General features: G+C 38.3%; 2 protein-coding genes across 2 annotated transcripts; both read left to right on the plus strand.

The window, feature by feature from the left end:
• Positions 1-34,411: 34,411 nt before the first annotated feature.
• LOC127112337 (uncharacterized mitochondrial protein AtMg00810-like) lies at positions 34,412-35,272 on the plus strand. Its single transcript, XM_051046315.1, has 2 exons — positions 34,412-34,583; positions 34,830-35,272. Exons 1-2 carry the CDS (start codon positions 34,412-34,414, stop codon positions 35,270-35,272), a joined length of 615 nt encoding a protein of 204 aa, XP_050902272.1.
• Positions 35,273-63,246: 27,974 nt separating this feature from the next.
• On the plus strand, positions 63,247-66,030 carry LOC127076611 (zinc transporter ZTP29). The gene is made up of 9 exons (XM_051018318.1): positions 63,247-63,306; positions 63,459-63,551; positions 63,663-63,752; positions 63,899-63,980; positions 64,240-64,341; positions 64,496-64,538; positions 65,267-65,334; positions 65,566-65,622; positions 65,708-66,030. Exons 1-9 carry the CDS (start codon positions 63,289-63,291, stop codon positions 65,827-65,829), a joined length of 675 nt encoding a protein of 224 aa, XP_050874275.1. The 5' UTR covers positions 63,247-63,288; the 3' UTR covers positions 65,830-66,030.
• The last annotated feature ends 6,059 nt before the right edge of the window (positions 66,031-72,089 follow it).

The raw sequence follows: 72,089 nt of genomic DNA on the forward strand, positions 1-72,089 counted from the left end.
TTTCCTCTACCACACATTGACATGTTGGTAGACAATACAGCTAAATTCAAAGTCTTTTCCTTTATGGACGGATTTTCCGGATATAATCAAATCAAGATGGCACCAGAGGATATGGAGAAGACAACATTCATCACACCTTGGGGAACATTCTGTTATCGAGTGATGCCCTTCGGTTTGAAGAACGCCGGAGCCACGTATCAACGAGCTATGACTACCTTGTTTCATGATATGATGCACAAGGAGATAGAAGTCTATGTTGATGATATGATTGCTAAGTCCCGAACGGAAGTTAAGCATATTGAGCATTTGTTGAAGCTTTTTCAGCGTTTGAGGAAGTTCAAACTTCGCCTGAATCCGAACAAATGTACTTTTGGAGTCCGTTCCGGCAAGTTGTTGGGTTTTGTGGTAAGTGAAAGAGGTATTGAGGTTGATCCTGCAAAGGTCAAAGCAATACAAGAGATGCCCGCACCCAAAACTGAGAAGCAAGTTCGAGGTTTTCTTGGCCGTTTGAACTACATTTCCAGATTTATATCCCACATGACTGCCACATGTGCGCCGATATTCAAGCTCCTCCGGAAAGATCAGTCTCATGATTGGACCGAAGATTGCCAGAAAGCTTTCGACAGTATCAAAGATTATCTGTCTGAACCTCCAATTTTGTCTCCGCCTGTAGAAGGAAGACCTCTGATTATGTACTTGACAGTTCTTGAAGACTCGATGGGTTGTGTACTCGGTCAACAAGATGAATCAGGGAAGAAGGAGTTTGCTATATACTACCTCAGTAAGAAGTTTACTGATTGTGAATCTCGATACTCTATGCTTGAGAAGACGTGCTGTGCTTTAGCTTGGGCAGCTAAGCGTTTACGCCAGTACATGATAAATCATACAACTTGGTTGATATCCAGAATGGATCCAATTAAGTATATCTTCGAGAAGCCTGCTTTAACTGGGAGGATTGCCCGTTGGCAGATGCTGTTGTCTGAGTATGATATCGAGTATCGAGCTCAGAAGGCTATTAAAGGTAGTATCTTGGCTGACCATCTAGCGCACCAGCCGATTGAAGATCATCAGTCTGTTCAGTATGACTTCCCTGACGAGGAAATTCTGTATTTGAAGATGAAAGATTGCGATGAGCCTACACTTGATGAAGGTCCAGAACCTGGTTCCAGATGGACGATGGTGTTTGATGGCGCTGTTAATCAATATGGAAATGGAATTGGGGCAGTAATTGTTAATCCCCAGGGATCGCACATTCCATTTACAGCAAGGCTAACTTTCAAATGCACGAATAATATGGCGGAGTACGAAGCCTGTATTATGGGACTTGAAGAATGCATTGACTTAAGAATCAAGTATCTTGATGTCTATGGTGATTCAGCCTTGGTTGTCAATCAGATCAAAGGTGAATGGGAGACGAATCAACCAAGTCTCATCCCGTACAGAGATTATGCAAGGAGAATTTCAACTTTCTTTACAGAAGTTGAATTTTATCATATTCCTCGAGAAGATAATCGGATGGCAGATGCCCTTGCTACGCTTGCTTCCATGATTGTTGTCAGATGGTGGAATGATGTCCCCAACATTACTGTGATGCGCTTGGATAGACCCGCTCACATATTTGCAATTGAAGAAGTGAAAGATGACAAGCCTTGGTATTTTGACATCAAGAATTTCCTCCAGAACCAGGTCTACCCGCCTGGGGCATCAAACAAAGATAGGAAAACTTTGAGAAGGTTGTCAGGCAGTTTCTACCTCAGTGGTGAAGTGCTGTACAAGAGAAATTTTGATATGGTTTTGCTCAGATGCGTGGATAGACACGAAGCAAACCTGTTGATGACTGAGGTCCATGAGGGTTCATTTGGTACTCATTCCAATGGACATGCCATGGCTAAGAAGATGTTGAGAGCAGGCTACTATTGGCTGACAATGGAGTCTGACTGTTGCAAGTATGTGAAGAAATGTCACAAGTGTCAAATTTATGCGGATAAGATTCATATTCCTCCGACACTTCTGAATGTGATTTCGTCACCATGGCCTTTCTCTATGTGGGGAATCGACATGATCGGCATGATTGAGCCGAAAGCGTCCAATGGACATCGATTTATTCTCGTAGCAATTGATTACTTCACCAAATGGGTTGAAGCCGCGTCGTACGCGAATGTAACCAGACAGGTGGTTGTGAAGTTTATCAAGAACCAGCTGATTTGCCGTTATGGTGTGCCAGAGAGGATCATTACTGATAATGGATCCAATCTGAATAACAAGATGATGGATGAGTTGTGCGCTGAATTCAAGATTGCACACCATAATTCCTCTCCTTACAGACCTAAGATGAATGGGGCTGTTGAAGCTGCTAACAAGAATATCAAGAGAATTATCCAGAAGATGACTGTCACCTACAAAGATTGGCATGAGATGCTGCCATTTGCTTTGCATGGATATCGTACGTCTGTACGCACTTCAACAGGGGCAACCCCTTTCTCTCTTGTTTATGGCATGGAAGCCGTTCTCCCAGTAGAGGTGGAGATCCCATCAATGCGAGTCTTGATGGAAGCCAAGTTGACTGATGCTGAATGGATTCAGAGTCGTTACGACCAATTGAATTTGATTGAAGAGAAGAGATTAACTGCCATGTGCCATGGTCAGTTGTATCAGCAGAGAATGAAGAAAGCATTCGACAAGAAGGTCAAACCTCGTGTGTTCCGAGAAGGTGACCTTGTGCTCAAGAAAGTTTTGTCTTTCGCGCCCGATTCCAGGGGCAAGTGGACTCCAAACTACGAGGGTCCATATGTTGTTAAGAGAGCCTTTTCAGGCGGAGCTTTGATGCTTACAACAATGGATGGGGAGGATTTCACTCGTCCTGTGAATTCAGATGCAGTTAAGAGATACTTTGCCTAAAAAGAAAAAAGTATATGCAAATGAAAAAAAAAAAAAAAAAAAAAAAAGAATGAAAAAACAGAATAGCTCGCTAAGTTGAAAACCCGAAAGGGCGGCTTAGGCAAAAATGAGCGTCTCGGTGGAGAACCTTCAAGGGTAATCCAGGCAAAAATTAGAGACTTGAAAAAAGAAATATATTTGCATCCCGCTAGATTGAGTACCTCACTCTGGGGCAATCTAGGCAAAAATTAGGGATTTGGCAAGTAACTGCATCCTGACAAGACTTTCTGGTTCATCAGTCGTCATTTCGTCAGAAGATTCTCGACTCGTCGTCAACTGAAGCTTCAGATACATCGAGATTCAAATTGGTAGAGAAAGGATCATTATGTTCAATGTAGCCCTCTTCCAATATATATCACTGATTTCAAATTTGTACAGATCTATGGAGTCTTGCCATTTGCAGACTACCATTCTATCAAATCAATTTGAGCTTTTTATCCAATTATTTGCACTCTTATTTGTTTCAATTCAAACAAATGTTTTGCATGTTTTAAATTGATAAAATGTCATTGTTTTAAACAAATCAAATTTTTCAAAATTTTTGTTTTAAACAAAATGAACATTCACAAGATTGAAAGGATACTCAAGAATATCTCAGTGCTCTCCCGAAGGTGGCATGATTCCCAACAGGTAAGACATTTGTTCATATTCCTGGTTTGGTGGTATCTTCTTTCTTCAGACCTTTGTTGGGGTTGTTCCTCAGACAGAGTTGTTGTTGGGGTTGTTCCACAGTACAGTCGCAAGTGGTTTGTTGTTGAAGACTCCGTTTCTCCAGCAGCAGTTCCCCTAGCATGGGTATTTTCTTGTGAAGTTTCGGCGGTTGATGGTTTATCACCTTGGTGCCCCGTCACTTTCTCCAGTGGGTCAGATCCCCAGACTTTATTTGTCTCCTCAGCACAGTCATGAGTATAACTGATTGATTGATACTCCCCTCGGAGTCGCGAGTAAAGCTGTTATTAATATCCCCACCAGGGTTGCAAGTGGAGTTGTTACCGCTTTTCCCCATGCAGTGGTGCCAGCAGGATTTGTCTGTTTCCTCAGCATGATCGCTTTCTTTTTGAAGACTCGGTAAGTCAGTGGTTTGATACCCGGTACTTTACCTTCTCCCCGGCGAAGTCGTCTGTGGAATTGTTGTTATCTCTCCATCAGAGTTATTCTCTCCAGCAGAGCAGGATTTATTTTCCTGAGCAGTTTTGGTTTGGGTTGACATCCCAGTATTGCAACCATCTTTCCCTCAGCTTAGTCTGCAGAATGTTTGCTGTGGCAGTTTCGCCCGTTGAATACTCTTTCAATCCCAGTATGGTCGGATGATGGCTCTAGCCTCCAGTGAACGGATTTGATTTCCTGACTGTTTGTGATCCCCAGTAGAGTGGCTTATATTGCAGAATCTACTTGTTGTGATCAATTTGCTGTATATTCTCCCCAAGTGGAGTGGCTTGTTGCAGAATCTACTCGTTGATCTGTCCTCCCTCAGTGGTTTGTTCCCAAGAGAATAGCTGACAGTTTTCCCCAGTAGAGTTGCTTATGCAGTCAGATTCTATTTGGGTGATATCATTCTCCCCCAGTGGGTTGTTCCCCAGCGGAGTTGTGTGGAGTTGCTTCTACAGCAGTTCGTGCTGGTGCTTATGCACCTTTTGTTTCTCAGTCGACACTGGGATCCCCTGCAGATATCTTGGGTTTTCTCTTGTTCCCCTACAGATTTGTCTTGGTGGCTGTTATGCCCGTTGTGACTTTCTGTACCCTGATTGGGTCGTTTCCTGATATCTAGGATTCTCTGTTTCTTCAGCAGTACCTGCAGATCTTTGCTTTACAGCATGTAGATCTCCGCAGATTGGCTCTCCAGTTGGTTTATTTCCCTGGAAGTATAATACCGGATGTTTTTGTTCCTGAACCTGTTTGTGTTAGAATTGTCTGTTTTGTCAGCATTCATCAAACATAAATCACGCATATTCATGCATATTCATAAAACATTCAGATATTCATGTTGCATTTTTTGCCATGTATCTTTTGTTTGTCGTGTCTCCTGCTATGGTAATATAGATCTCTTTACAGATCTCCCCAAGCAGATGTCGGGTGTTTAAAATCTCTCCATATAGAGTCAACCCCATAAGTAGAAAATGTTTGTCTTTCCTTCTGCAGTTCCCCACTGAGATATATCCTCGTGGATGACGGTTTCTTCCGTTTCCTCCCAACACATATATTGGGATGGATTTTCCTGTTTGAGTTATATCCTCATTAGGACGTGTCTTGATTCAGTCTGTCTTTTCGGATCGTTCCCGAATCGGCTATTTGTCAGATATCTTGTACTTCCCAGTGGGTTGTTCCCCAGTGGAATGTGTTGGGCCTCTACCCTCATACCGGTAGTTATAAGTCCTATTTGTCCTGGCTTTCTTGACAGAATTTGTGGTTATACACCTTTTATTCTCCAGCCAGAGTTTTGGTTTTCTACCCGTATACTCGGTAGTTGTAAATCCTATTTTCCTGCTCTTCAGCAGTTTGTGGTTTGTTATAACCCTATTTTGGTTTCCCGTGCGGATTTGTGATTTGTTCTATCCCCACGCGGAGTTTTGGTCTTCTACCCCGTATTCGGTAGATGTAAACCCTAATTTTTGTGGTTATCTTCATTCGATACTTGATGATGATTTTCCTTTGCTTGTATAAGTTGCTCAGATCAGCACTTATATACTCAGCAAGTCTTTTGTGGATAATTGCCGTATGCTAGCAATTTTATCCCCAGTGGGTCTTTTCACCGTATGCTAGTGATTTGTTCCCCGGATCATTGATTCTTTATCAATGCATCCCCAGCTAGTCTTCTGTCGATAATTGCCGGATGCTTGCAATTTATCCTCAGCAGTTCGCCTTTCATTTACCCTTTTGTTGGTAATGTCTGTTGCTTCTTTGATTGGTTATCATTATATACCTAATTTGGTATCCCGATGCCTTTCTGTTCGGTTGATTTATCCTTTGTTAACCCAGTAACCGGTTGTGGATAATCTTCCTTTGCGAGTATATTATTCACGGTCTGCCGGTAATGAATAGTATATCTCATGCACTCTTCAGTCGAAACCTTTTGTGTTTCCCCAGTCGAGTAAGATTCGTTATTTTCCCTTTGTGGAGCCGAATATTTCTTGTTGTTGGATAATTGCCGGATGCTTGCAATTTATCCCTTTGAGTTGTCTCTCGTTTACCCGTATGCTTGGTATCGATTGTCTCTCTTTTTGGTTAGTCACCTATTATATACCCAGTAACCGGTATCTCTGGTGTCTTTTCCTTTCGAGTATATTATTCACGGTCTGCCGGTAATGAATAATATATCTCATGCGCTCTGTAGTTGGAATCCTTTGTTGATTTTTTCCCCAACTGAGCAAGATTCGTATTCTTTGTAGAATCGAATAGCCATCCTTTAACCAGTTTGTGTTTTGGATGATGAGTGTCTTGGAAGTGAAATCCAATTCACGTCTTCGGTAGATCACCTATTATATGCCCAGTAACCGGTATCTCTGGTGTTTCTTACCATGCGAGTTTATTATCTACGTTCTGACGGTAATAGATAATATATCTCATGCGAGTATCTTATCCACGGTCTGCCGGTAATAGATATCATATCTCATGCGCTCTTTGGGTTTGTGTCCCCAGTTGAGTAAGATTCGTTTTCCCGTTGTGGATTCGAATATCCATCCTGTAAGTCGATTCGCTTTTTCAAGCCCTCCTTTCGGATGATGAGTGTTTTGGAAGTGAAAACCAATTCACGTCTTCGGATTTTTATCCTTTAAACAACCCAGTAACCGGTTCAGGATAATTTTCCTTTCGAGCATATTATTCACGGTCTGCCGGTAATGAATAATATGTCTCATCTGAGTATTCTATCCACGTTCTGACGGTAATGGATATTATATCTCGTTCACTCTTGAGTCAATCTTTTGATTGTTTTCCCCTCAGAGTAAGATTCATTTTCCTTGTGGAATTGAATATCCATCCTATAAACAAGTTTGCTTTTCTAGCTCTCTTCAGGATGATGAGTGTATTGGAAGTGAAATCCAATTCGCGCTTTGGTTGGTCACCTATTATATACCCAGTAACCGGTATCCTTGGTGTTTCCCTCCTTTCTGCTCCCTATTATGACCTCGGTCCCCCTGTGGAGTCAGATTTTCCTGAGTTTGTTACCCGTATGCTTGGTAATATCTCATTTCTTTGTTGCTTCCCTCAGTGGAACTTTTTGTTGCTTCTCCTCAGGAGTCAGCTTGTGTCTTTCCAATGGATTTATTTTCCTTTGGAATCTTTTTTCCCAGTGTGAGTCCTTCACTTCCCAGTGAGTTCTCCAATCTGTTTTCTGTTTTCCTAATCAGAGTCGTGTTTCGTTCACGTTGTGTCAGTTTTGTTTTTTCCCAGTTTAGAGTCGTGTCTTGTTCACGCATTTCTTTTATTACCCCATAGAGTCTTGTTAGAGTCTCTGTTCCTGGTGAGTGTATTACTCCGATGGATCGTCTTTTCTTCTGTGTGAATCATATTCCCCACAGAATTTGTGTCTTTTGCACGCATACATCTGCATCATGAGGTCTCTTAGGGACCAAAATTTGTCTCATTACTGTTATTTAAGCCCATTCTACCGCGTCGAGATGAAGATTTCTAAACTTCACTTCTCCGGCTAGAATGACCTTAAATAGGGGCATCTGTAAGACCCCAATTTTGGGCCCTAAGATCCCTCATGGCCCATATCATTCATATCATAACCTCAAGGATCAATGCATGCCTTTGCTTCCCTCTTAGTGGATAGATTGCCTTGTAGGTTTGTTTCTTGATCACCAAGCATACTTTGCATTTGTATATTCTTGCTTTCATATGTTTATCATTCAAAAAGTACAAAAATATTGTCAGTCTAACCTTGTTGCTTGCAGTGGAAGCAATCATCAGCAATTAGGTCAAAGACAGTCATTGATCAGTCAAAGCAATGGATGATGGCCATTCTTGTGGAATTTGGGCATCATGATCAATAATCAAAGGTTCATACATCTTATGACATCATTTGAAGTCAAGTTCTCAAGGAATTAGGGTTTGGAAATCATCAGAAGAAGTTCAATCATTCAAAACCCTAGAACAGTCAAACTTGGTCAACAGTTGATTTAATCAAGAATTTGATGGATAGAATTGATTTGAAGGAGTTCATTCATGCTTGTATAAGTCTCATTTATCATGTTCAACCTCATCATGGAAGAAAATCAAGCCAATCAGAAAATTTTCCAGAAATAGCAAGTGGACCTGTAATTTCAACTGCCAAAAATGGAAACTTCTTGATCCTCAACTTACATCATGATACAAGCTTCAAATGAATTTTTGCCCAACATGAAAGTTGAAGATCTTGTCTTCCCATTTTCAAAAAGTCCAAGAACACCAAAATCCCATGTGTGGTTGTCAAGATATGATCAAATCATTTTCATCAATTTTTGAACTTCAACTGAGCATATCTCCCAAACCATAAGGCCAAATTTGGTGGGGTTTTTTCCTACAAACCACATTTTTCATCCTCTTTCCAAAAATGTAAATTTCATGACCTAAAACCTTACCATTCAAAATGGCATTTTTGGACCTTTTGCATTTAAATTCAAAGTTTGACCAAACTTTGACTTTTGGCTTCTTTGACTTTTTCTTGATTTGGTCAATTGGGAAATGTTCCATATCACATTTGTGACTTGTTCCAATCCCAAAACCATCATCATACCACCATTTTCCCATCAGTTTGAATTAAAATGCAAAATTGGCAAAATTGGCATTTGGCTTCAAATAAAGGAAAACAAAGTACAGCAGTACATGGATAACCAAAAACAGCAAAACATGTTGTCCTTCTGCAGCCTGTTTAGAGCCCAATCGAGCAGCTCATACACCTCCTCATTCACTTGTTCCACAATTAGCAAAATGTGCATTTGGTTGTTTTAACATAAGTAGGATTAAGCATCTCTTAAACCAACTCTAAACAGCCACATATAAGGGCATTTTCCTGACATTTCAACCCTAGTTTTCAGAGCCTACACACAGAAATTCCTGACTTCATTCCTTCTTGCATTTTGGCATTTTCGAGATTCCTGCACAAACCACCAAAAATCCTGAACAACCTTCATTGTTCCATGACCTAGACAGTATTGGGAAGCCCATTCAAGCGTTACTCATCACCATCACAGCCATCTTCTCACTCTGTTTTCCTCATGTACATGAAATGGCAGCTTGAGATTTGAAGGGTTCCAAGTATTCTCGAGCTAGAAAAGCATCATTATCCAGCACTACAAAGCTCAAGGACCATCTGTTTCAATACAATACCATCAATACCTCACTGTATCTTGAGTTGCTTCAAAACTAAGTACTTTAGTTGCCTAAGTTCTTTGAACTTGATTGCTTGCTTTGCTATTTAGCATTTGCTTTGAGGTATAAACCTTTCTTCTTCATGTAGTCTGGAGACCCGGTCTGTTATTTGACCGGGCAAACTGTCTGAAGTCCTCCTTAAGAGGCAATGCCTGTGTTTGTTTATATTTGTCCTAAGCAGGAAAAGTCCTTCAAGTAAGGCAATTGGTGGAAGGTAGGGATAAGCAATCTATCCCCCACTATTCAGTGTGTCCTCTCTTTGCTCCCAGTACTTGGTCGAAGCAATGAGATAAATACCCAAGATCTAATCGAGTCAATAATGTGGAGAGAGTTCCTACTTTCTGAACTCCCACACTTTCTTTGATGCTCTCTCTGATATGAGATTGAAGCAATGAGGCACACCCCTCATTTCCTTTTCATCTGCTTCACCTGAGCCCCTCAATGGCCAGGTTAAGAGCAACCTTTACCCATTACAGTGGACTTTTAAAGTCAAACCCTCTTGTGTGAGCCCCCATTGTTTGGCTATAGAGTGTGCTGTTTGATATTCATTGATTGATTGATTGCTTCATATGCACTTGCTTGCTTATATGTTATGCATTTATCATCATCATCAATGGCCATTAATGCATGATCATCTCATCTGTTTTGTGATGCTATCATTTGTTGTTTGCCCATTGAGGACAATTGTAAGTCCATTGCTTTGGCATTTGCTCCTGTGATATGGAAGGATAGAGTGTAAGACCTCATTGGTCACTCATATCTTCTGTTTGATTTGTATGTGAGGTTGCAGTTGTAAGTCCCTGTAAGTTGGCATCTGTTATCCTGTGATCATAATTTGATCTGTTTGTTGTATGTGAGGTTGCAGTTATAAGTCCCTGTAAGTTGGCATCTGCTTTCCTGTGATCATAGTTTGTTTCATCTGTTTGTGTGAGAGGTTGCAATTATAAGTCCCTGTAAGTTGGCATTTGCATTCCTGTGATCATATTGTTGCTTTTGTTCTTGTATGTGAGGATCCATTGTAAGTCCCAGTGATGTGGCATTGGATTTCCTAGGACCATACTGTGAAGTTAACCTAAGTCCAGATAGATTGGCAGTTGACTTCCGTATTTCATCTTTGTTTTCTTTTGAGGAGATTAGTGTAAGTCCATTGAGTGGCTTCTGATATCCTGTTCTGTTTTAGGAGACTGGTGTAAATCCATCTATTGGTATCCGGTATCCGCTTTTATTTCTTTGCCTGTGGAGATTAGTGTAAGTCCATTGAGTGGCATCTGATATCCCATTTTGTTTTAGGAGATTGGTATAAGACCATTGATTGGCATCCGATATCCGCTTTTGCTTGCTTTGATTGCTTGTTATTATTAATTGCTATTCCAAAGGACGCACTTGAATCATCTGCTATATGATTTCAAGAAGTGAACCTTCTAAGAAGTTTTACTATCCATCCTTCATCCATTCATCATTCATTATGTCCTAGACTTTTTCACACTTTATCTTTCAAATTTGACATAAGTGTTGTGCAAGCATCTTCATGTTTTCAAACCAAAAACCTGGACTCAAGTCCTTGACCTTTTTCAAACTTCATTTCATAATACTTATTTGAATTGATCTTAATCATACTTTGACTCCATTTTCATAATCATAATCAGTAACTCCACTCATTCACTTGTTTTGGCTTTGTCCATTAATCTTTTCATACATGAGCTATAGGTTTGATTTATCTTAGTGGTTGATATTAATCTCACCTTCTGTCTTTAGTGATTGAATTGTAAGTCTTCCTTGCCTATTATAGGGTTAACCCCTCCCTGGCAAGTTGAAGCTGTTCTCACGTGGTGGACGTTGTTGTTTGTATAAGGTTGAGTTTTCTCCCGTGGATAACGTAAGACCTAGGGTTTGTGTTTAAAATTGAACCTAACCCACTTTTTGGAAATCTTTTAGCCGAACTACGGCGTTCTGATCCTTACCTTTGATGGAAGGTACGTAGGCAACGGGTTCATCCGTTCGAACCCAATAACCTAATAACATGTATATTCTTTCCTCACCATCCCAATCATGTTTGCACAATACATTTGTCATAACAAATAATAATTTAGCATAACAAGTGTGAAAAGGGCTCCCTAGGAGTACCTAGGACGTAGTGGGTGCCTAACACCTTCCCATTGCGTAATTTACCCCTTACCCAGACTCTCTGATCTTTTTATTAGTTTTCTACGTGTAAAACTTCTTAGGCTTTTGTTCGCTTTTTAGCCAATCCTTTGGATAAATAAAAGTGCGGTGGCGACTCGAAATATTTCAATGTATCTCTTAGCTTATGGTTTAATCGATAGATCATATAGCGACGAATACACCGCTACACAAAGCACAACATGTCTTCTCAAGCATTGAGTATCGAGACTCACAATCAGTGAACTTCTTACTCAAATAGTAGAAAGCATATTCTTTCTTTCCTGATTCGTCCTGCTGACCAAGGACACAACCCATTGAGTTTTCAAGAACTGTCAGATACATAATCAATGGTCTTCCCTCCACCGGCGGAGACAGGATCAGAGGCTCGGACAAATACTCTTTAATACTGTCGAAAGCTTTCTGGCAATCCTCGGTCCAATCATGGGATTGATCTTTCCGGAGGAGCTTGAATATCGGCGCACATGTGGCATTCATGTGGGATATGAATCTGGAAATGTAATTCAAGCGACCAAGAAAACCTCGGACTTGTTTCTCAGTTTTGGGCGCAGGCATCTCTTGTATTGCTTTGACCTTTGCAGGATCAACCTCAATACCTCTTTCACTAACAATAAAGCCCAATAGCTTGCCGGAACGGACTCCAAATGTACACTTGTTGGGATTCAGACGCAGCTTGTACTTTCTCAAACGCTGAAAAAGCTTTAACAAGTGCTCTACATGTTCAACTTCCGTTCTCGACTTAGAAATCATATCATCAACATATACCTCGATCTCCTTATGCGTCATATCATGAAACAAGGTAGTCATAGCTCGTTGATACGTGGCTCCGGCGTTCTTCAACCGAAGGGCATCACTCGATAACAGAATGTTCCCCAAGGTGTGATGAATGTTGTCTTCTCCATATCCTCGGGTGCCATTTTAATCTGACTATATCCGGAAAATCCATCCATAAATGAGAAGACTTTGAATTTAGCTGTATTATCTACTAACATATCAATATGTGGTAGTGGAAAATCATCTTTCGGACTAGCTTTATTCAAGTCTCTATAGTCCACACACATCCGGGCTTTTCCATCTTTCTTAGGCACGGGCACAATATTGGCCACCCACTAAGGATACGTAGAAGTCACCAGAAACCCCGCATCAATTTGCTTCTGAACTTCCTCTTTGATTTTCACTGCCATATCAGGATGAGTTCTTCTGAGCTTCTGCTTCACAGGCACACACTCAGGTTTCAAAGGTAGAAAATGTTGCACAATATCAGTATCTAGATTGGGCATGTCTTCATATGACCAGGCAAAGACATCAACATATTCTCGTAGCAAATCAATCAACCCCTTCTTAACAGACTCTCCCAGGAGTCCCCCAATCTTTACTTCTCGCACACAATCCTCAGACCCTAAATTGACTGCTTCCAGATTCTCAAGATGCGGCTGAATGATCTTCGCTTCATGCTCAAGTAGACGGGTAATCTCGTCAGGAATCTCTTCAACATCATCTTCTTCCACCTCAAATACAGGGAATTCAAAGTTGGGAGATGGTGTTGGATCATTATGTTCAATGGGTTTGATTAACCTGCATAATGATTTAGGATATAAAAGGTTTTAGAATTCAAGCAAGGCAAATCATTATGCAGATGAAAAGATTGATTTTATTTTATCTTTTTTAGGGTTTTATGTGATCACCAATTTCATGCAAAAAGTGAAAAGGTAAAATAATTGGAAAAACAAACATTTAACATGAATTTATTGAATGAAAGTATCATTGCATTTATGCGCCAACAATGTCATCACTTCTCCTTTTGGCATGGGAGAAGGGTTTTCAAACACAATGGACATTACTTTGACTTATAGATAACTGTTGGAACATCCACAGCGACCCAATTATTGCAGATCCCTCCAGGGATGATGGAGTTGCCAGAATCCTCTTCGTCCTCTTCCAAAATGGCAGCAACCTCTTCGTCCTGACCAGTGTGGATGAAACCTCCACTCTTGAACAAACCTTGCTTGTTGAAGACCCCAGAAGAATAGCCTATGCCAGCCCGGGACTTGTTGTCTTCTAGCTCAATCATTTGCCCCAATCCAGCAGTTGCGCCATGCTCAATGGCCAACTTCGCATCTTTGTAGGAAGCAAATGAAGAAGTTCTCTTCTCAACAGGTTCAGCAATAGATAAAGCTTGGAAGGGAGTTCCAACTTCATCCTCAGCATCTATATAAGAGAAGGAAGACAAATGGCTAACCAGGAGAGCCTTTTCTCCCCTTACCACCACCAGCTTCTTGTTCTTAATGAACTTCAATTTCTGGTGTAGGGTGGATGTCACAGCGCCTGCCTCGTGAATCCATGGCCTGCCTAAGAGACAACTATATGATGGGTGAATGTCCATAACCTGGAAGGTAATCTGGAAGTCACTTGGTCCAATTTTGACTGGGAGATCAACCTCACCAATCACAGTTTTGTGAGACCCATCGAAAGCCTTCACAACTACTCCACTTTGCCTCATGGGAGGCCCTTGATATGACAATTTCGCGAGAGCGGTCTTCGGCAATACATTCAATGATGACCCAGTGTCCACCAGCACATTGGATATTGCGTCCTCTTTGCAGCTCATAGATATATGTAATGCCAAGTTGTGGTCTCTTCCCTCCTCGGGGAGATCAGAGTCACAAAAACTCAAATTGTTACAAGCGGTGATATTTGCAACAATGCTATCAAACTGTTCTAGCGTGACATCGTGATCTACGTACGCCACATCCAACACCTTCTGCAGAGCCTCTCGGTGTGGTTCTGAATTCAATAGTAGTGATAACACAGATATTTTAGATGGAGTTTGTAGAAGTTGGTCTATAACATTGTACTCGCTCCTTTTGATGAGCCTCAGCATCTCATCACAATCTTCTTTCGTATTGCCACTCGGTCCAACAGAAGCAGGAGTTTTCAACATAGAGGCGGGCTTAACAACAAGTGCCGGATTCGGAATGCTCACAGCATTTCCAATTGGGAGTTCAACAAAATCAGCGTCACCACTTCCTCGAGCATCAGCCTGAGGTTTCACCGGAGCTGAAAATACACGACTGTTGTGGGTCAAACCACTGACGTGGGCGAGCAATCTTCCTCTTCACAGAGGGTCTTCTCTTGACATGGGAAGACACAGCATGGGCCTCTCCCTCCTTCTTCTTTGCAAAACTTCCATATCTCTTTGCTGAAGAGCCTTCCTCTTGAGTTAAGCGTCCTTCATGGACCCCTTCTTCCAATCTCATCCCCATATTCACCATCTCGGTGAAGTCTGAGGGAGCGCTGGCTATCATTCTCTCGTAGTAAAAAGAGCTCAAAGTCTTCAAGAAGATCTTGGTCATCTCTTTCTCCTCAAGGGGAGGCACTATCTGAGCTGCCAATTCGCGCCATCTCTGGGCGTATTCTTTGAAGGTCTCTTTCTCTTTCTGGGACATCGCCCTCAACTGATCCCTATCCGGAGCCATATCCACATTATATTTATATTGCTTGACGAACGCCTCTCCAAGATCATTGAAAGAGCGGATGTTTGAACTTTCCAAACCCATGTACCACCGAAGAGCGGCACCAGACAAACTGTCCTGGAAATAGTGAATGAGCAGTTGGTCATTATCAGTTTGCGTCGACATTTTGCGAGCATACATCACAAGATGGCTGAGTGGGCATGTGTTTCCCTTATACTTCTCAAAGTCAGGCACTTTGAATTTAATAGGGATCTTCACGTTGGGCACAAGGCACAACTCAGCAACACTCTTACCAAAGAGGTCCTTCCCCCTCAAAGTCTTCAGTTCCTTGTGGAGCTCAAGGAATTGGTCTTTCATGTCGTCCATCTTCTCATAAATGTCTGGGCCCTCGGATGGCTCAGAATGATAGATGGTATCTTCAACCCTTGGTAAAGTGTGCACAACAGGAGGTGGCACGGACATGACTGGGCTAGATGCCGGAAAAGAAGCAAGAGTTGGAGCAAAACCCTCTGGCATGAAGTTGGTGGACATTCCCCAAGGGAACCTGTAACACCCTTCTAAAATACCCCAATATTTAATTAAATCAACAAAACATAAATCAGAGTAAATATGCAGTTCAAGGGCGTCACACTTGACACTTCACACCATTTTCCAAAATATCCTGTCATGCTCATTTATTTAATCAAAATAAAACATTTGCATAATACGCAGCGGATACAAACTAACAACTTTCAAACCATGTAATACATTACATGTAAAGTTGTTCAACAACCAAATGAAAACATAGTAAAACATCCCGTCCCGATGTTACATCTACCAGAGCATGACCCACTAAGGAACTACACTAGACTCCAAGTACTAGCTTCTACTCAATCACTGCTCGTTACCTGAAAAATAGTTGTAAGGGTGAGTTCCTCAATCAATATAATAAGCATTATAAAATATCATGTAATGCTAAGTAATTTAACACATATCATCACCCTAATCAGATCACACATATTCAGCAACGGCAATATCAACTCATAATCATCATCATCATCATACTCAAACTCAACACAACCATAAAACCACGTATAATATTGGAATACATCCATTCATATTATACGCCATACATACATACATTATGCAATGAGACTCCATGCATGCGGTACCGACTATTCGTGAACATATAGTTCAACCTCACCGATCAAATCCAGATACGGCTACCAAGCTCACTAGTCCCACTCATTTGAGACCTAGTGACTCACTCACTAATTCCTCACCATGGGAATTAGCTACCACCCCAAGGGCTATGATATGCATGCTAATCACCAAGCATGCAAACATCAACAACAATCCACAATACTAACTCACTAATTCCTCACCATGGGAATTAGCTACCACCATAAAGGCCACAATATGCAAGCTAAATCACTTAGTCATGCAAACATCAACAATCATCCACAATGGACATATGCTCACACTCTGAGCCATAAACAGTCCATTCATAATTTCATACATGATAGATACACTCACAACATTATGCATATTATCATACATCATCAACATATTCACCACATAATCATATCATGTCATACCACATAGTCAATCACAGCATTAGCACACTCTACTAATACCTATACTACTCAAAACAACGGGAAATGATCCCTACTCTATCATACATTAGCTAAATTACATTACTCAGTTGAACAACCAAAAACTGCACAACAACAGCACAGAAAAATCACAATACTGCCCATACGCGTATTGCCTAGTCCCATACGCGTATGGCCCATTTCTCAGCCAATCCCATACGCGTACCACCTATCTCATACGCGTATGCTACGCGTACCACTTCCCCATACGCGTACCAACAGAGGCCAAACCACGTTCAAAACATCATCTTCCTCATCCATACGCGTATTGCCTAGTGCCATACGCGTACCAGACCATCTCATACGCGTATTGCCTAGTGCCATACGCGTATGACCAGAAACCAGATTTCCAGATCTACTATGGTTTTCTCTGCTACGAGATCTCCCAATTCCAACCTCCCACAATCCAATTTTTCACATTAATCGTTCATATCATCTAACACGAATCATACCTTATTCGATTTCACAATTGCTAACATTATTACATCTAATTCCTACGAATTTCCTTCAATTATAATCCAAATTTCGTTCATCCAAAAGTTCACAATTTTATCATGCATCATTCCAATTAGAGTCAAATCAATGGTTTATCACTACCCATTACATGTTATCCCATAATACCCATTAAACGATAATAAACCCCCCTTACCTGAGTTAATCCGGCAATCCTTTAGCTTCAAGCTCTTCCTCTCTTCAACCCTTGTTCTCTGGCTCTTTGCCCTTTTTCCACTTTAGAGTCGTTTCTCTGTTTTCACGTGAAAACCTCTTTTTACCAAATGGGACCTTTTCTAATTCCAACTTTTATTCCAATAATAATAATCCCAATAATAAAAATCCAATTAATTAATTAAATTAATAAATATTATATTAATTTAAATTAAATAATTATCCTTATTTCATCGGGGTGTTACAACTCTCCCCCACTAAAAGAGTTTTCGTCCTCGAAAACATACCTCAAACGAACAACTCAGGATAAGACTCCTTCATCTGACTCTCAAGTTCCCAAGTCACATTGCCACCTGCTGGTCCTCCCCAAGCTACCTTTACCAAAGCAATCTCTTTACCCCGCAACTGCTTCAACTCTCGATCCTCGATCCTCATAGGTAATGTTTCAACAGTCAGGTTATCTCTCACCTGTACATCATCTACTTGGACTACATGCGACGGATCAGGAATGTACCTCCTCAACTGAGACACATGAAAAACCTCATGCAAATTCGCAAGTGACGGCGGTAAAGCGATACGATAGGCTACCTCCCATATCCTCTCCAAAATCTGATAAGGACCAATAAATCGAGGTGTCAACTTCTTCGACTTCAAAGCTCGACTAACCCCAGTTATCGGAGTAACACGAAGAAACACATGATCTCCCTCTTGAAACTCAAGTGACTTCCTCCTCTTGTCGTGATAACTCTTCTGACGACTCTGAGCACTCCTCATCTTCTCCTGAATCATCTTAATCTTTTCCGTAGTTTGTTGAACAATCTCCGGTCCAACCACAGCACTCTCACCGGACTCATACCAACATAAAGGTGTCCGACATCTCCTACCATACAAAGCTTCAAACGGCGCCATACCAATGCTCGAATGAAAACTATTGTTGTAGGTAAACTCAATCAAAGGTAAATAACAATCCCAAGCACCTCCCTTTTCCAAAACACAAGCCCTCAAAAGATCCTCTAGTGACTGAATCGTCCTCTCAGTCTGACCATCAGTTTGCGGATGATATGCAGAACTCAATCTCAGCTTAGTTCCCAAAGCTCTCTGCAAACCTTCCCAGAACTTCGATGTAAATCTAGGATCTCTGTCCGAAACAATACTCGACGGAATACCATGCAAACTTACAATTTTCTCAATATACAACTCAGCTAATCTCTCTAACGGATAATCCATTCTGATCGGAATGAAATGAGCCGATTTTGTCAATCTGTCGACAATCACCCAAATAGCTTCAAAATTCTTAATTGTCCTCGGTAAACCCGAAACAAAATCCATACTGATACTATCCCACTTCCACTCTGGAATAGCCAACGGTTGCATTAGCCCAGACGGCTTCTGATGCTCAATCTTTGACTTCTGACAAGTCAAACAAGAATAAACAAAACTCGCAATTTCTCTTTTCATTCCCGGCCACCAAAATAACTTTTTCAAATCATGATACATCTTCGTAGCCCCAGGATGAATACTCAAGCCACTACGATGTCCTTCCTCAAGAATACTCTTCTTAAGTTCGGTAACATCCGGAATACACACCCGATTACCAAATTTCAAAACACCATTCTCATCAACTCTGAATTCACCACCTTGACCTTGATTCACTAGAGTAAACTTATCAACCAAAAGCACATCGGATTTCTGACCCTCTCTAATCTCATCCAGAATACCACTCGTTAACTTCAACATTCCCAGTTTAACACTATTGTGAGTACTCTCACACACTAAACTCAAGTCTCTAAACTGCTCAATTAAATCCAATTCCTTAACCATTAACATAGACATATGCAATGATTTCCGACTCAATGCATCAGCCACCACGTTTGCTTTACCCGGATGGTAATTCAAACCAAAGTCATAATCCTTCAGAAACTCTAACCATCTCCTCTGTCTCATATTCAGTTCTTTCTGATCAAACAAATACTTTAAACTTTTATGGTCACTGAAAACCTCAAATCTTGACCCGTACAAGAAATGCCTCCATAACTTCAGAACAAATACCACAGCTGCCAACTCTAAATCGTGTGTCGGATAGTTCTTCTCATGAACCCTCAGCTGTCTCGAAGCATAAGCTATAACCTGCTTGTTCTGCATCAAAACACCACCCAACCCCAACAATGAAGCATCACAGTAAACCTCAAATGGTTCCGACGGACTCGGTAATATCAGAATAGGAGCAGTAGTCAACCTTCTCTTTAACTCTTGGAACCCTTCTTCACATTTTGAGTCCCAAACAAACGCTTGCCCCTTTCTAGTCAACATCGTCAACAGTAACGCCAACTTAGAAAATCCCTCGATGAACTTCCTATAATAACCAGCCAAACCAAGAAAACTCCTTATCTCCGAAACTGACTTCGGAGCTTCCCACTTAGATACCGCTTCTATCTTAGAAGGATCAACAGCAACACCATCTCTTGAAATCACATGACCAAGAAAACTAACCTCTTCTAACCAAAATTCACACTTTGACAGTTTAGCAAATAACTTCTTTTCTCGTAGAACTCCTAAAACCAATCTCAAATGCTCAGCATGCTCTTCTTCAGATTTCGAATACACCAAAATATCATCGATAAACACCACAACAAACTGATCTAGGTACGGATGGAAAATCCTATTCATATACTCCATAAACACTCCAGGCGCATTAGTCACACCAAAAGGCATTACAGAATACTCATAATGTCCATACCTCGTTCTGAAAGCAGTCTTCTGAATATCCTCAGTTTTCACACGCATCTGATGATACCCCGATCTCAAATCTATTTTGTTGAACACACTCGCACCAACCAACTGATCCATCAAATCATCAATCCTCGGCAAAGGATACCGATTCTTGATCGTCACTTTATTCAGTTGCCTGTAGTCCACACACAACCTCATAGTACCTTCTTTCTTTTTAACTAATAACACTGGTGCACCCCACGGTGACACACTCGGACGAATAAATTTCTTATCCAACAGATCTTCCAACTGACTCTTCAATTCAGTTAACTCAACAGCAGACATACGGTACGGAGCCATCGACACCGGCCTAGTACCAGGTACCAAATCAATCGAGAACTCAACTTCACGCTCTGGCGGTAATTCATTCACTTCTTCCGGAAACACATCAGGAAAATCACACACCACGGCTAGATCACAAATTGCCAGTTTATCTTTAGCCTCCAAAGTCGCTAACAACATAAACAACTATGCCCCATCTGCTACTGCCTCACTCACCTGCCTTGCTGATAGAAACAAATCCTTTCCTTCCTCAATCTCAGGAAAGATCACAGTCTTATCAAAACAGTTGATATAAACTCGGTTAAACACCAACCAGTTCATACCCAGAATAACATCAATCTGCACTAGTGGAAGACACACTAGGTCCATCCCAAAGTCTCTACCAAAAATACTCAAAGGACAATTTAAACAAACTGAAGTAGTAGTCACTGAACCCTTCGCAGGAGTATCAATCACCATACTTCCATGCATCTCAGATATCTCTAACTTAAGTTTCGCAGCACAATCCAAAGATATAAAGGAATGAGTCGCACCTGTGTCAATAATAGCTACAAGAGGAAAGCCATTAATATAACATGTACCTCGGATCAAACAATCATCTGCAGAAGTCTCAGAACCCGATAAAGCAAAGACCTTGCCTCCCGACTGGTTCTCTCTCTTCGGCTTAGGACACTGTGGGCTGATATGACCCACTTCTCCACAGTTGAAACAAGTCACAGTCTTCAACCGGCACTCTGCAGCCAAGTGACCACCTTTTCCACACTTAAAACACTTCTTCTCATTACTGGTACACTCATGGATACGATGTCCCGCCTGACCACATCTGTAACACTTAGCAGGGGCACTGGAGTCTCCCCCACTAGGCCTCTTCATCCCACTCTGTCTCTGAAAACCCTTGCCAGCTGCATACGGTTTTCCACGATCATTCTGATTCTTGCCTTTCCTATCAACCCTCTGCTGATAGCTCTCCGCTCTGGCCTTGGTATCCTGTTCAAAAATCCTGCAACAGTCCACCAGGTCAGAAAACACTCTAATCCGCTGATACCCAATAGCCTGCTTGATCTCGGGACGTAACCCGTTCTCAAACTTCACACATTTTGAAAATTCCCCAGTAGCCTCGTTATAGGGAGTGTAATACTTCGACAGCTTTGTGAACTTAGCAGCATACTCAGTGACAGACCGATTGCCCTGCTTCAATTCCAAGAACTCTATCTCTTTCTTTCCTCTGACATCCTCTGGAAACTACTTCCTCAGGAATCTCTCTCTGAACACCGCCCACGTGATTTCAGTACTTCCAGCAGCTTCCAACTCAGTGCGGGTAGCAACCCACCAATCATCTGCTTCCTCTGACAGCATATGCGTACCGAACCTGACCTTCTGGTTATCGGCACACTCAGTCACTCGGAAGATCCTCTCAATCTCCTTCAACCACTTCTGAGCGCCATCTGGATCGTATGCTCCCTTGAACATTGGAGGATTGTTCTTCTGGAACTCACTCAGTTGACGAGCAGCTCCCATTCCCACAACATTCGGGTTTCCTCCAAGTACTCCAGCTAGCATACCCAGAGCCTCAGCAATCGCAGCATCGTCTCTACCTCTTCCAGCCATCTCTATTCTGAAAACCCAACAAGCTAAAACAATAAGTACTGATAGGGTTACACAACACCTATCCCGTACAGGGGAAACAAAATAATTACGACTCGACTCGACCGACTATGCTCTGATACCACTAATGTAACACCCTTCTAAAATACCCCAATATTTAATTAAATCAACAAAACATAAATCAGAGTAAATATGCAGTTCAAGGGCGTCACACTTGACACTTCACACCATTTTCCAAAATATCCTGTCATGCTCATTTATTTAATCAAAATAAAACATTTGCATAATACGCAGCGGATACAAACTAACAACTTTCAAACCATGTAATACATTACATGTAAAGTTGTTCAACAACCAAATGAAAACATAGTAAAACATCCCGCCCCGATGTTACATCTACCAGAGCATGACCCACTAAGGAACTACACTAGACTCCAAGTACTAGCTTCTACTCAATCACTGCTCGTTACCTGAAAAATAGTTGTAAGGGTGAGTTCCTCAATCGATATAATAAGCATTATAAAATATCATGTAATGCTAAGTAATTTAACACATATCATCACCCTAATCAGATCACACATATTCAGCAACGACAATATCAACTCATAATCATCATCATCATCATACTCAAACTCAACACAACCACAAAACCACGTATAATATTGGAATACATCCATTCATATTATACGCCATACATACATTATGCAATGAGACTCCATGCATGCGGTACCGACTATTCGTGAACATATAGTTCAACCTCACCGATCAAATCCAGATACGGCTACCAAGCTCACTAGTCCCACTCATTTGAGACCTAGTGACTCACTCACTAATTCCTCACCATGGGAATTAGCTACCACCCCAAGGGCTATGATATGCACGCTAATCACCTAGCATGCAAACATCAACAACAATCCACAATACTAACTCACTAATTCCTCACCATGGGAATTAGCTACCACCATAAAGGCCACAATATGCAAGCTAAATCACTTAGTCATGCAAACATCAACAATCATCCACAATGGACATATGCTCACACTCTGAGCCATAAACAATCCATTCATAATTTCATACATGATAGATACATTCACAACATTATGCATATCATCATACATCATCAACATATTCACCACATAATCATATCATGTCATACCACATAGTCAATCACAGCATTAGCACACTCTACTAATACCTATACTACTCAAAACAACGGGAAATGATCCCTACTCTATCATACATTAGCTAAATTACATTACTCAGCTGAACAACCAAAAACTGCACAACAACAGCACAGAAAAATCACAATACTGCCCATACGCGTATTGCCTAGTCCCATACGCGTATGGCCCATTTCTCAGCCAATCCCATACGCGTACCACCTATCTCATACGCGTATGCTACGCGTACCACTTCCCCATACGCGTACCAACAGAGGCCAAACCACGTTCAAAACATCATCTTCCTCATCCATACGCGTATTGCCTAGTGCCATACGCGTACCAGACCATCTCATACGCGTATTGCCTAGTGCCATACGCGTATGACCAGAAACCAGATTTCCAGATCTGCTATGGTTTTCTCTGCTACGAGATCTCTCAATTCCAACCTCCCACAATCCAATTTTTCACATTAATCGTTCATATCATCTAACACGAATCATACCTTATTCGATTTCACAATTGCTAACATTATTACATCTAATTCCTACGAATTTCCTTCAATTATAATCCAAATTTCGTTCATCCAAAAGTTCACAATTTTATCATGCATCATTCCAATTAGAGTCAAATCAATGGTTTATCACTACCCATTACATGTTATCCCATAATACCCATTAAACGATAATAAACCCCCCTTACCTGAGTTAATCCGGCAATCCTTTAGCTTCAAGCTCTTCCTCTCTTCAACCCTTGTTCTCTGGCTCTTTGCCCTTTTTCCACTTTAGAGTCGTTTCTCTGTTTTCACGTGAAAACCTCTTTTTACCAAATGGGACCTTTTCTAATTCCAACTTTTATTCCAATAATAATAATCCCAATAATAAAAATCCAATTAATTAATTAAATTAATAAATATTATATTAATTTAAATTAAATAATTATCCTTATTTCATCGGGGTGTTACAGAACCCGGCTGGCATGGATGGCGCAAAATGAGCTGTCGCAGCAGGCACAGTAGAAGTTACGACCTCAGAAATGACCGTCCTCTGGGGAGGAGTTGAGGGTGTTGGAGAAGACTGGCTCTGAGCGGCCAAGAATGACTCCATCAGGGTAGTCAGTCTGGCTACCTCCTCTTTCAGCTCGCGGTTGTCTTGTTCCAAATGATCCATCAGCCTCGAAGAATTGGCTCTGGTGTAGTACCGGTGAGTCAGCTTGTCTTCAAAATAAATGAAGAACACAGAGTTAGACCATAGGACAAGAAGCCTGGAGCAAAACCTGCTTATACACATGATGCATGTAATGCTTGTGCATATGGTTTATTTTTATTTCAGAGGAACTTTAGAGTTCTATTCGCAAATTTTGGGAAATATTATACTTTTATCTCATATGGAATCATCTTATCAATAATATCTGGAAAATATATATTTTTACACCAAAGAAGTACAACATTGGTAACCATACAATACAAGAGAAAAGGAAAACGATCATCCTATGGATCCCTAGAAACAATCATCCAAAGCTCGGGATACAGAAAGGTAAGATGCCCGAAGCCTTTTAACCACCTCCTCATAGGCTGCCTCCATATTTGCCTTCTCCTTGGCGAGTCGATCATACTTCCTCTTCCAAAATCTGGAGGACTGAGGAAGTAAAGAAGTCCATGCATCATCAGGATCATCAATAACCTGATGCTCGAGGAACTCAATCAAAGCATCCTTTTCCTTAATCTGCTGACGCAACTCTTCTCGTTCACGGATCCAAGCACGTGAACGGTCTTCGTCTCTCATCTCCTCTACTCTTTGGTCAGAGAGGGTTTACGGACCACCCTCAACCAAAGGTGTAGGTCTCGGATATTCGTAAGGCATGAGGTACTCAGACGCTCTCTTCCTAACCCAAGCAGTGTAAGGCTCCAAAGCGATACAATTCTTAGGATCCAACTCATTCCTTCTTTTCCTATGAATCTTGCGCCAAGCTCGGACCATCCTAGCTTTCAAGCCTTGGGGATCTTTACCCTCCTGAAAGAACACACCCTCCAACAGAATGTTATTGGGTTTACCCTTCAGGGGGAACCCAAGCTGACGACGTGCCAAAACGGGGTTGTAGTTAATCCCACCACATGTACCAAGAAGAGGTACATTAGAGAATTCACGACAAGAGTCAATAATCTGCACACCATCATACACACGGTTGTACCAAGAGATATCATCATTAGTGAGAGACATAAGTCTCGTGGACCACCGTAGACATCCCTTGTTCTCTTTGAATGCGATCGTCTGCGGTAAGTGATAAATAAACCACTTATACAACAGAGGCAAACAACACACGATGGAACCACAACCCTTTGCATTCCTCATGTGCAAAGAAACATAAGTGTCACCCAACAGAGTCGGAACGGGATTAAGAGTAGAGAAGATCCTAATAGCATTCACATCCATAAACTTGTCGATGTTGGGGAACAACACCAATCCATAGATGAGAAGTACAAATATGGCCTCAAAGGCGTTCTCACTCATGGCCTTCCCATAGATAGTAGCTTGAGCAATGAGGAACTCATAAGGGAGACCTTGAATTCCACCTTTGGTAGTCATATGAGCACCAACCAGAGATTCGTCTATATGCAACATATCAGCTATCTCTCGAGAAGTAGGAATACTCTCTAAGCCACTGAAAGGCAACTGGTCTAGAATAGGTATACCCACAAGATATGCATACTCCTCAAGCGTAGGCAAAAGCTGGAAATCCGGAAACGTGAAGCAACGGTACAGAGGATCATAAAACTGCACCAATACACTCATCAACCCTTCATCCACCTGAGTAGTCAGAAGAGGAAGAAGCTTCCCAAAACGAGCCTTGAAACCCAAGGGATCTAATACATAGGATGTCAAATTCCTTAACTCTTTCAAATCGGGTTGTCTGAAACTGTACTTCTTTGTCTTTCTTCTATGCTTTTCCATGTCTGAAAATTTGCAAATAGACCCCTTAAGTTCCTTGAAAATTTTCTTATTATTTTGATGATATGGATGCAAATGGGTGCATGAATGCATGAATGCAACAATCACACTCAAGGATCAAGCAAAGCACACCAAACAAAGGTCATGGGATGGATCATATTATCCTTAATATCAATCATCCATTTTGGTGGATTTTAGTTTACACCTTATCAACACCCAAGTTCCATTGATATTAAGGATACATGAACGGATCAACCACGAATCAAGGGTTTGTTGCAAGTCACGAGCATGGAGTCTCGGTTCAGAACCACCCAAAGGGAGTGTACTAGGGTTTAACCTGCCAAACATGTTCTACAAGAGGTTCCCATAGTCATCATCCCATCTTTCGGATATTATTTTAGAAATGACTACTCGTATTCCTAAAATATTCTCAAGAGAGACTCTTATGAGTGTAGTATCGCGTAACAATCGTATCAAATCTTACACTTGAACGACTTTCGCACTACATCCTAAGAATAGGCCAAGATGGGCTTGGTAAACTAAGGTTCTTGGCTTCTAAGGTCTATATTGGAAAGAGTAATGTCTAACCACAACTAATTGTGTGACATTATTGATCCCAACATGACCTCCACCAAGTGAATGGACTTGCAAGTCAACTTGTTAAGGAATAACTCCACACAAGTCAACAAGACTATGCCATTCTCTTATCCTAAGTGCACTCGAGTTCGGGTATAGAACTCATCTCACAAAGATCACCAAGCATACAAGGAATTAATATTCAAGCAAATCAATCATTACATACAATACAGTAATCCCAAATTGCACAAAAATATGTCACAAAATGATATATACAACACAATATGAAAAGTAGGCAAAACCCACTAGGTAAAAGATTCTTGTTCCCCAGCAGAGTCGCCACTTTTCTGTAGCGGGGTATTCGTTACCATTAGAGATATTGACTAAATCTAAGGTAAACCATACAAGTCGAGTCGCCACCGCACTTCTATTTATCCAAAGGAATGGTTAGAAAGCGAACAAAAACCTAAAAGTTTTATCGAATCAAAAACTAGTAAAAAAGTCAGAGATCTGGGTAAGGGGGTTGGTTATGCAATGGGAAGGTGTTAGGCACCCAAAACATCCTAGGTACTCCTAGGGAGCCCTTTTCACATTTGTTGTAAGGTTGGTATTTTGTGAAAAATTGTTTGTGCAAACATGATTGAAGAGATGAGAAGAGAATATACAAGTTATTTACATTTTGTGTTTGAATGGATAAACCCATTGCCTACGTACCATCTTTAAAAAAAGATTAGGATCAAAACCTCGTAGTTCGGGGTAAAAATCTCAAAATGAGTTGGTGAATTGATTGGTCCAAAAGCCTTAAGGTCTTTTGTTATCCAAGGGAGAAAACTTAACCTAAAACCACAAATCCACCATGTGAGGATAGCTTCAACATGCTAGTGAGGGGTTAACCCTATAATAAGCATGGAAGACTCATTGTCCATCACTAAGGATATAGGTGAGTATTACATCTACCACAAGTATAACTCAAACCTAATAGCTAAAGGTTATGAAAAGTTTGATTAAGAAGGTGGCCATTGAAACCACAAAAAAAAGACATTTGAATGGGTTGTATTTACCAATGAAAAGTATGTACAAAATGGTCAAAGTTGACTTAGAAGTTCAATTCAAAATAAGTATTAAGAAAAGAAAGTTTGAAAATCAAAAGCATAAGGCTTAGGTTTCTAATGTTGGAAACAAGTGTTAAATGTTTGCACAAAAGTTTTGGCTTGGGTTAGAGTGGAGAGAAGAAGAAGAAAGGCTAAAGTCCTAAACATACAAGAGGTGAGGGACAAGAAGCAAAACCACACATGGAGTTCCTCTCTTGAGATCATATTGATGATCCAAGTAGCTCCCATCCTTTGGAATAAGCAATCACATAAGCATAAACTCAAGCAATCAACAATCAAATGGACTTTTGGAAAGCTCCTCAATGTATCTTGGATCCCTATCTCTTAGAAGCTCATGGCAATGATTCCTCCATTTGGGTCAAGTTGGAATCCCTAGCACAAGAACACACACATCAAAAGATTCTAGTAAACAAAACAAGGAATGAACAAGAGGAGTTTAGAAGTTGGTCCTTTCAAGGTCATCTTTCAACATTAAGCATTCTAAAGGCATGAGGCCTAGTTGCTCTTTGACATTTATAGCACTCTAAAGGCCCAATGCCTAGTTGCTCTTTGACTCCAAATTTGCATAGGGAAAGTCCTAAAGCCTAAGTCCATTTGTCCAATTTCTTTGCATTTGGTCCACAACAATCAAAACAAACACAAGCACAAGAGTATATACACAATTATGTGCTCAAGTGAGCAAAAGGCAAATTACATTAACATAAACATGTGCTCAAGTGAGCAAAGGGAAAAGCAAATGGATAATATGTACAAGAATAGTAAATTGCATAAAAGTAAAGTGCAAAAAGTAAATGTTAATGGTTAATAGTTAGTGTTAGTAGTTAGTGTGCCATAAGGCAAATTTAGCGCTATGTTAAGCAATCGTAATTGGACTTATGTAGAAGTCACAACTATCTGAGACCGGTCAATAATAATGTAGGCAACAACACAAGTTAGAAGTCTTGATTAGTGAACCAAGTTCCAACAACTTGCCATGCCAAAAGAAAAGAGAGAATTGATCTTGTATTGGTTTAAGTCCTTTGCATGGTTTAGGAAACAACCTATCCTTAATGCAAAGCCATTCATTTGATCAATTGATCAAGATGAATTAGATTTGAATCAAGGAAGATTAAGTCTCCCTAATCAATGCTAACTTATCAACCTTCAACTCATTGATCAAAAAAAGAAAAAAAGAAGAAGAAGAAGGAGATGAACAATGGAAAAGGAAATGGAAAGAATAAAGTGTATTAAATGAAAAAGGATGTACCAATCAACAAGTGTTGACCAATGACATTGAGGATCATGGTCAAACAATCAAAAACAGAAGTGGGATGAAGATTGGAGGTCAAGAAATGAACATAATATTTTTTGGCATTTTTAATATTTAAAATAAACTTGAATTAAAATATTAAAGAAAGGTCAAACCTCAAAATCACTTCAAATCAACTTTGAAAAGTCCAAGTGATTTATCCCAAGTTCAACAAGGTCAAACAAAATTTGACAAAAAAAATCAGCATTTTTTAAAGTCAGAAACTATTTTTAATCAATTAAAAATGAATAAAAATAACCTAATTAAACTAAAATCTCAAATAAATCTCAAATCAATTAATAAATTGATGAGAATATTTTTCATAGATCCATCATCATTCAAATAGGTTAGGAAAATATTTTTGTATTTTTTGAATATTAAAAACTATTTAAAATGAATTAAAAATAACCAGAAAAGAGAAAATTCATAAAAAATATCAAATGACAAAATAAAAAATATTCAAAATCATTTTTAGAAACTAGAATTTAAATGGAGAAGAATGTAATTGGTCCCATATTTTTTGGAATTAAAATGAAGAAGTTATGATTTTTTGAAGTTTAATGAAATAAAAGAAATAAAATGGAAATTAGATCTGATCAAGCCTCATTAATTGACGTGGTTGATCAGACGCTCCACATGCGCGCGCTCATGGTAGGCTTTAGTCAACTGAGACACACCTTGCATTAAATAAAGTCATAAGGATGGAAGGTGGAGATTAGATCTGGAAATCAAATCCAAGGGCCCATATTCAACCCGGCAAACGGACGGTGGCCAGCGCCACCGTCTTCTCCGGCGAGACCAGGGATTCCGGCCAGAGTTGCAGGTTATACAACCTCAACCAAAACTCACGATCCATACACCAAAATGAAGCTGGGGTGATGTACATCACCCATGTAACCTTGAATTGTACTCAATCTTTCTATAGAATAAGAAATATGAGTTGGAAAATTCAGGTACATAAACTGAAGTTCATCAAAACACAAAATCAAAGCCACCACTGGCTTGCCTCTCAAGTGAGGACTTCAGAAATGCAAATGGACACAAGCAACACACAATATTTAATGAGATTCGAAGAAGAAAAATTCTGATATAAACCTCTGAAATGCAGAACTTAGGAGCACGAATTCTTGATGTTCAAGCATATAGTGTGATCTCTGGATGAAGTGGATGAAGTGGATGAAGGCTAAGGAACTTTAGATCTGAAATTTCAATCGAGGAGATCAAAATTTAGATCTGAAATTTGAGAGAGAATTGAGATTGTTCCTTTAATGAGAGGTTGGGAATCAATTCTGCAGGGGTTCAGGCACCTTTAGGTTGACTTTTGAAGTGAGCAATGTCTTTTATTTATAGATGGAGCTGATGCAAAGTCATGAGGAATTCATGTGCATGAGAATTGGGTCCTCCATGCATGGGCATGTACAGGCGCATGTGAGGCCCAAAACCTGGTGCAAATGAATGCTGAGCTTGTTTGGAGAAGGTTTGGACGTGTGATTTGCAAGGCAATGGCTTGTGTATGAAGTTTCAACATGAATTCCATAATTGTGCCTAAAACTTCACCTCTTCGAAAATGCAAATTAGAAAACCCAAACATAAGCATGTGGGTAATGGTTAGAAAGGTCTTGACATAAGGAACAAATGTTATGTTGAGCAAAAACTCATTTAAAGTGTGGAAATTTATGAAAACAGGCCATGAAGTTCATAGTGCAAAACATGCCTTTGAGAATTTTGCCAAATTAAAACAACTTCAAGCCCCTCTGTTTTGATGATGCAAGCCTCAAATGGAAAAACCTCCAACATAAAAGTTGTGGATATTTCCAAGACAATCAAAATGGACTTAAGTTCTGCATCATTTGGATTTTTTATGAAGGAGTTATGAGCACTTGAAGTTGGACTTTTTTGCCTTTCAATGCATTTGGTCCAAAGTGACCTATAATGTTTTGCATTATCACATGTATTTCCTTTGCGATTTTGAAATTTTGTTCAACATAACACTTGAAGTAGACACAATAAGATTTCCAATGCATTTGATCCCACCTCAAAAGCATAAAAAATGAATGAGTTATGTTCTTGGGAAGTTTACCTAAAATTAGGATTTCAGTCAAAATGACCTATAATGTCTTGGAATGGGAGATGACCTTCCAAGCTTCAAATCAATTTTTGATGAACATGAAAGTTATTCATATTGTCCTTAAGAACATTTTTTATTTTGGGATCATCTCCATTTGACCAACACAGAAAGAGTTAGGTCTTAGTGCATTTCAAAATAGTCAGATGAATTGACTAATCAACTTCTCAAGTCCACAACTCATATCTTGATGAATTGATGATTGAGAACACTCAAATAAGTTAAAATATGCATGAAATGATTAATTAGAGAACTTCCCTTGATTGTATTTGACCATGGGCTGAGGTTGCTTCATTAGCAAGGCACTGTGGGTGATCAGATGAATTAGGGTTTCCTTGAGGAACAAACCTCAACCCTTTGACTTGCTTTGATCAAAAATGATGAATTGAGATACTTGGGAGGCATATTTGATGGATGAGAGCTTGGGGAACCATTTCCATGCTTGCCTTCATCTTCTCTTGCCATATCTTTGTACCAATGATTTCCTTGAAGCTCTTGACCTTGTGATTGCTCAAGCTATAAACAAAAGATGTTAGTGACATATTTTTGTGCTTTTGGTTAGTAAATAAAAATGAGAAAAGCAATAATATACAATTCAAGCATGCTTGGTGATCTCAAACCACTCACAAGAGGTCCCACCCAAAGGCAAAGAGAACCAAGATGCTTATGATCCTTGAGGCTTTGCAAATGAAATGTTATGATGCCATAAGGGATCTTAGGGACAAAATTGGGGTCTTACAGTACTCAAATGAAAAAAGTGGAATTGGTTACTCCAAAATTTCTAAACCAAGTACAAGTAAAACTATCTTTGTAAGGCCTAAGGATCAACCTCCAAAAGAAAGAGTCAACACACCAAAAGTTGTGCATCAACGTCCTAAAAACAAAAGGTTTACAAAGAAAAAGTCTTTTGTTCCTAGATATAAAAGCAATTTTGAACCAACCTGTTTTTATTGTGGTATTATTGGCCATACACCTAATGCTTGCTACATTAGAAACTTTAGTGTAGCAAAAGGGCATTATGTATGGGTTGAGAAAGGTACTAATTATAAAGGACCCAAAGCAATTTGGGTACCTAACAAAACTTAACTTTGTTTTGTAGGTATGCTTGAAGGCCACAACAAATCTTTGGTATTTGGATAGTGGGTGCTCCAAGCATATGACCGATGATGTGCATAAATTTTCAGATCTAAAGCTTAAGGATAAGGGTTATGTTACTTATGGAGATAACAACAAAGGAAGGATTCTTGGCATAGGCAAAGTAGGTGCACCAAATTTCATATCCATTGAAGATGTGCTATATGTCGAAGGACTAAAGCACAATCTCTTAAGCATAAGCCAACTTTGTGACAAATGATTCAAAATAAGGTTCACAAAAGATGAATGTTTAATTGAAGACGAAGTCACACAAGAGGTAATGCTTATAGGTAAGCGAATTAATAATATTTTTATGATTTCACTTGATGATGTTTCTTTGAAGGTTAAATGTCTTGTGGCAAATAACAACGACTCATGGTTATGGCATAAGAGATTTGCTCACATTCACATGGAGCACTTGAATAAGTTAGTAAAACATGACCTTGTCCTTGGATTGCCAAAGATAAAATTCATCAAAGATAGACTTTGCGACGCATGTCAAAAGGGGAAGCAAACTAAGTCAACTTTCACATCCAAGAATGTGGTGTCCACTTCTAGGCCACTACAATTGTTATATATGGACTTATTTAGTACATCAAGAACAAGAAGCTTCGGAGGTAACTTATATGCTTTAGTTATTGTTGATGATTATTCTAGATATACTTGGACATTCTTTTTAGTGCAGAAAAGTGATGCAGTCAAAGCATTCAAGAAGTATGCAAAGCAAATTCAAAATGAGAAATCTTTAACAATTGCCTCCATAAGAAGCGATCATGGTGGAGAATTCCAGAATACCTTTTTTGAAGACTTTTGTGAAGATCAAGGAATATTTCACAACTTCTCGGCTCCAAGGACTCCACAACAAAATGGTGTAGTTGAAAGAAAGAATAGGTCATTGGTGGAATTTGCAAGAACAATGCTTAGCGACTTAAATCTTCCTAAGTATTCTTGGGCGGATGCGGTTAGCACGACATGTTTTGTAAGTAATAGAGTTAACATAAGACCCATCCTAAAGAAGACCCCATATGAACTCTTCAAATGAAGGAAACCCAACATTTATTTCTTTCACATCTTTGGATGCAAGTGTTTTATCCTAAACAATGACAAAGACAACCTTGGTAAGTTCAACAAAAAATCAGATGAAGGTATTTTTCTTGGTTATTCTCTTACAAGTAAGGCATATAGAATTTATAATAAAAGAACTTTAATTATAGAAGAATCCATGCATGTTAAGTTCGACGAATCTAACCCCTCGAAAGAGGAAATTGTTGTTTGTGATGATGATGATGATTTTGTAGAAATTCCTAAAGAAGACACTTCAAACAAGAATCAAGAAGCACCGATTCAACAAGAGTCAAATTAAAATGATCTACCTAAGGAATGGAAGACTCATAAAGATCATCTCATTGACAAAGTAATTGGTGACATTAGTCAAGTTGTTGCTACAAGATTGAATCTCAAGGATGCATGCTTAAACATGGCGTTCGTTTCGCAAATAGAACCCTCTAAAATTGATGAAGCTCTAGAAGATGATCAATGGATTGTTGCTATGCAAGAAGAACTAAACCAATTCGAGAGAAATCAAGTTTGGGAACTTGTTCCTAGACCAAGTGGTAAGCACATCATTGGAACAAGATGGGTGTTTAAGAACAAACTTGATGAGAATAGAATAATTGTTTGAAACAAAGCAAGATTGGTCGCTCAAGGGTATAATCAAGAAGAAGGAATCGACTTTAAAGAAAATTTCGCTCCGGTTGCAAGGTTAGAAGCTATTCGTTTATTACTTGCTTATGCATGTTCAATGAATTTTCAGCTATTTCAAATGGACGTCAAAAGCGCCTTCTTAAACGGCTAAATCAACGAAGAAGTCTATGTCAAATAACCCCTGGGCTTTGAAGACTTCAAGCATCCTTCACATGTATACAAATTGAAGAAAGCGCTCTATGGATTAAAACAAGCACCAAGGGCGTGGTATGATCGTCTAAGTAATTTTCTATGTGAAAAAGGTTTTGAAAAAGGAAAAGTAGACAAGACTTTATTTATCAAGAAGATAAAAGGGAACACCTTACTTGTTCAAGTCTACGTAGACGACATAATCTTCGGTTCAACCAACAAAGAACTATGTGAAGAATTTGCGTTGATAATGCAAGGTGAATTTGAAATGTCTATGATGGGAAAGATGAACTACTTCCTTGGATTGCAAATCAAGCAACTAAAAGACGGAATCTTTATCAACCAATTAAAATATTGCAAAGAGCTGCTAAAAATATTTGAAATGGATGGTTGTAAAGCAATGTCAACACCAATGGGCTCCGGAACCTATGTTGATCAAGACGAATTGGGTGTGTCAATTGATATCACGAAGTATCGAGGTATGATTGGTTCTTTGTTATATTTGATGGCAAGTCGTCCTGACATAATGTTTAGAGTGTGTTGATGTGCTCGCTTCCAAGCAAATCCAAAGGAGTCACATCTCACGGCGGTCAAAAGAATCATGAAGTATCTCAAGGGAACAACCAACTTTGGATTATGGTATCCTAAAGGTAGTGTTTGTAAGTTAATTGGTTATTCTGACGCGGATTATGCAGGCTGTAAAACAGATAGAAAAAACACTAGTGGAACGTGTCACATCCTTGGTAATGCTCTAGTATCATGGTCCTGTAAGAAACAAGCGTGTGTTGCTCTTAGTACGGCTGAAGCAGAATACATAGCAGCGGGCAGTTGCCGTGCACAGAATCTTTGGCTAAAGCAACAATTAAGTGACTATGGAATCGATCTTGGATGCATACCACTCCGATGCGACAACACAAGTGCAATTAACATCACAAAGAATCCGGTCATGCACTCGAGGACCAAACACATAGACATTCGACACCATTTCCTTCGCGATCATGTACTTAAAGGCGATGTCGAAGTTACCTTTGTCGATACTCACAATCAACTGGCGGATATTTTCACAAAACCACTCGCAAAAGAACCATTCTATAAGATTCAAAGAGAACTTGGCATTTTGGATGAAGGTGACATATAACTATCTCACAATTATTCACTATACATGAGGCCAAGGTACACAAGTTCTTAATCCTTCTTATTTTTTGTGAAATTTCCCTTTGAAAATTTGTATATGAGCTTTTTGCTTATGTGTAACCGGTTACTCCATAATGGGTAATCGATTACCCTGTATATTTTTGCCTTACTCACGAATTTTCATTATGTGTAAATGGTTACTTCCTTTTGGATAATCGGTTACCCTGTATGTTTTTTAGCCTGAATCAAAAAATCTCATTTTGTGTAACCGATTACTCCCTTATGGATAATCGATTACCCTGCACATTTTTAGTTTTCTCACGCGTTTTCTTTCTGTGTAACCGATTACCCTCTTTTGAGTAATCAATTACAACTGTTCTTTCCAGATTTTTTTTTAATTTTAAAATACACGTGAGTTATTGCATTATGTGTGTTAAGTGCTTATTTCTTGTCTTTTCAATCTAAAGTTAATCACTTCAAACATTGGTACTCTCGCTCCAAACTTCACATTCAACTCACTCTTCCAAAACCCTCCATCTTCCTTTCCAAAACCCTAACTATCTCCATTATCACCATTAATTCCATTCATTGCTATTAAAACCCCACTCTCATTATCATTCTAACTATCACTCTCCATCAACTCACAATATTCTCTCTCCAGCTAAAATCCAGAAAAACCATTCCAAAACCCTAACTTTCACAAATTCCATGGCTCCTCCTAGACAAGATAAGGGAAAGAAGAAATTGGATGAAGAGACTTCTCAACATGCAGAAGAGCAACAAGCTGGCAGTGTAAAATCTAGACGGTTAAGCTATGTTGTCCGGACTCGGACTCTAATGTTCGTAAAGTATGTTAACTTTCAAGCTTTTCCGTCTCACAACTTTAACTTTGAAACCTTGCTGAGAAACTATGGGGTAGATAAACTAGTTTCTGATATTGGAGATTATTACCCTGACATAATAAGAGATTTATGTACCTCTATTAAGTTTGGATCAGATGATTTTGGATATTTGGTATTTATTGCTAAGGTCAAAAATGTTGAAATCTATATGGATCTTACTCAATTGGGAACATGTCTGGAAATCCCTTCGGAAGGAGAAGCATTTCGTCAAGGTACTGAACCCGACAATGATGCATGGAGCAACTATAACAGTTTGGAGTACTTTGTTTCAATTTCTAGAGGAACTCAAGCTAACCTCATGAGCCGGCAAAGATCAGAATCTTCAAGGGTTGTGAAGTATGCTAACATGTTGTCTGTGAGCGATAGGATGCTCCACTACGTTCTTGCCTATGTGTTGGTTCCAAAACACTCTAACCATGCTCGAGTTAGTGAACTTGAACTACAGCTGATTAGAGCCTTGAAACTAAATATGAAGATTAATTGGGCTTATGTTATCTACCAACACATGAAGCATCAACTTTCTCTAAGTGGCGGACTTCCCTATGGTCGAATTATCTCAAGAATTCTGGAATTTTCTGGTGTTCCGCTTCAAAGGGAACCAAAGACCCCAATGACTTTTAGAAATTGTGAAATCAACGAGGTTACTGCAACGAAGAATACCGGGATTAGTATCGGACCAAATGGAGTGTTTCGATACAAAGATTTGGCTGCTTCTTCCGCTCCTCCAACAATTCCAGAAGGTGAAATTACCAATGCTATGTTGTATAATAAGATGTGTTCAATTGAGACTACCATGCACCATAACCACCGGGTCACTCAACGAGGTATCAAATCTCTTAGAAAACTCTTCCTTTCCTTAAACCGTCAACCCGTCCCTAGTGAAGAAGGTGCTGAGGAAAGTGATGAAGAAGATGAAGAGGATGAAAGAGACGACATGTCTGAAAGTGATTAAGTTTGGTCATGTTTTTTTGTTTTTCACTAGCTTATGTTTTTTAATTTAGTACAATTCTAGTTTTATTTTCAGACTATGTTACAACTGTTGATTTATGTTATGTTATGTTTGAATTTTCTTGTGTGTTATATGGCGCTTAGTCTATTTTGTTTACATGCTTGTTCCTTATTTTTCTTTTTCACCCTTTTTGGTAATGACAAAGGGGGAGAAGAAAGTATTACTATGGTATTTCTTTGTTGTTTGTTTCTCTCTAACAAAATGCAGATTTCAAAGACTCCTTAATTCATAAATTAAGGGGGAGCATCATTTAAGGGGGAACATGTGCTAGAGAAACACACTTGGATCAAACTTTCATGATTTTGGGTTGTCATCATAAAAAAGGGGGAGATTGTGAAGACATGACTTCTCAGATGTTTTGATGACGACAAACTTCGCTACAAAGCTAAAGACTGATTAACAAAAAGAATGATCAAGATTCAATCTTATGAATGAAGTTTCCAACCTATGATCAAGTCTTGATGAAACGCATGAAGAATCGTCTTTCAAATGGATAAGGTAACACTTGAACTCTAAATAGTTATACAAGTGTTCAAATAATGTTTCATTCATGCCATAATCATTGAAAGTATTTTTATGCATCATACAACTCATAACACTTCACTCTTTTAACTATTTTTCAAAGTTGTGACAGAGTAACCGATTATCAACTTTAGAGTAACCGATTACTCTGTGTTATTTTCAAATATTTTTTGAACGTTGGAACCAAGTAATCGATTATCCTCTTTGGGGTAACCGATTACTCTGAGAAAATTTCAAATAATTTTAAACGTTGAATGCAAGTAACCGGTTACCCAATTTAAGGTAACCGATTACCACTGATCCAGAGTTGAAAATAAATGCATCTCTTCATGGAAACTTGTCTATTTTCTTTACCATGAACCATGGCAACCTTTGGATTATTGCACTCACTTGAGGAGGTGTTTAGACATTATATAAACATCATTTTTCAGATTTCAAAATCACCTCCTTGAAAAATTTCAAATCATTTAAACACATTCTCTCAAACTTTCTCAGTGTTCATCCAAATTTTCTTAAGAGTGAAACCTTGCATAAACTTTCATTTTCAGCATCATAGTTTCATTTCGTACAAAGAACACTTGTATAATTATTGTGAGAATTGAGTGTTACAAAGGAGAAGATCAATTGATTAATTGATATACTTCAAATTCCAACTACTTTCATTTTCTATAAACATTCAGAATTATATTATTTGATTACAACTTATTTTTAGGATTGTTAAGAATAAGTTTGTAAGGTGTTATCCTTGTTATCCGGTGTGTGGATACAAGAGGTCCATTTGTGAGAAATTGAGTCTCAATTTGACTTTAAACATTGTAAATCCAAGAGGATTGTTCTTGGTGTGTTAGAATTAGATAGAAAGACCTTAAGGTGTCTTGTCTAGGAATCTAACATTATAGTGAAATTCTCATTTGTGTTGAAAGGGGAGTGGAGTACTCTCAATCTGTGAGGGGAACCACTATACATCGTGGTGTTCTTTACTTTCCGCACTTTAGCGCTTTTCATCACATAATCATCTCAAGAAAGTAAAAGTGATAAACCGTCAAAAATCCGGAAAATATTCTAAGTGCCTCATTCACCCCCTCTAAGGCACTCCTTAAACTTACAATTTGAAGCTCATACAAAAAGTTAAGCAAAGTGGAATATTGAGACATATGGCTTGACACTTAGAAAAATTTTGATATGTAAAAAAATTCCAAACTTCCACCTCAAATTTCTCCAAGTTTCAAGCTCCAAATGAAAAAGTGTTGAACATGAAAGTTGTTCCTCTTGATCTCACCTTTCCAAAGGGCTCAAATTCATTCATTTTGGATAAGGAATGCATAGGCTGCGCATGACATGAACATGGTGTCATCACTTGGTAAGGATCAAACTTCAAATCCAAATGCACACTTTCCTTGCAATCCAAGCTGAATTCAGACTATCTAACATTCATTTGTGGACTTATGGCAATGATTTTATGGGCCTATGCGCGCCCATGCACCCATGCATCATCAATGACCAAATTTGGAAAGTGATTTCAAGTGTGCAAATATCAATGGTTTCATCTATAAATAGAGCCTCATATGCTCAGCAATCAACACACATTCACGCCAACTTTGATCCCCCATCTCTAACCCTCACTTTGCAAAGGATAAACCTGAGAAATTCATTTGAATTTGAGGTTGAATTTCCACTGTTTTGAAATTCAAATCTCCAGGAATCCACATCCTTGTAAGCACCCATTCCTTCTTCTGCAAGCAAATGGAGTGAGATCAAGCACAAGCAAGATCAAGATCAGTTGAATCCAGACCTCCATTGAAGGTATTTTCCAGAAATTTTGATCTCTTCGATTCTCTCAAATTCTTGCTAAATTATATTAATTCTTTGGTTGTCTGAAGTCCTACCAATGTAGGCAAGAAGATTGAGTTGCTTTGAGGCCAAATCGAAGCAACTCAGTTCATGTACCTCAAATTTCAACTCCATGTATCTCTCAATATACTCGGAGTTAGAGTGAATTGAGGCCAGATTCGAGCTCAGTGCCATTTTTACTTTGAAATCATGTCCTTGTTTTTAATTTTGGTGATGGTTGATGGTGGACCAGTCCAGTGAGGTCCACCGGAGAAGAAGACCGGAGCTACAACTCCGGCGATGTGTTGGCATCTCTCACAGCCATAAGATCCATCACATTTGTTTTAATCACGATCGTCCCTTTTAAATACCAATGTTATGGCGCGTTGACTCATGTCCATCATGGATAGCGCGTTTCTGGCCACTTGATCTGCCACCTCACTTAATGAGGGAGATCAAGTGGTCCACGTTTTTTCTGATATTTTAATTTTCATTTTAATTGTATTATTTTCAATAATTCATATTAAATTCAATATTGATCCAAAAAATATGGGACTTTCACAAAAAAAGTTCAAATATTTTTCTCTTTCATATTCTGAATTAAAATTATTTTTTGGATCATTATTAATATTTTTCATGAATTAATTTATTTTGCATTTGTTTTTAATTGTTTAAAAATATTTTTCAATGTTAAAAAATTATGAAATTTTTTCTCCAAGGTCCTTTGACCTTGTTTGACCTATGATAAATCTCATGGCCATTTCTTTGGTGGTTTGATGAGATTTTAGGAATTGGACAAACCATATTTAATTTAAATGCACTATTTTAGTTTTTTTAATTTGAATAAATGCCAAATAAATTTGTTGACCAATTGTGATGACTTGTTTATGTTTGACTCTTGTTGTTGGGCCTTGGTCAAGGTTGATTTGACTTTGTCAAGTTAATATCACTGGATTTAGGGGATTGATGGAATGTACATTCCATCTCCCAAAATGAATGGATGATATTAATTTGGCAAAAGTCCTCCTATGACCAATTTGTGTTTTGATCCATTCCCCTCCCACTTCATCTTATTCCCTTTCTTCATTCATTCATTCCATTTGGTATATGAGATCTCAAAGTCCTAATGCTAGTTGATTGAAAAATTGACATGAATATGGATAAGATTAGGCCACACCTTTTTGCATATTCTTTTTGTGTGTGGTATGTTTCATGAGCATAGTCCATTATACTATGTCTCTAACATGCATTAACACCAAAATTCTATTGCCCGACCTCAAATAGTTGTGACTTCTATATAAGTCCAATTACGATTGCTTAACATAGCGCTAAATTTGTGACAATGAAAGGCATAAGCATTCTAGTTAGTGAGATTGTAAGTCTCCCCTCTTTCATGGTATTGTGTGGAAACTTGGCCTTCTTTCCTTCCTTTGGAAGATGTTTTGGCTCAAGGATTCATGCTTGTGATAAGTGGGTTGAGTGTTCTCCAAAGAATGTCTTGAAATGAAAAGCAAAAGCAAAACAATACTAACGTGTAACCAATTAACTACTAACTTTTAATTTCAAGCTTTTACTTTAATGCAATTTACTTTTAACATTTTATATTCATTTTCCATTGTTCATATCATTCTAATTGTTTAGGTTAATGCAATTTTCACTTTGTCCATTTGAACCATATTGTGTGATATATTTAGTTTGTGTATACTTTTCTTGTTTGTGTGGTCTTTGACCATTAATGTACTTAATAGTAACAAAAACCCTAAAAAACTTTTGAGTGGACTGTTGGCTTGATCTTGGACAAATGGACTTAGAATCTAGGCAACCTTCCTAAGCTAAAGGACTAGGACAATGCTAACTTGCTGAGAAATCAAGTGCTTGCAATTTGAACTTCATCTGACACATCTTTGAAGACATCCCTAAGTTCATCTATAACATGATCATTGTGAAGCTATTATTTTGAACCTGTGACTTGTGGAATTCATCTGTTACATGGGCTATTTTGAAGAAGATCATGGAATGGATAAGCTTGGATGTGGCCATCTTTATTTGATGCCTTGCTCTTCAAGATAATATAATTGTGCATTTGTGTGTTGCTTGATTCTAAAAGTCCAAGGGAATTCTGGGTTTCTATTGACATTCTTGTCTATTGGATTGCTACCCACTTGGTCAGATATTTTCAACTCTTAACTTTTAGTTTTGTGCATAGGATAGTCTCTTCATCTTCACCCCATTTCTTTAATTTCAAAATCTTTCCCTCCATTTTCCAAAACCTTCTTTGTGTGAACTTCTTTTGTTCTAAACTTTGACCACTTTTGCAAAAGATAGAAACTTTGGCCTTATGCCATTGCATTTTCAAACCTCTTTTCTTAAATCAAACTTGTAAATAAATTTAACTATACTTAACTTAAACTTTCAAAAAAGAAAAAAGGGAACTAACACATTCAAACCATTTTTAGGCCTTTGTGCCTTTCAAACTTAATTATTGTTAAAAGCAACGCATCCACTTTGAAATTTGTATCACAAACTATGAGGTTTTGATCCCTCATTTTTATGTTGGTACGTAGGCACGAGACCGAAGGTCTTGTCAAACACAAAAATATAATTAATGAATTAATTTTTACCCCCCCCCCCCCCATTATATTTGATTGTAAACATCACTTTATACCAAGTACATATGCACACAAAAAGGGCTCCCTAGGAGTACCTAGGACACTTTGGGTGCTAACACCTTCCCCCTGTGTAACCAACCCCTTTACTTGTGATCTCTGACTTTTTATTAGTTTTGATTTGAAAACTTCTTACTTTTGGGTTTTTTTCGTACTTTTCCCTATTCCCTTGGAAACAATAAAAGCGCGGTGGCGACTCTTGTTATTTGATCTCTAGCTTATCAATAGCTTGATGATTATGAATTTCCCGCTACAGAAATTAAGTGGCGACTCTGTTGGGGAGTAGTCTCCAGTGGGTTTAGATACTTTTTGTGTGAATATATTTGTATATATGTGATGTTTGTATATATGTATGTGTGATATAATCTGCTTATTGTGCTTGGTGATCTCTGAGTGGTGAGATAAGTTCTAACCCAAACTTGAGTGAAATTAAGATAGGAGGATGGTATAGTCATGTTCGACTTGTGTGGAGTAGTCCTTAAAAAGTTGGCTTTAGATCCATCTGCTCAGTGGAGACTCCTTTGGATTTTGAAATGTCACACAAGTATTTGTGGTTAGGCATTACTATCTCTAATTGGGTTTGAGAAACTGAGGACCTTAGAATATTTAACCCATCTTGGCCTATTTAGGACGTAGTGCGGAAACTGTTCAAGTGTAGACTTGATAACAGTTGTTACGCGATACTACACTCAGACGAGTTTCTCTTGAGAATATTATGGGTCGATGAGTCAGTCATCTTAACCAATAATATTCGATAGATGGAATTAAGACTCTGTGAACTTTTTAGAACATGATCTACAGGTTTTTATCCTTAGTTCACTCCTGTGGGATGGTTCTTACCCAGACTCCATGCCCGTGACTCACAATAAACCCTTGATTCTTGAATGATCCAATTAAGTCTTGTCAATATCAATGGAACTTGGGTGTTGATAATGTGTAAACCATAATCCACCAAAATGGATGATTGATCTTGACAATGACTTGATTCATCCCTTGACCTTTGTTTGCCTTGTGTGTGATCTCTTATTTGTGATTGTTGCACTCATGCATTCATGCACATCATAACATTCATCACACAAAAATTTCAAGGAACTAAGGTGTCATTTGCAAATATTTTCAGACCATGGATTATGGACGAAGAAACACTAAGAAGTACAGTTTCAAATGTCCCGACTTGAAAGAGTTAAGGAAGCTAGCATCTTTTGTATTAGATCCCTTGGACTTAAAACAACGTCATGGGAAGCTTCTGTCCATCTTGTCTACTGATGTAGTTGAAGGACTTTTGAGTGTGCTAGTGGAGTTATATGATCCTCTCTACCGTTGTTTCACTTTCCCAGATTTTCAGCTTGTGCCTACCTTGGAGGAGTATTCTCATCTTTTGGGGATACATGTTTCTAGTAGAGTGCCTTTTAGTGGATTGGAGGAGATTCCCCGATCTAGTATTATTGTTGAACCTCTTCACTTGAAGAAGTATGAGATAGAGGCTCATTGGGTGAAGAAAGGAGGGTTATTTGGGTTGCCATCTGTTTTCCTCATCAAGGAAGCTACTACTTTTGCTCAAGCTGGTAGTATGGACGCTTTTGAAGCTATCTTTGTGTTGCTCATCTATGGATTAGCTTTGTTCCCTAACATTGACGATTTTGTTGATGTTAACGCCATTAGGCTTTTCTTGATTGGGAATCTTGTGCCTACTTTGTTGGGTGATATGTATTTCTCTTTGCATCTAAGGAATTCTAAGGGTGGTGGAACGATTGTCTATTGTATTCCTCTTCTATACAAGTGGTTTATTTCGCACTTTCCTCAGACACCTACTTTTGTGGAGAACAAACAATGTCTAAGGTGGTCTCAGAGACTCATGCCTCTCACTAATGATGATATAGTTTAGTATGATCCATCCTTAAGCAGTTTGGAGATTATTGATAGTTGTGGTGAATTCTCTAATGTGCCTCTCATTGGTACACAAGGAGGAGTTAACTACAACCCTACTTTGGCTCGTCGTCAACTTGGGTTCCCCTTGAAAGACAAACCTAATAACATGTTGTTAGAAGGTATTTTCTATCAAGAGGGTAAAGATTCCCAACATTTGAAGCAGAAGATTGTGCATGCTTGGCATAATGTGCATAGGAAAGGAAGGTCCGAGCTTGGTCCGCGCAATTATGTAGCTTTGGAGGCTTACACTCATTGGGTGAAGAAGAGAGCTATGGAGTTGAAGATGCCTTATTCTTGTGAAATACCTATGTCTATGGTTGTGGTTGAGCCATTAACTCTCCCTAACCAATATGTAAAGGAGTTGGAAGACGCAGTCGTCAAGATGAAGCAAGAAAAGGATATGTGGGAAGAGCGTTTCCGTGCTTTGAGCAAGAAGCATGAAGAGTTTCAGTTGGAGTCTAAGGACAAAGATGCGCTTATTAAGCTACTTGAAGACCGAGTGACAAAGAGACAGAGAGAGCCAGAGGTTTCATCTTCTAACATGCCTCATCCTTCCGTTGCTTGGAAGAAGATTGTTGACCAGCTTGTCCTCGAGAAGACTCAGATGAAGGCTTCTTTTGGGACCGAGATCCGCCGCATTCGAAGGAAGTACGCGCCTTCATCCAGATCTTTTGACATTGTTGTTAGGGATCCTTAGGATGACTAGTCTCCTTTTCTCTTGTATTTTTCATTTGGTTTCTGAAATTGTACTCAGTGTAATCCTTCCAATTTACATAAATAAAAAGAGATTTTTGGTCATATCAATTTGTTGCAATTGCCATTTAAATATTATATATTTGCAAATGATATAGTAAGTTCCTTGAAAATAAAAATAATCAAGCATTTCATTTCATGCATCATTTGCATAAGTAGGTTTTCGCCAGATGTCTGATTGGTGTTTCTTCTGTGCTTTAGCCAAGCTGACTCACCGGTACAATACCCGAGCCAATCATCAGAAAATTATGGAACATTTGGAGCAAGAGAACAGAGAGTTGAAGGACGAGATCGCCCGCCTGACTGCCATGATAGAGTCAGTTCTTGCTGCTAAGAATCAAGCTTCTCTAACACCTGCAACTCCTCCCACGAGGACTGTTACTTCAGAGGTGATTACCTCTACCATGCCTGCTGCTACCGCCCATTTCGCACCGAATATGCCTGCCGGATTCCCTTGGGGAATGCCGTCCAACTTTGTGCCTGAAGGATTTGCACCTACATTTGCTTCCATGTCGGCATCTAGCCCGATCATGTCCGTGCCACCTCCCGTTGTGCATACTTTGCCTCGCGTAGAGGATACCATCTATCATTCCGATTCGTCTGAGGGTCCGGATGTTTATGAGAAGATGGACGAGATGAAGGATCAGTTTCTTGAGCTACGCAAGGAATTGAAGACGCTGAGAGGTAAAGATCTATTTGGGAAGAGTGTTGTTGAGTTGTGCTTAGTGCCCAATGTCAAGATCCCGGTGAAGTTCAAAGTGCCTGACTTTGAAAAGTATAAGGGGAACTCTTGTCCGTTCAGTCATCTTATGATGTATGCTCGCAATATGTCTACTCATACCGAGGAACCCACCGCAGATCCCTGAACCACTTCCCTGGTGGTATAAACCTGAGCTTCATTGTGCTTTTCATCAAGGAGCACCCGGACACGATATTGAAAACTGATATCCATTGAAGTATGAGGTTCAAAAGCTTATGAAGAGTGGTATGGTGTCCTTTGAGGACCGCGCGCCAAATGTGAAAGCAAACCCTTTGCCCGCTCATGGGAACTCTTCAGTGAATATGGTGGACGATTGTCCTGGAGAATTCAAGGTTTTTGACGTCCGATTTATCTGAAGATCTTTGGTGCAGATGCATAAGGATATCTATTTGGTGAGTGACTGTGAACATGACCATGATGGTTGTGTTGTTTGTAGTGTGAACCCAAGAGGGTGTGATATAGTGAAAAGGGACATCCAAGTCTGATGGATGAAGGCATGATCCAGATTGTTCAATCTCGTCATGTAGATGACGACGTCAATGTCATAGTGCCCGTTTTCAAGCAACAAGAGCGGTTGGTAATTCAATATGACAGCAACAACAATAATAATGTCAATCAAAGATCAGCATCACCGTTGGTAATACGATTAGCAGGCCTAGTCCTGTATTCATTTGATAAGGTTGTACTGTACCCGTACAATGCTACAATGATAAAGAATGGTCAAGAGGTCTCGTTACCTATGACTAGTTCAGTAGTGAGCATTGCCGATGTAACGAAGGTGACCCGCAGTGGTCGAGTGTTTGGGCCGGTGTTCCCAGAAAACAAAGAAGAAACGATTGTTGGTAAAAAGGTGGAGATGCCTAATGTAGATCCGATTGGTTGTTCAAAAGATAAGTCTGGTGAATCCAGCAACTTGGAAGCCAATGATGATGATGATGAGGTACTCCGATTGATAAAAAGGAGCGAGTTTAAATGTGGTTGAGCAGCTGCTCCAGACTCCCTCAAAAATCTCAGTGTTCACTACGCCAAATAAGGGAAAAGAGGGCGCTTATTTTGGCCTATAACAGCGCTTTTAAGCGCCCTTTAAAGTGGCGCTGGCATAGGTAAAAACATCGCCTTGTTTTCCTGGAGAAAACGCTCTCTAAAGGGCCACATTATAGTGCGCTTTCAGAAAAAAGCGCCCTCTGGAGTGGTCCATAAAGGGCCACCTTAGAGGGCGCTTTCTGGACAAAGCGCCCTCTAAAGTTGTCAATGTAAAGTGTTTAGAGGGCGCTTCCTACAGAAAGCGCCCTCTAAAGTGTTAGTTACTTTTAAAAAAATTGTTTGAAAAACAGTGGGTATTTAATTGGGAACCTGTTCACATGCTGCAAAAGTGTAAAATTTATATTGATTTCATCCTTTAATCCAATGTTATACACCATTAATCCATTGATATATACAACATGAATCCATTTATATACAACATTAATCCTCCATATATACAACATTAATATATTGATATTCATGCATGTACAACAACATTCCATACATATATGTACAACAACTACAACCTATATGATTCTATGATCAATAATGAATTGACACAATTCATCCTTCATTTCATCCAAATGAGCTCTTGAGTAAGATTTGTATTCGTCAAAGTACTACAATTAAGAGAATAAAACATATTCATGATTTAGTAACAAATTAGATGAAATATCCGATAATATTAAAATAAACCCTAAGTTATTATTCCATACCATTTTTGGGATGTCTATACGATTCAACGCAATGATATCTCTCATAAATCTCAATACAAAAAATCCGCAATCGATCGAATTGTTTTGCTGAGGACACCACACAGAAAAACAAACAATATATATATATATATATATATATATATATATATATATATATATATATATATATATATATATATATATATATATATATATATAGTTAATTTCTTACAAACACTATTATAAGCAAAAATAAGAAACTGAATATATACCTGAACTCTGACCCAGGTAATGTCCTTCCTATTACGATAATTCTTTTTCGATCTAAATTTTAGTATTGTCCTAACAAAATAAAAACGTATATTGAGATCAATCTGACAGACATAATTAAACATACAAATACACACGAATATTTAGGGGAATTTCACTTACGCGTCAACCGTCTTCTTCATACTCGGATATTTACTCCAATCACCCGGTAACGAATCGAGATAATACACCATTAGTCTCAAAAGATCCATAGCAACCAACACCCAGTGACCACTGTAAAATAAAACAAAAATTTAGATGCATGAAAATTTTCTACGTAAAAGATATACATAGATTAGAATGAAATTATTAGAAAGAAAATCTAACCCGTTGCCAGAATTAAACGGTAAAAAATACAAACTGGGTGTAGTATTATCGTCGGCCACCATGAATCTATTGACTAGTTCATTCATTACGGATGTTGGATTTTTCGTTATAAACGTTGTGTTGATACGGGAAGCAGCAATAAAATTGAATCGGTTACACAATTCAGTTCCCCGCATCAATGTGTCATACATATACCTTAAATAGAAACATAATAAACATTAGACTACTCATTGAAATGTGTAAATAAATTGTTCAACTAAGTAAATAATAGATTGATCGGAGTACCATATGTATGTATGAATGACAGTGATGCCCAATTCTTCGTGTTCAAAAAGTTGTTGCATGTCCTCCTTTGCAATTAATTCGGAATGAGCAATTCTGAAAACACCTTCATCCATATCTACACTACGGATGGCGCCGTGCATAATATCTGACTCTTCCACCATTTTCTCAAGACGCATCATAATTTGAGATTTTGTCCCGGACGTCGTTGGAATTTCCTTACTAGCTTTGTCCAACATTTGACTGGGAACCTAAAAATATAAATTAAATCATGACTTTTTGTGATGCAACAGAATCGTTGTGTATATAATTCAATGGGTATATATATTTGTACCTCTTTTTGAGATTTAGGATTTGTTTTTGTCCCGGACTTCGTTGGAATATTCTTACCAGCTTTTTTCAACATTCGACCGGGAACCTAAAAATTCATATAAATTAAATCATGACTTTTTGTGATGCAATAGAATCATTGTGTATATAATTCAATGGTATATATATTTGTACCTCTTTTTGAGATTTAGGATTTGTTTTTGTCCCGGACTTTGTTGGAATATCCTTACCAGCTTTTTTCAACATTCGACCGGGAACCTAAAAATTCATATAAATTAAATCATGACTTTTTGTGATGCAACAGAATCGTTGCGTATATAATTCAATGGGTATATATATTTGTACCTCTTTTTGAGATGCAACCGACTCGATGCGTCTTGAAATCCCTTTACCAGCTTTATGTGTGGGTCTTGTAGGAGTCTAACATTACCATGTAATAAGGATTGATTAAATATCATAATTGTAGCTGAATTGAAATGTGAATACTAAATATTCATAATCATTTAGAACATATATACCTCGACATCTGGGAAAATTAGATCTGACGGTCATCCAACAAAGGATCTGACTGCATCTCGCATCAACGTTGTCTCTGAAACAACGTCAGGTAATGGTAGAAGCGCGTCCGTATCTAATATAAGGTCAACCGAAACTTTCATATATCCCACCGGGAAGGGATTATGGTGAAGTAATTCACCCGAAGTGTTGTGCACTTTTCCCTTGCCAACTATGCGATAAGTTGGTGACGATAGATACAGCTGACAAGGTGTAATGCCCTAAACCAATAATAAATATGTTATTGTTAACGTGTATATGTGTCAAGTAAAAAAGTGCTATTTTAATTTCATAATAACATATATAATTACCTCGGGAAATTTTGGTTGACAATTGATACTAGCTCGGTCACTAGTATCTTTTTCCTCGGAACCACGCCTTTCCTCTCTATACATTGCATTCTCCTTTTGCAGTTCGAGTACTTGTGCCCTTAACTCCGCCAAGGTCTCCATCACCTCTTTGTTGGTAGGATTTTTTGTTTTTGGTTTTTTATAAAATGACGACGGAGTCACACCAAAACCCTTACCCCTCACACGACCGGAATACTCAGGAACATTTAATACTCGACTAAGTAGGCTCCTGCAATCCTGGACCTCGGTTGAAGGTAAGGTTTGGGATAAAGTCTCCTGAAATATTATTAGAGGAGATTAAAAATGAATTATATGTCTAACAAAATTTTCGATATAATTAAAGAAATAGTGTTATATATACTTACACATTCGTCATAAACATTTTGAACCACTTCAACGACAGCCCCATCCTTCCCAACCCGAGCAGCCTTCCACAATACGTGCTCCGGAAGAGATGTTGCGTCACTTTTCTCCTCGGCTAGCTACACATTGAATCAGATTATAAGATCATCAATTATAACATATTGTGACAATGTATAAGCTCATAGCATTTGAATATACTCACAATTCTTTGTTGTAACCGTGCATATCCTGTACGCCCTTTTTTGTACGGATACGCGGGTTTTGATGCCCTTTTCCGATTTTTGTCGCTTACTTCCTGGATAAAAAAGTTTAAGGCATATCAGAACCAAGTAACTTAACAATTGTATAATACCATAATTAATAGACATTACATGGATTTTTTCGTTTCTTCGTTTGGCGACAAAGTTATCCCATTCTTCGGCTGAAATAATCTCCGCATACTTCATTGGCCGTTCTGCTTCAACAAATTTTCCTTCCTCATCCTTGAGAAATTTGTTGGACAAAAAGGATCGAAATCCTCGGAGTCTTTTTCCGGCCAATTGAATACAATATTTTTGCCGGCTTTCATCGATGTGAAAGGATCTCTAAAAAACATACACATGGAGTGTGTTATTATAAGTAATATTATAACAATATATGGTCAACAAATAGTCAACAAAAAAAACATATAACAATATATGGTAAGTACCTGTATCTTGGACCATATTTTTTCTTTGCCAACCTTCAATTCCGGACTTCTCCAATTATCACATGTAATCGGAATATGTTGTCGAACAAGGAAACCAATGTAACTTGCCAACATTGAACCGTTAGGCTCAATTAGTTGGTCTTCAGCACTCCAATGTACTTCAAATTTTTCACCCTTGTCTCTTGCACGAATGATTGACTTCATAACAGTCAATCCTCGTTTGATTTCATTTTCAACATTGTTACGTGATCCACTCGCGTCATGGGTATCGTCTTGGTTACTAGCCATTTTATCTGTAATATAGAAATGATTCAATAAGACCCAAGTAAGACAATGACCATATTCGTGAAGCTACACAAAAAACACATTCATATACCTTCCATTTCTCTCATGTTACAACAATCTAAACTCTCTCTTTTTTTCATCATTATTGAATACAAACTCACACACACCTACTGCATACAAAAGACCAATGCAAACTTATGGTGTTTGGAACATGAACAAACTTGCATCCATAATCATCAAACTTCCAAGCACAAGCTCAAACACACTCCAAATGACATCAGTTTTCAATCAGAAATAAAAAACCTTACATAACCATACAACATACAACATTCAGTGATCAAAACCATTCACAAAAAAATAACAAAAAATGATTTTCAACAAGGTGCTCATGAACACCATATAGTGCTCGTTTGCCCTAAACAACATTAATCAACATAATGCACAAAATGTAAAACTCAGTTTAGAAAATTCCCTAATCAAACACCTGAAAATACAAACTATTGAGAGAAATACCTTCAAGGTGACGGTGACGATTGAGAAGAAAGTGAACAGCGACGGTGGACGCAGATAACTCAGTGAACGTGAACGCAGCAGCAGAAAAAGGCGACGGCGACGACGACGGTGAGGGAGGGAGAACGAACGGAGGACGAGAGTAATCGCAGTAGAGAGTAATCGCAGTAGAGAGAAAATCCAGTTACGTAAACGAAATAGCATATAGCGAGGGAAAATAAAGAGACATGCAGTATATGTTATAATTTTAATGTTTACTAAAGGAGACCTTAGAGGGCGTTTGTGTAAAAAAAGCGCCCTCTAAAGGGGGCCTAAGAGGGCGCTTCTAAAAGCGCTCTCTAAGTCTTTCCAAAAGCGCCTTATAAACTGGAAATGTACATGGACTTAGAGAGCACTTTTTTAAAAGCGCCCTCTAAGGGTACCCTTAGAGGGATCTTTCATAAACGCACCCTCTATTTGTGTCCCTCCATTTCCTCATTATTTTTTCGCTTCACTTTAGAGGGCGCTTTGTTACAAAAGCGCCCTCTAAAGTGCGTTGTCTATTCCAGTTGTTCGCTCCTTATTTTTTCTCTTCACTTTAGAGTGCGCTTTTGTAATAAAGCGCCCTCTAGGGTGCGCTGTCTATTCCAGTTTTTGGCGTAGTGGTTGTCTCTGCTGATGAATTCTGAAGCACACAGAGAAGCACTACAGAGAGTTCTTAAACAAGCATATGTAGAGCATGATGTTACTTTGGATCAATTTGATCACATCATGGCTAATATCACTTCATGTAACAATCTGAGCTTCTGCGATGAAGAACTCCCTAAGGAGGGAAGAAATCATAACCTGGCTTTGCATATTTCAATGAATTGCAAGGAAGATGCTTTGTCAAACATGCTTGTTGACACCGGTTCGTCACTAAATGTGCTTCCGAAGTCAACTTTGTCAAAGATATCTTACCAAGGAGCGCCTATTAGGTACAATGGTGTAATCGTCAAAGCCTTTGATGGTTCGCGCAAGACAATAATTGGTGAAGTGGACCTTCCAGTCAAGATAGGTCCGAGTGATTTTCAGATTACTTTTTAAGTAATGGATATCCACCCGGCCTACGGCTGTTTATTGGGAATGCCATGTATTCATGAGGCAGGGGCTGTTACCTCCACTCTACATCAGAAATTGAAATTTGTCAAGCATGGCAAGCTTGTGATTGTTGGAGGAGAGAAGGAGCTGTTGGTTAGCCATTTGTCATCTTTCTCGTATGTTGAAGCTGAGGATGAGGTTGGAACTCTGTTCCAAGCCTTATCTATTGCTGCTGAGAAGAGAGTTGGGGCACCTATGTCCTCATTGAAAGATGCTCAGAAGATTGTGGAAGAAGGTACCGTTGATCAGTGGGGGCGCATGGTAGAGGTCTCCGACAACAAGGGTAGAACCGGTTTGGGGTTCTAGAAAGGCTCATCAACTGTTAGATCTGAATATATGCAACTCAACTTCCGTAGCGGAGGATTCATTCATGGCAATGAACAACACTTAGCTCCTGTGCTAGAGGATAGCAAAGGCGAAGACTGCACCAACTTTGTAACGCATGGAAAGACGTGCAACAATTGGACTGCTGTTGATATTCCTGTTATTTTGCATCGATCTAAGTAATTACTTTTATATGTTTTAAAATCCTTCTCCTATGCCTAAGGGAGAAGTGACCATTATTTTGGGCATTTTAAATTGATCAGCAATAAAATTAATTATATTCATCCACATCTTTGATGTTTATTTTTACTTTTTGCTTTATTCTAAAAATGGTAATCACAAAAAACATAAATAAACAATATAATTGTCCATCTGCATAATATTTGGTCACAAATTCACTTCTCTAAAATCAAAATATCAAATCATTATGCAGGTTGGTTCCTAACCCCATTGAATACAATGATCCTTCTCCTTCTCCAAATTTTGAATTCCCTGTGTTTGAGGCCGAAGAGGAAAGTGATGTAGAAGTGACTGACGAATTGACTCGTCTTCTTGAGCAAGATTAAAAGATTATTCAGTCGTTTGAAGAGCAGATTGAGCTAGTCAACTTGGGTTCCGAAGATGATGTGAAGGAAGTCAAGATTGGGTCTCGACTGTGTCCAGATGCTAAGAAGGGGTTCATTGATCTTGTTCGAGAATATTCAGATGTGTTTGCTTGGTCCTATCAAGACATGCTTGGGTTGGATTCTAAGATTGTGGAGCATAGATTGTCGTTGAAGCCATAATGTCCGCCAGTCAAGCAAAAGTTGAGAAGAACGCATCCTGATATGGCTGTGAAGATCAAAGAGGAAGTGCAGAAGCAGATTGATGTCGGTTTCCTTGTGACCGCTGAGTATCCGCAATGGGTGGCCAATATTGTGCCAGTGCCGAAGAAAGATGGAAAAGTCCGCATGTGTGTTGATTATAGAGATTTTAATAAAGCCAGTCCGAAAGATGATTTCCCTCTGCCACACATTGATATGTTGGTAGACAATACTACTAAATTCAAAGTCTTTTCGTTTATGGATGGATTTTCCGGATATAATCAGATCAAGATGGCACCCGAAGATATGGATAAGACCACATTCATTACACCCTGGGGAACATTCTGTTATAGAGTGATGTCTTTCGGTTTAAAGAATGTTGGTGCAACTTACCAGAGAGCAATGACTACTCTTTTTCATGATATGATGCATAAAGATATTGAAGTTTATGTCGATGACATGATTGCTAAATCAATTGATAAAGAGGAACATGTTGAGAATTTGTTGAAGCTATTCCAGCGTTTAAGGAAGTATAAACTCCGCTTGAATCCCAATAAGTGTACTTTTGGTAAGTTGTTGGGCTTCATTGTCAGCGAGAAAGGTATTGAAGTTGATCCTGCCAAGGTCAAAGCAATACAAGAAATGCCTGCGCCCAAAACTGAGAAGCAAGTCAGAGGTTTTCTCGGCCGCTTGAATTATATTTCCAAATTCATTTCCCACATGACTGCCACATGTGCACCTATACTCAAGCTTCTTCGGAAAGATCAGTCTTATGATTGGACCGAAGACTGCCAGAAAGCTTTTAACAGTATCAAAGAATATTTGCTTGAACCTCCTATTTTGTCTCCACTTGTTGAAGGAAGACCGTTGATCATGTATTTGACTGTGCTAGAAGATAGTATGAGTTGTGTTCTTGGTCAGCAAGATAAGACTGGAAAGAAAGAATTTGCAATTTACTACCCCAGTAAGAAGTTCACCGATTGTGAGACTCGGTATTCTATGCTTGAGAAAACTTGTTGCGCATTGGCTTGGGTTGCTAAGTGTCTGCGCCAATATATGTTGAATCATACCACTTGGTTGATATCCAAAATGGATCCAATCAAGTATATTTTCGAGAAGCCTGCTTTAACTGGGAGAATTGCCCATTGGCAGATGTTGTTATCAGAGTATGATATCAAATATCGATCTTAGAAAGCGATCAAAGGTAGTATTTTGGCTGACCATTTGGCTCACCAACCAATTGAAGATTACCAGTCAGTACAATATGACTTTCCTGATGAAGAGATTCTGTACTTGGAAATGAAAGATTGTGATGAACCATTGCTTGAAGAAGGGCCAGAACCTGGTTCCCGTTGGGGCATGGTATTTGATGGAGCTGTTAATCAATATGGAAATGGCATTTGGGCAGTGATTATTACTCCTCAAGGCACGCATCTACCATTTACAGCTAGATTGACTTTCAAGTGTACAAACAACATGGCAGAGTATGAAGCTTGCATTATGGGGCTTGAAGAGGCCATGAATCTCAGAATCAAGTATTTGGATGTCTTCAGTGATTCAACTTTGGTTATGAATCAGATCAAAGGTGAATGGGAGATGAATCAACCCGATTTGGTACCGTATAGAGATTATGCGAGGAGAATTTCAACTTTCTTTACAAAGGTTGAGTTTCATCATATCCCTCGAGATGAGAACCGGATGGCAGATGCTCTTGCAACATTGGCATCAATGATTGTAGTGAAGTATTGGAATGAAGTTCCTAATTTATCCGTGATGCGTCTTTATAGGCCAGCTCATGTGTTTTCTGTTGAAGAGATCAAAGACGAAAAGTCGTGGTATTATGACATCAAATGTTTCCTCCAAATTCAGATTTACCCGCCTGGGGCATCTTTGACAGATAAGAAGAGTTTGAGAAGATTAGCCGGTAATTTCTACTTGAATGCTGATATACTGTACAAGAGAAACTCCGACATGGTTTTGCTCAGATGCGTGGATAGACACGAAGTAGACTTGTTGATGAATGAAGTGCATGAAGGTTCCTTTGGTACTCATTTCAATGGATATGCAATGGCAAAGAAGATGTTGCGAGCAGATTACTATTGGCTGACAATGGAATATGACTGTTGCAAAATTGTGAAGAAGTGCCACAAGTGTCAAATATATGCTGATAAGATTCATGTTCCTCTAACACTTTTGAATGTTGTCTCTTCCCCATGGCCCTTCTCCATGTGGGGAATTGGTATGATTGGGATGATCAAACCCAAAGCTTCGAATGGACATCGTTTCATTTTAGTGGCAATTGAATACTTCACCAAATGGGTTGAAGCGACATCATATGCAAATGTAACCAAGCAAGTTATTGTAAGGTTTATCAAGAATCAGATTATATGCCGTTATGGTGTGCCAAGTAAGATCATTACTGATAATGGATCAAACTTGAATAACAATATGGTGGAAGCTCTTTGCAAAGACTTTAAGATTGCACATCATAATTCTTCTCCCTACAAACCCAAGATGAATGGGGTAGTTGAAGTTGCGAATAAGAACATCAAGAAGATTATCCAGAAGATGGTTGTCACGTATAAGGATTGGTATGAGATGCTCCCATTTTCTTTGCATGGGTATCGTACATCCGTCCGCACTTCAACAGGGGAAACCCCTTTCTCTCTTGTATACGGTATGGAAGTAGTGCTCCCCGTAGAGGTTGAGATTCCTTCATTGCGTGTGCTCATGGAATCCAAGTTGACTGAAGCTAAATGGTGTCAGACCAGGTTTGACCAGTTGAATTTAATTGAAGAGAAGAGATTAACTGCCATGTGTCATGGTCAGTTATATCAACAGAGAATGAAGAAAGCTTTTGATAAGAAGGTCAGACCTCGAGTGTTCAAAGAAGGTGACCTTGTGCTCAAGAAGATTTTAACGTTCAAGCCAGATTCCAGAGGAAAATGGACTCCTAATTATGAAGGCCCATATGTTGTTAAAAGAGCCTTTTCAGGCAGTGCATTGATTCTTACAACAATGGATGGTGAAGAGTTCACTCGTCCTGTGAACGCAGATGCAGTCAAGAAATACTTCTCCTAAAAAAGAAAAGAACATCTCGCTAAGTTGAAAACCCGAAAGGGCGGCTTAAGCAAAAATGAGCATCTCGGTGGATTGAAAACCCGAAAGGGCGATCCAGGCAAAAATTAGAGACATAAAACAGAAAGAATTTCCCGATAAGTTGAGTACCCCACCTTGGGGCAACTTATGCAAAAATTAGGGATTATGGCAAGTAACTGCATTCTGCTGATCTTCAGTGTTTTGAAGGCTTGTTTGAGCACAAGGGTTGACATCGATTCATCACCACAACAGCGGTCAAGAGCACAGTGGATATCAAGAGTTGGTAGAGGGATTAATGATCATTTGTATTCAATGTAACCCCTTTCCATGTAAATTACCATTTTCAACTTTGTAAAATCTATGGAGTTTTGTCATTTACAGACTACCATTCTATTAAATAAAGTTGAGCTTTTATCCAAATTGTTTCTACTCTTATTTACTTCAACCAATAGTTTTTAATTTTACTATGATCATTTTTAAATTAAAATTTTTAAATCAAAATCAAGTTTTCTTTCATATATAAAAGCAAGAATTTTTCAAAACAATTAAAATGAATATCAACAGCATTTCAATGAATAACAAGTCCTTAAGTGTGAAACATCAGAGGTTCTCCAAGCAGTTAACCCTTAGGGTATCCCTAGACGTTTGTGTTGATTCAGTTCCTCAATGGAATTTCTTTCCTTATCCCCAGCTGATTTGGTTGATTCAGATACCCTGCGGTGTGTTGTTTTCCTCGACAGAGTTTCTGCCTTCCCCAGCGAACTTCGTATTTCCTCAGCAAGGTTGATCTTCAGAGATGGTTGATCTTCCCCAGTAGATCGCATTGGTTTCCACACCAATCGCCTTGCTCCCTGTCAGAGTTTCCTCCTGGTTTCTGAGCAGCTTTTTGTGATTATTCTCTGTAGGGTTGTCTCCCATTTTCATGGTGTTGACCTAAAATTCCCCACAGATTGGATGTTCTATCCTCATAAGATCTCCTCCTTCCCCAGTTATATTTGAACCTTTGGGATGTTGATCTCTCTGTTCTCCAGCAGATTGTCTCCATACATTGTGGATTGACCGAGGATTGTACCGGTGGTTCAAATTCTTTGCGACACCTCTGTATCCTTTGTGATCGTTTTGTCAGCATAATCATCATATATACATATACATATACACTCATATAATTTCATAATTTTCATATCTCGCATCTTCATATTTGATTTGTTTGAGATTCTTATGGCGATATTTTATTCCCCATACCAAATCTGGTGTCTGTCCTCCTTCAATTGTAGAGTGTCAGCCCCTTAAGCAAAAATACTTTAACCTTTCTGCGCTTCCCCACTGAGTTTATTTCCTCGTGGATGGTTGTCATTTCAGTTTCCTCTCCAGTAGATTTTCTGGATGGAATTACTCCCCTTGGGTTATGTCCTCAATGGGTTAAGTCTTGATTGACCGTTTCTTTCTAGCTCTTACCTAGATAGATGCTTTGGTCCCCTAAGAGTTTATTACCCAGTAACTGGTAATTTTCTTCTTAGTTTGCAGTTTGTTACTTCTTGCCCAATACCCGGCAAAAGTACCCTTTTTTCTCCTCAGTAGAGTCCCTATGAAGTATATCCTTGATATGTTCATCCTAAGCGGTGACTGATATCTTTCTTGCCCCTGCCTGAGTCTATCCTTGATATGTTCAATTTAACCAGTGACGAATATTCTCATTTTTGGTATTCTACCCAGTAAAAAGATAGTTGTAATCCCTATTTTGTTCCTCAGAGAGTTAATCCTTAATTTGTTCATCTTAACCGATGAGGGTTTTCTTCTCCTTGTGGTTTTCTACCCAGTAACAGGTAGTTGTAAATCTCACTTTATCCCCTTTTCAGAGTCTATCCTTGATATATTCATCTTAATCGGTGACAGATTTTATCTTTGATTGGTTTTCTACCCAGTAACCGGTAGTTGTAAATCCTACTTTGTCCCCTCGCAGAGTTAATCCTTGATATGTTCATCCTAACAGGTGACAAATCTTCTCTCCGACGGTTTTCTATCCAGCTTTCGATATATGTAATTCCTACCCTTTTTGTTCAGTTGGTATATCCTTGATATGTTCATCCTAACCGATGACGGGTATCCTTCTTGGCATTTCCAGGCAAGTATATCCTTGATATGTTCATCTTAACCGGTGACGGATTTTCTTCCCTGTTGAGTTTATCCTTGATATGTTCATCCTAAGCGATGACGGATACTCTCACCCTTGGTCTTCTGCCCAGTAACTGGTAGTTGTAAATCCTATATTTTCTGCAGTTTTCCCCAACAAGGCTATTCTTACCCAGTAATCGGTAATGAATACTCCCTCCTGATGGTCCTCAGTGAGTCATCCTTGATATGTTCATCCTAACCGATGACAGATGTTCTCTCTGTCAGATCTTTATTATCTCCTTATCCAGTAACAGGTAGTAGATAATAGATTTCTGCTCCTCCTGTGTTAAAGTTTATCTTCCCCAATTGATTTGAGTGCGCATTTCCTTAGTGAAATCGCTTTTCCCCTGCATAAGTCGAGTACTTCAGTTTTATCCTGACTTACTCATATCCCATGCAGATGTTGTTGTTTCCCCGACTGAGTCTTTTCCATGTTTGTATGGAATCCCTCGAGTCCCCCAGTTAGTTTTAAGTCGTAGCCTGGTCTACACATAACTCCTTTTTCCCTAGAGTCTCTATCTCCCCAGTGAGTTTTCCTTACAAAATGCATTATGCTCCTGCGGACTTTCGCTCTCTCTGATTTCTTTTTCCTTTGTGGCAATATTTCCCGCCAAAGCATTAACTTTTGCATTCACGTCATATGCATCATGAGGTCTCTTAGGGACCAAAATTTGTTTCTCTATTTTGTTATTTAAGCCCATTCTACTGAGTCAAGCCGAAGATTTTAACCTTCACCTCCTCAGTTAGAATGTCCTTAAATAGGGGCAGCTGTAAGACCCCAATTTTGACCCTAAGATCCCTCATGTAATTCCATCATAAGCATTAGCATTGGGATCACATCTTGGCATCCTCCTCACCCCTCTTTCATTGGGTTTGTTTTGGGAGAGATCACAAAGCACTTTGTGATTGTATCATACTTATGTTTTATCATTTCACTAACCAAAATACCAAAAATATGTCTTTGCATTTGTCTAACTCTTTTGTAGGAAGGGCATGATTCCATTGATTCATCAAGTTCACATCTAGGGTTTGAGACCCTCATGAACAAAGAGCACAACCAAGAATTGATTCAAGAATGGTTATGAACATCATATATGAGTCCCAATGTTCTCTACATGTTATATTTATCAAGTTTTCTTCAAGAGTTTAAGGGTGATTTGCCTTGGAAACCCTAGTTGACTGGGTATCTTGAGTAACTTCTCCAACAAGCTATCTCACCAATTGATCCAATTTATCAAGGGTCACTTCAAAATTCATCATATTATGCATATATGATCTATCATGAGCAAATAAAGTCAAGAGAATTGGAAGTTAGCAAGTTGGTTGATGGTGGTTGGCCAAATGGATCCATCTGATCAAAACTGGGTCTCCCTAGACCCTATCTCCTACAATTTTCACCGTATGAAAATTCTTCCAAGAGAAAACTTACTCTAAATGACATTACAAACAACTTTCATGTATAAACCTAGATCTAGTTTTTCTTGGAAAATCATTTTCTATGTTGAAACATTATAGATCATTTTGCATAAACCCTAATTTGAAAGTCAACTTCCCAAGGCCATAACTTTCTCAATTTTTATGAGATGAAATATTTCCAAGTTGCACAATCAAATTCAATGTGTCTACTTCAACTTTTATTTTTGGAGTGGGAGATGATTCAACTTTTTTGAGCATGTGATATGAGGTTACATTATAGGTCACTTTTGACCTATACCATTGACCAAGTGATTTTTCCAAACTTCAAAAATGCATAACTCTATCATTTTAAATCCAAATGACATGAAATTGGTGACCATTTTGAAGGTCTTTGAGAGAGATACAACTTTGATGAAGAAACTTTCCTTATTTGAAGCTCATACAAAAAGTTAAGCAAGGTGGAATATTGAGACATATGGCTTGACACTTAGAAAAATTTTGATATGTCAAAAATTTCCAAACTTCCACCTCAAATTTCTCCAAGTTTCAAGATCCAAATGAAAAAATGTTGAACATGAAAGTTGTTCCTCTTGATCTCACCTTTCCAAAGAGCTCAAATTCATTCATTTTGCACAAGGAATGCATATGATGCGCATGGCATGAAAATGGTGTCATCACTTGGCAAGGATCAAACTTCAAATCCAAATGCACACTTGCCTTGCAATCCAAGCTGAATTCAGACTATCTAACATTCATTTATGGACGTATGGAAATGATTTTATGGGCCTATGCGCGCCCATGCACCCATGCATCATCAATGACCAAATTTGGAAAGTGATTTCAAGTGTGCAAATATCAATGGTTTCTGCTATAAATAGAGCCTCATATGCTCAACAATCAACACACATGCATGCCATATTTGGTCCCCCATCTCTAACCCTCACTTTGAAAAGGATAAACCTGAGAAATTCATTTGAATTTGAGGTTGAATTTCCACTATTTTGAAATTCAAATCTCCAGGAATCCTTAGCCTTGTAAGCATCTAATCCTTCTTCTGCAAGCAAGTGGAGTGAGATCAAGCACAAGCAAGATCAAGATCAGTTGAATCCAGACCTCCATTGAAGGTATTTTCCATAAATTTTGATCTCTTCGATTCTCTCAAATTCTTGCTAAATTCTATTGATTCTTTGGTTGTCTGAAGTCCTACCAATGTAGGCAAGAAGATTGAGTTGCTTTGAGGCCAAATCGAAGCAACTCAGTTCATGTACCTCAAATTTCAACTCCATGTATCTCTCAATATACTCGGAGTTAGAGTGAATTGAGGCCAGATTCGAGCTCAGTGCCATTTTTACTTTGAAATCATGTCCTTGTTTTTAATTTTGGTGATGGTTGATGGTGGACCAGTCCAGTGAGGTCCACCGGAGAAGAAGACTGGAGCTACAACTTCGGCAATGTGTTGACATCTCTCACAGCCATAGGATCCATCTCATTTGTTTTAATCACGATCGTCCCTTTTAAATACCAATGTTATGGCGCGTTGACTCAAGTCCATCATGGATAGCATGTTTCTGGCCACTTGATCTGCCACCTCAATTAATGAGGGAGATCAAATGGTCCACGTTTTTTCTTATATTTTAATTTTCATTTTAATTGCATTATTTTCAATAATTCATATTAAATTCTATATTGATCCAAAAAATATGGGACTTTCACCAAAAAATTTCAAATATTTTTCTCTTTCACATTCTAAATTAAAATTATTTTTTGGATCATTATTAATATTTTTCATGAATTAATTGATTTTGCATTTGTTTTTAATTGTTTAAAAATATTTTTAAATCTCCAAAAATTATGAAATCATTTTCTCCAAGGTCCTTTGACCTTGTTTGACCTATGATAAATCTCAGGGCCATTTCTTTGGTGTTTTGATGAGATTTTAGGAATTGGACAAACCATATTTAATTTAAATGCACTATTTTAGTTTTTTTAATTTGAATAAATGCCAAATAAATTTGTTGACCAATTGTGATGACTTGTTTATGTTTGACTCTTGTTGTTGTGCCTTGGTCAAGGTTGATTTGACTTTGTCAAGTTAATATCATTGGATTTAGGGGATTGATGGAATGTACATTCCATCTCCCAAAATGAATGGATGATATTAATTTGGTAAAAGTCCTCCTATGACCAATTTGTGTTTTCACTACGCCAAAATTGACTTTTAACAGCGCATCTTAGACAGCGCTTTTAAAAGAAAGCGCTGTCTAAGGTTAAAATTAAAATAAAACACGGAAAATGTTCCAAAAAAATAATGAAAGCGCTGTCTAAGGGGGGGTCTTAGACAGCGCTTTCTAAAAGCGCTGTCTAAGACCCCCCCTTAGACAGCGCTTTTAGAAAGGGCTTTTAAATATAGACCTTAGTCAGCGCTTTTGATAAAGCGCTGTCTAAAGTCTTTAAATTAAAAAAAAAATTAAAACCAAAAGCGCTGTCTAAGGGGGGGTTTAGAAAGCGCTTTTGGAAAGCGCTGTCTAAGGCATACCTTAGAAAGCGCTTTCCACAAAAGCGCTGTCTAAGGTCTAATTAAAATAAAATTTCAAACTCCATTTCAATTTTCGTTCTCTGTTCTTTTGTTTTCCCTCCTGCGAACGTTGAAACCCTATCAGCGAAAACCATAACAGCGAACACGAATACAGTTCCATTTTTCGGTTTCAATCATTGAACGTGTTTGAAGAATCGTACGTGTCTCGATATTTGGCCGCTATTGACTACTGTCACCTTAGCCTATTGTTGTTTTAATTGTTTGTTCACTTGTACTCGTTCTTGCTCGTGGTAAGACATCAATATCTTTGCTTGCTTGCCAACATCTTAAGATTTAAGAGCTTATCATTATTTTCTTATTTGATTTGTTTTCATTGGGTTTTTGTGTTTGTAATTGGAATATATGTTGTCGGTGTGAAACAGGTGCGCTTTTTGTAATTATCAATCCAGCTCCAAATTTGAAGATGCTTGGGCTATTACAGGTGGTTTTTCTTTTTTAATGATAAAAAATCAGTGTGTGTTGGTTCATTTAGAATCTGTGTCCCTCTTTTTTGTCAAATGTGATTAAGTGGTATTCGATTTGGTTACTCTCTTGTCTATAGTCTGTTTTCTAAAACTATTTCTTTCCATGAAGGGTTTTGCTGCTGGTTTGATGCTGAGCATATCATTCTTTGATCTGGCTCATAATGCTATAAACTCACTCGGCTTCTTGAAAGGCAACCTTTGGGTAAGCTGTGTACTTGAGCAATCATAAAGTTATGTAACAACAACATAGGTTTTAAAACATGTTCTCCCATGTTAGTTCTGACCAAAATCTTCTATCTTTTCATTTGTGTAGTTTTTTGCTGGTGTTATATTCTTTGCCATTATAGCCAATTTTATCCCGGAGCCGACACTTGTCCCCCCTTCAGATGTGAAGACTAAAAAGGTTTTAATGAATTCTTTTTTACCAATAACTGTTACCAATGTGTAATTGCATTTGCAATGTGGCATTTTAGCAGCTATGTTATAAACTACATTAAATACTACATAAATATAAATTTTTGATAGATATGATGACATTCTTGAAATTAGAAAAAAGGGGATGAAGGAGGCAAGGATATTTTGAAAAAGCATCGCCAGCAAGTTTTATTTAGTGGAATTGTTACAGCTGTAGGTAGGACTGTCTGGGTACTTTTAAACCTGACATTTTCCTTTCAAAATAGTTCTTGTTGGAAAATATATTATAAGATTATTAGGGGAATATGGAAATCAATTTTCTTTTGGCTGTTCAAGCAATATTGAAGGGCTAAAGTTTCCACGCCAATTAAAGACTCGAGCATAATTAAGAACTTAAATTATTATTTTCTATATTTCCTTTTGTTCACTTGTCTTTTAGTTTTATTTATATAGTTTTCGTTTTGTTCATTTCACAGGCATAAGTTTACATAATTTTCCAGAAGGAATGGCAGTCTTCCTTGGATCCATGAAGGTATCCAAGAACCTATCGATGTCATATGGATGTTCGAATTTTATCATTAAAGGATTGCTTAGCTTACATACTGATATCTCTTTTAATGCAACTTCAATTTGATGTTTCTGACATGCTTTTGTCAATAGGGCCTTGGAAAAACACATCCTTTTAAGAGGCTATATTGGTCGCATTGTAATTTCAATATTCTTCTGCTTTCTAGGGTGTTGCTGTTGCACTTCCTGTTTATTTTGCGACACAAAGGTAATAACTTTTAAAATCTCATGTCGGGTCAAGATTTTGTAACACTACAATTGAAAAGCGACTTATACAGCTATTGAAGTGTTATGTTTAATTGCTGCGCTGGCTGAAATATGCACATGAAAACATAAATAGTTAGCTTAACAATGATGTATGTGAGATGAACAGGCTGATTGTGGAAAACATATTTTCAGTTGCTCTTAGAAGGTGAAACTGGAGTTTTCATCTAAATAGATTGTGTTGTGAAGGCTGGCAATGTATATGATTGATTGCCATTTTTTAAAAAAAATTATTTATTCGTAGTGCCGTTGCCATGGGGATGCTGGCTTGGTTGGTCTGTGTTGGTGGCTGTTATGTGTAACAAAACCTTTTCATCTATGGCCATAATGCTACTGTTTCACTGTGAAGGCCATTTTTGTTTTGTTTTACTTCAACGCGAAAGTAATATTAGCATAAAACAGAAAAGAAACTTGAGCTTGTATTTAAATTTGAATGCTGGTACACTTACAAATAAAATACTTGCTTAAGAAAATTTTCCTAATAGGATGCAATGATGGGTGTATTTGCAAACAATGACATACTTGATGTCATTGTTTTGTAAAATTATAACTCTTGAACTTATTATTTATTTTAAATCTTTGGTTTTGTTGCTATGTTAAATGAAGTTATGTTAATTAATATGGATTTGAATTATATATGTTTTAATTTCTTTGGTTGTGGATGGGTCTTAGTAAATGGCAGGCATTCAAATTGGCTACACTTTCTGGTTTTGCCGAGCCCTTGGGTGTTATAATTGTAGGTATGTCATCTGCTTTATGTTGCTTTGCACCACATCCATATTTCCTTAACGTCAGTGGAGGTATTTGTGCCTATTTCACAATTCTTCCCATTGAATCTCCCTTCATCTACTTCATTGTAGGATTTTATGCTTCAAGTTTGATGGTTCATCATTTTTATGACACTTGGGGCTTATTAGATATGTGTGAGTTACTAAGTTAAACTTAATTTGATGATTTATTTTCCCCTGTAGCCTATCTATTCCCTAGCAGCTTAAATCCTGAGATTCTTGAAGGTCTACTAGGTTCAGGTTTGTAATGATACAACTTCTTGACATCACAATGGAGTTTTCAGCATTTATATTTGTATGAATATCGTTTCTATGTTGATTACAGTTGGTGGAGTTATGGCTTTTCTGACCCTTCATGAAATGCTGCCATTGGCTTTTGATTATGCTGGACAGAAGCAATCTGTCAAGGCTGTATTTTTTGGGATGGCTTTCATGTCTGCAAGGTAGTAATCTCATCTCTAATAAAAATTTATTTCACTATATAATGATATTGTTTGCTTCTTTTAGGGAGAAAATATTCAATGCGTCTTAGTGTATTAAACTGAGTAAATTATCGTGTATGTCAGCACTATTAAGAGTCCCACATCGGATAATATATGACTTGAGGAAACATAAGTTTTATTAATAATGAATATTGCATGCCACAAAGTGAGGAAACATAAGTTTTACTATGGAGATAGAAAGTGTTCTATGTGAATGTAGCGATGATTCGTATACCTTAGACAGCGCTTTTGTAAAAAGCGCTGTCTAAGGGGGGGATTAGAAAGCGCTTTAGGCAAAAGCGCTGTCTAAGGGGGGGGCTTAGACAGCGCTTTTTGAAAAGCGTTGTCTAAGGTATACCTAAAAAAATTAAAATAGGAGGGTCTTAGAAAGCGCTTTTGGCCAAAGCGCTGTCTAAGGGGGTGGGGCTTAGACAGCGCTTTTCAAAAGCGCTGTCTAAGGTATACCTAAAAAATTTAAAATAAGAGGGTCTTATAAAGCGCTTTTGGCCAAAGCGCTGTCTAAGGGGGGGGGGGGGGCTTAGACAGCGCTTTTAAGATTTAAAAAAGCGCTGTCTAAACCTTTAGCAGCGGAGGTTTAGACAGCGCTGTCTAAGGCTAAAAAAAGCGTTGTCTAAGGTCTTGTCTGTTGTAGTGTTTGATCCATTCCCCTCCCACTTCATCTTATTCCCTTTCTTCATTCATTCATTCCATTTGGCCTATGACATCTCAAAGTCCTAATGCTAGTTGATTGAAAAATTGACATGAGTATGGATGAGGTTAGGCCACACCTTTTTGCATATTCTTTTTGTGTGTGGTATGTTTCATGAGCATAGTCCATTATACTATGTCTCTAACATGCATTAACACCAAAATTCTATTGCCCGACCTTAAATAGTTGTGACTTCTACATAAGTTCAATTACGATTGCTTAACATAGCGCTAAATTTATGACAATAAAAGGCATAAGCATTCTAGTTAGTGAGATTGTAAGTCTCCCCTCTTTCATGGTATTGTGTGGAAACTTGGCCTTCTTTCCTTCCTTTGGAAAATGTTTTGGCTCAAGGATTCATGCTTGTGATAAGTGGGTTGGGTGTTCTCCAAAGAATGTCTTGAATGAAAGGCAAAAGCAAAACAATACTAATGTCTAACCAATTAACTACTAACTTTTAATTTCAAGCTTTTACTTTAAAGTAATTTACTTTTAGCACTTTATTTCATTTGCCGTTGTTCATATCATTCTAATTGTTTATGTTAATAAAATTTTCACTTTGTCCATTTGGACCATATTGTGTGATATATTTTGTTTGTGTATACTTTGCTTGTTTGTGTGGTCTTTGACCATTAATGTACATAATAATAACAAAACCCCTAAAAAACTTTTGAGTGGACTGTTGGCTTGATCTTGGACAAATGGACTTAGAATCTAGGCAACCTTCCTAAGCTAAAGGACTTGGCCAATGCCAACTTGCTAAGAAATCAAGTGCTTGCAATTTGAACTTCATCTGACACATCTTTGAAGACATCCCTAACTTCATCTACAACATGATCATTGTGAAGTTGTTATTTTGAACCTGTGACTTGTGGAATTCATCTGTTACATGGGCTATTTTGAAGAAGGTCATGGAATGGATAATCTTGGATGTGGCCATCTTTATTTGATGCCTTGCTCTTTAAGATAATATAATTGTGCATTTGTGTGTTGCTTGATTCTAAAAGTCCAAGGGAATTCTGGGTTTCTATTGACATTCTTGTCTATTGGATTGCTACCCACCTGGTCAGATCTTTTCAAGTCTTAACTTTTAATTTTGTGCATAGGATAGTCTCGTCATCTTCACCCCATTTCTTTAATTTCAAAATCTCTCCCTCCATTTTCCAAAACCTTCTTTGTGTGAACTTCTTTTGTTCTAAACTTTGATCACTTTTGCAAAAGATATAAACTTTGGCCTTATGCCATTGCATTTTCAAACCTCTTTTCTTAAATCAAACTTATAAATAAACATAACTATACTTGACTTAAACTTTCAAAAAAGCAAAAAAGGAACTAACACATTCAAACCATTTTTAGGCCTTTGTGCCTTTCAAACTTAATTTTCGTTAAAAGCAATGCATCCACTTTGAAATTTGTATCATGAACTACGAGGTTTTGATCCCTCATTTTTATGTTGGCACGTAGGTACAAGACCGAAGGTCTTGTCAAACACAAAAATATAATTAATTAATTCTTTTTTCATCCCCCCATTATATTTGATTGTAAACATCACTTTATACCAAGTACATATGCACCCAAAAAGGGCTCCCTATGAGTACCTAGGACACTTTGGGTGCTAACACCTTCCCTCTGTGTAACCAACCCCCTTACCTGTGATCTCTGACTTTTTATTAGTTTTGATTTGAAAACTTCTTACTTTTGGGTTTCGGTCGTACTTTTTCCCTTTTCCCTTGGAAACAATAAAAGCGCGATGGCGACTCTTGTTATTTGATCTCTAGCTTGTCAATAGCTTGATGATCATGAATTTCCCGCTACACATACAACATAATATACCTACTAAGGCCTCTGAGGACCCTAAAATTGCACGAGGAACACACAGTTTTACTTTTTGATCATTATAGTCTCATCCACTGTGGGGCCCTGGTGAAACTAACCTAGGCCACACCCTCTTCATCACCATCACCCTGCCTGTTGTTACCCTTCACTTCTACATCTAGCCACTTGAAGTCATGGTTAACCGGAGAGCTCCATACCCTACATCAGAATATACCAATAATAGTGGTGATGCAAACACCCTAGTGGAGATGCGTGTCGCCATGTCCGAGTTATGACACCATACCAAACACTGGAGGATGATGTCCACAATATTAGACATCACCAATAGGAGTCCAATCCCCCGGGGGAGATGGAACTATTGGACCCTTATCCACTCTCATATGAGATATAAGGGGAACCTATTCCTTAGGGCGTCAACCTCCCTCGTTGGCCAAGTTTGATGGGTGCAACGGTCCCTACGAGCACGCCGCCTCCATCAATATACATATGGTCATCATATGAGCATCTGACTCCTTGAAGTGCAAGCTGCTATCTAGAACTTTCAGGGATGCTTCCCTTTAATGGTATATGGGCTTATCCCTTGCCTCCAATAAAAACTATGCCAAAGGAAGGTGTCTACCACAAGGTTGTTTGACATACATTAGGATTCATCAGTGTCACTAAAGGTCTACCTCTCCCGATTTACCGGGGCAACTATCAAGTCATCCTGCCAAACAAAGATTTTTTTATGGGGGCATTCCAAAATATACTCAAGGTAGGACACTTTAACGAGTCCCCTTCCAAAAGCTTACGCTTTAGTTTGTAGAAATGTTCATCGGAGCAGAGTGCTACATAGAGGGTGAGGATAACGACATTGAAAAGAAGGCGCGTGATGTCATGAAGCACGTTCCCAACGGTAAAGGCTCACATCGCTAGAGGAAGATCAATTATACCTCACCCATAAAGGACAAGATTATGTGCAAATGGGTAGTTAAGACGGTAGATAATTGCACGCCTTTGAATACTTGATATGAGAAAATTTGGTGTGGGGTTTTCCATTTGCACAACATCCCTACACCGTCTGCTTCTAAGGCGGATGTGATGGGTTCTAAACTGGGAAGGTGGTGCGAGTTCCATATAGTTAAGGGACACCATACTAAATATTGTTATTAGCTCAAAAAAGGAATCGAGAGACTAATACAAGAGGGACACCTCAAGAAATATGTGAAGGGAGACTCCTTCCATTCGTCAGACAAGTCTAATCAGCGAGGGCAAGTTGACACTGGAAGCCCCATGCCCAATAAAGCTAAAGAGGTGTCTCAGGGAGAAGGTAATAAAACTGCACGCCACATGCTCAACACCATAATAGGAGGATTCTCCGGGGTGGGGAAACCAGCTTCTCTCGAAGAAGGTATGCTCACTAGATCCTGAGTGTAGAAAACCTCCCTGAAGTCAATACCGAAGGCAAGCGCCAAAATTCCAGAAGCTGCAATTGCCTTCTCAAGAAAAATGAAGTTGGAATCCACTCTCATAATGGCGATCCAATGGTATTTACCATCAAGAGTGAAGACTGAGAAATTAAAAGAGTTCTCGTTGACCAAGGGAGCTCCCAAACATACTATATTGGGAGGCGTTAGAAAGACTTTGCCTCGACCAAGAAAATTTAAAGACTTTTAGAGGATCATTGATTGGATTCTCTAAAGAACAGGTACATGTAAATGGATATATCACCTCGAGGATCACTTTTAGAGAGCAGGATCAGATAAAGAAATAAAGGTTAGGTATTTTGTTATTGATTCTCCCTCTTCGTACAATATGATTATAAGACGAAGGTAACATCCCAATGTTTTAATATATATATATATATATATATATATATATATATATATATATATATATATATATATATATATATATATATATATATATAATTTTTTAGTAAATTTCAATTATTTATTATTTATACAACAACTTAACTTATGTGTATAATTTTATTTAATTATTTATAGTTATTGCCAAATTTTAATTATTTATTTAATAAATAAATATTATGATAAATAAATAATATTGTGATGGATTTTCTTTAATTATGCATCACTATAATGCATTAATTTTATAAATAAATTGATTATAAATAATAATTAATATTAAGTGAGTGTTATATTTATTATTCTAATAATTTCCAAATATCATATTATTTTAATAATTTGTTTTTATAAATAATAATTCAATTGTAGGTAATTAAAATAAATAAGCAATTATGTGTCAAAATTAATTGGATCAATTGTTAAAATAAAAAGAGTATAATTAGTAAATAATTTGGGCAAAACCCAAAAACTAACTAACGAAAAAAAAAGGAGAACCTAATTAATTCGGCTACTGTACATTAAAGGGAGGGCAATAGGCAACTGTAAGTTACAATCTTAGTACGTAGAAGGAAAATAGGAAGCAATAAGGAGGAAGGATTTTCAAGTCCGGTTTCAATCAACCGTGTAAAGTAGTTTTTCTATTTTGTCTCACATTTTATTATTTTACTTTTTATATTGAAAGTGTATAGTAATTAATTTTATTAAGAGTTTAATTGAAATATATTAATAGTGTAAAATAATTTTACACCGTCAATTAATCATAGACGTCGGATATTAAAAGAAGTTTGACTTTTATTTTAAAAATCTATAAAGTAATACAAACGGATGATGGTGATGAATCGACGGTGTACAACTTTTTACACTGACAGTGTATAGTAATTAATTTCATTAAGAGTTTAATTGAAATACACTGATAGTGTAAAATGATTTTACACCGTCAGTTAATCATAGACGTCGGATATTAAAAGAAGTTTGACTTTTATTTTAAAAATCTATAAAGTAATACAAACGGATGATGGTGATGAATCGACGGTGTAAAACTTTTTACACTGACAATGTATAGTAATTAATCTCATTAACAGTTTAATTGAAATACACTGATAGTGTAAAAGGATTTTACACCGTCAGTTAATCATAGACGTCGGATATTAAAAGAAGTTTGACTTTTATTTTAAAAATCTATAAAGTAATACAAACGGATGATGGTGATGAATCGACGGTGTAAAACTTTTTACACTGACAGTGTATAGTAATTAATCTCATTAAGAGTTTAATTGAAATACACTGATAGTGTAAAAAGATTTTACACCGTCACTTAATCATAGACTTCGGATATTAAAAGAAGTTTGACTTTTATTTTAAAAATCTATAAAGTAATACAAACGAATGATGATGATGAATCGACGGTTTAAAACTTTTTACACAGAAAGTGTATAGTAATTAGTCTCATTAAGAGTTTAATTGAAATACACTGATAGTGTAAAAGGATTTTACACCGTCAATTAATCATAGACGTTGGATATTAAAAGAATTTTGACTTTTATTTTAAAAATCTATAAAGTAATACAAACGGATGATGATGATGATGAATCGACGGTGTAAAACTTTTTACACTGACAGTGTATAGTAATTAGACTCATTAAGAGTTTAATTGAAATACACTGATAGTATAAAAGGATTTTACACCTTCAGTTAATCATAGACGTCGGATATTAAAAGAAGTTTGACTTTTATTTTAAAAATCTATAAAGTAATACAAACAGATGATGGTCATGAATCGACGGTGTAAAACTTTTTACACTGACAGTGTATAGTAATTAATCTCTTTTATAA

Source organism: Lathyrus oleraceus, chromosome 1 (assembly GCF_024323335.1).
Source record: "Lathyrus oleraceus cultivar Zhongwan6 chromosome 1, CAAS_Psat_ZW6_1.0, whole genome shotgun sequence".
Classification (NCBI taxonomy): Eukaryota; Viridiplantae; Streptophyta; class Magnoliopsida; order Fabales; family Fabaceae; genus Lathyrus; species Lathyrus oleraceus.

Coding starts and splice junctions, on each gene's coding strand:
- LOC127076611 (XM_051018318.1), top strand. Junction 65,335..65,565: donor CTTGGGTGTTATAATTGTAG/GTATGTCATCTG, acceptor TTTCCCCTGTAG/CCTATCTATTCCCTAGCAGC. Junction 65,623..65,707: donor TGAAGGTCTACTAGGTTCAG/GTTTGTAATGAT, acceptor TGTTGATTACAG/TTGGTGGAGTTATGGCTTTT.
- LOC127112337 (XM_051046315.1), top strand. CDS start 34,412: ATGGGAAAGATGAACTACTTCCTTGGATTGCAAATCAAGCAACTAAAA. Junction 34,584..34,829: donor TGTTGATCAAGACGAATTGG/GTGTGTCAATTG, acceptor CGGATTATGCAG/GCTGTAAAACAGATAGAAAA.